This window comes from Bidens hawaiensis, unplaced genomic scaffold (genome assembly GCF_021521415.1).
Source record: "Bidens hawaiensis isolate Kalapana, Puna unplaced genomic scaffold, B.hawaiensis_p1.1 tig00052043_1, whole genome shotgun sequence".
Lineage (NCBI taxonomy): Eukaryota > Viridiplantae > Streptophyta > Magnoliopsida > Asterales > Asteraceae > Bidens > Bidens hawaiensis.
The window spans coordinates 1-60628 of record NW_027499321.1 but is presented as its reverse complement, the minus strand read 5'-3'; the positions used below and the strand labels follow the sequence as shown (position 1 = coordinate 60628).

At 34.7% G+C, this 60628-nt stretch overlaps 1 protein-coding gene and 3 pseudogenes across 3 annotated transcripts; all 4 read right to left on the bottom strand.

Annotated features, from left to right (window-relative positions):
- Nucleotides 1-5180: 5180 nt before the first annotated feature.
- LOC143599335 (putative flavin-containing monooxygenase 2) lies at nt 5181-5582 on the bottom strand. Its single transcript, XM_077077316.1, has one exon. It carries the CDS (start codon nt 5580-5582, stop codon nt 5181-5183), a length of 402 nt encoding a protein of 133 aa, XP_076933431.1.
- A 2156-nt stretch (nt 5583-7738) lies between these two features.
- LOC143599336 (putative flavin-containing monooxygenase 1) lies at nt 7739-14653 on the bottom strand (annotated as a pseudogene). The gene is made up of 5 exons (XR_013147281.1): nt 14242-14653; nt 12453-12690; nt 12207-12382; nt 8376-8740; nt 7739-8110 (listed from the first exon to the last, which is right to left on the bottom strand). The product of XR_013147281.1 is annotated as a putative flavin-containing monooxygenase 1 (transcript).
- Nucleotides 14654-23418: 8765 nt separating this feature from the next.
- Nucleotides 23419-60443, bottom strand: LOC143599337 (putative flavin-containing monooxygenase 1; annotated as a pseudogene). The gene is made up of 6 exons (XR_013147282.1): nt 59978-60443; nt 26173-26218; nt 24977-25168; nt 24727-24906; nt 24091-24419; nt 23419-23906 (listed from the first exon to the last, which is right to left on the bottom strand). The product of XR_013147282.1 is annotated as a putative flavin-containing monooxygenase 1 (transcript).
- Nucleotides 36699-39140, bottom strand: LOC143599334 (protein FAR1-RELATED SEQUENCE 5-like; annotated as a pseudogene).
- Nucleotides 60444-60628: the final 185 nt, after the last annotated feature.

Sequence of the window (60628 nt, the reverse complement as noted above, 5' to 3'; positions counted from 1 at the left end):
GCTCGCAGGCCTGTCCTCACAGAAACTAAAGATAAAAATTGAACTAGGCGTTAACTGTATTTGTATTAACATCAATTCTTTGATAAAAGAGAAAATACTTGGTACGCAGACCGAAATTCGTGGCACGCAGGCCAGCAAAAAGGCACGCAAGCCAAAAAGATAGTTAAATATAACATCGCCTAAGTTGCACGACTTTCCAGGTTCTGGGGACTGAAGTGTCATCTAATTTCTTTAACTTGTATGCACCTTTTCTCGGCGCTTCATCAATTTCATATGGGCCCTCCCATGTGGGGGCTATCTTTCCGGGCGACTTGGCGTTTGATGTCTCGTTATTTCGGAAAACGTAGTCTCCCTTGTTGTATTCACAAATTTTGACCCACGCGTCGTAGTATTTCTGGAGTTGGCTTTTGTATTTGCTTTCGCGTATGGCCGCCAACTCTCTTCTTTCCTCCAGGAGATCTAAGTTCAACCGGAGTTTTTTCTCATTATCATCAACCAAGAGTATCCTCGCGGATGGGATACCAATTTAGGCGGGGATTATTGCTTCTGTGTCGTATGTTAGGCTGAACGGGGTTTCAGAGTTGCTGATTTTCTTGCTAGTTCTATGCGCCCATAGTACATGAGGCAATTCATCCACCCACCCCGTTCGCTTGGTTCCCAATCGCGCCATGATGCCTTCTCTAATGCTTTGATTGGCTCGTTCCACTTGCCCATTGGCTTGTGGGTGAGCCACTGAAGTGAACACCTGATTGATGTGTAGTTCCGACAACCATTCCTAGAGACTCTTATCAGCAAACTAAGTACCATTATCACTAACCAGTGTCTGGGTGAGGCCAAAACGACAAATGATGTATTCCCACAGGAATTTCTTGGCGTTTGCTGTCGTGATGTGAGCCAATGGTTTGGCCTCAACCCACTTTGTGAAGTAGTCTATCGCTACCAACAAGAATTTCACCCACCCGGGTGCTTACAGAAACGGTCCCATAATATCAATGGCCCATTTCTGGAAAGGTCATGCTGAAGTTACTGGGACGAGGTTGTTTTGTGGTCGCAGAGTTTGTCGTGCATGCTCTGACAAGCTTCGCATTTCCGGATTTCCTTGATTGCATCCATATGCATACCTGGCCAGTAATATCCAGCGTTCATTATCTTAGCTACCACCATCCTTGGCCCCGCATGTAAACCGTAGATGTCCTCGTGGATTTATCGGATCACATAGTTGGACTCTTCCACGTCTACACATCTGAGTAACGGGCCGAGGAATGATTTTCGAAATAACACGTCATCATGGACTTGATACCACAATGCCTTGTGGCGGATCTTCCATGCTTCTTGCCTTGTCTTCCGGTAAAGTACCGGAAGATTGGTAACTCATGATGGGTGTCATCCAGATATTTGCTCCAGTTTGGATGACCAAGACCTGGTGCTGAGGGACGGATGGAGTGTCCAGAACCTCGATTCTGACGTCTCTTCCCATGTGTTCAAAGCTTGTGGACGCTAGTTTTCTCAATGCATCCGCGGGCCGATTCTCGCTTATCTTTATGTGAACAACCTCGCAGGAGGTGAATTTCTGCATGAGGTCTTTAGCTTGGGATAAATATGAGGCCATTGTGTCATTTTTTGCCTCATACGTTCCTGAGACTTGGCCCGCTATGAGCATAGAATCTACCCGAGCCTCCAAGAACTTGACACCCGAGTTTCTTTGCGATCCGCAGACCGGCTAAGAATGCCTCATATTCTGCTTCGTTGTTTGTACTCTTGAAGTTTAGTTTGATGGCATAAGTAAACTCTTGGCCATCCGAATTGATTAACTTTAGGCCTACGCCTAAGCCTTCCCCGCTGGATGCCCCGTCTGTGAATAGGGTCCATTTCTGACTTTCATCTGTCGGGGTCGGGGGTTGTTGCTCATACAGGCATTCCTGGATTTTGTCTGTCGCCCCACCATCCGTAACAAAATCTGCCAAGACCTGTCCCTTGATCGCGAGTGTGGGTCTATACTCTTGTAACACCCCGGCTTAAGCGAAAACGCCCGAGTGTGACGTATAGATTGTTCAAACACACGTGACACTATTTGGTGACAATAATAACATTAATTCATTTAATAAGCCAAGTAACACAAGTTCGAAAGTAACAATACAAGTTCAAACCAAAACATAACCATCACAATAGTTCTTTTATTGAAATACCCTAAGTAATCTAAGTGTCTTCAATACTTCAACCTCTAATCACGGTACCTGTAACATATGTATAAAATATGGCCAGCTATAAATATAGCTGGTGAGTTTCCACAGTTTAAATACGTACATAAAAACCATACAATTCATAGACATGTGATAAACGAGCAAGTAAGTCCTTTCCAGTTGGTACAAACCAACGTACTTGGATAATCGCGCAAGTAAGGTCCTTTTTATTTGGTAACAACCAACGTACTTAGATAATGAGGCCCTTTTTCACTCGATACAAATGGACCGGAGTGCAAAGGGGGGCGTATGATCATACTTAATGAGGCTTCCCAATCGTGCAAGTAATATTCGTGCAAGTAATACAAGTAACACACAAGTCCATATACAAATTTTAGTTTTGTAATAGAAGAAATAATACTTGAATTTTTATAAGGATACATATGCTACCCCCAAAACATTAAAACATTAAAAAGGGGTGGTGAAAAACTCACATTAGTAATTGAAGTGAAAAAGGAATAAGAATAACTTGAAGGTGTCAAAGGAAACCGAAACGGTCAATCCGTACGAACTATAAATAAGAATAAACACAACTTTTAACGACTATTCTAACGGGATTTTAAAGTTGATTAATTGCACGAATAATTTTAAAATTTAGTTATTATTTTATAATTTTATTACGAATCTTATGGCTCTTTGATTATTATATTATTCATGCTACATGGTAACTTGTTGATTAATAAGATATAAATAGTTTAACGGCGAGAATTATGAAGTTTAAACATTAGAGATACTTGAACTATTGTTTATAAGACGAGAACGTAATTATTGCTTTAACGAGACGATTTTAGAACATTAAAGTTTACGTTACGTTTAATAACGATTTTTAATGATGGTTTACGAAATCGAGAAACTTGGTTTTTAAACGTAAAATGGTGAGATATATTTTATATTCAATTTACATAATTTTTATTTAATTTAAAAAAAGTTTTTTTTTATGATTTTATAATGATTTTTTAATGATTAATTAAGTTAATATAATATTAATAATAATAAAAAAAATGATTTTTGACCCGGGTTTCGAACCCGGGTCTTAGCTGTGAATGTGCAATGTCATAACCAACTGGTCTGGATCTCGTATTCGTTAAGGTATTGATTATTATTATATATATATTATTAATTTTAAAGTTATATAGTATTAATAATAATAATAATATTAGTAACAGTTTAAACAACAAGACAACGCTTGACCCGGGTTTCGAACTCGGGTCTGCTGTTTATAACACAGTGAAGTTAACCAGTTGGTCTAAGTGTTCATTCAGTTTGAGCTTGAAAAAGATTATATATATATAATTACCAGATTCATCTTCTTCATCTTATAAGATCATAAACCCTAATTTTCCAATTGGAGTTTCTGTTCCATGTTTGTTTCAGTAAGTTTAGGGGTCTTGTTTATTGGTGTAACGACATTAAAAAGCATATATCAATTACCTTTAGATGTTATGATTTGGCCGAAACCCGTTTGCCGGAAAATAATTCAAAGAATTCCCAATTACAGATAATTCAGTGTATTAGAGGGGGGTTTGAGAGAATGAGCAAGTTGTAATGAAGCTTAGGGTCCTATTTATACTAGTAGGAGGAGCGTGGACGCGGTTATTGCATTAATGGTGAATCCCGTGAAATCCGGTGTCGATTACGGGATGTTTTACGGCAAGGAATCACAATTAATTAGTGGGTTATTGCTTAATATTGACGGAGAATCATTTTTATATAAACAACTTCGAGTTAAAAACGTGTTTAAGGGTGTAACGGCTTCCTCCGGCGCCGGATTCCGGCCACCGGAGGTTCGCCAGAAAAACAGGGACGAGGAAGGGTGGGGGGCTGGGTAAGGTTTGACTTTTATAATATAATTTAAATAGAATTTGCAGTTTAGCCCCTGGAGTTTCAACTTCTTTTTAAAGGTAATTTAAATTATTTTAAGTTAAAATAAGTATTTGAAGTTTACATTTTTAACCCAAACTTTATAATTAAATTATAAAGTCTTCGGTTTTGGATTATTTACGCGTTTTACTCACGCGGCTCGATTAACGTTAAGGTTAGGGAATTTATAAACATTTAAATAACAACGAATAATGAACATTAAATGTCGGGAATCACTTTATTAAAATATATTAATACATCGAAACGACCCAACAGGTCGGGTTTACAATACGAACACGAATCGAAAATTGACGAATGTCACAACTCTATCGAGTGTTCTCCCAGTTCGATTGCCCACATAGCCAATCTCCCAGATAATTCGGGCTTTGCCAACACACTTTTTAATTTGTAATTCGTCAGCACATTGATGGGGCGACCTTGGAAGTACCGTTTCAACCTCCTTGCCGCATATACTAATGCCAACACCAGCTTTTCTAGCATCGAGTATCTGGTTTCAGCATCCGCCAAAGATTTTCTCACGTAATATATTGGTGTTTGTACGGTCTTCCTGTCCGTTAAAAGAACTACCCCCACCACGATATCGGATGCGGGTAAATACAGCGTGGGGGGCTCTCCCTCCCGGGGTGCCGTTAGTGTTGGAAGCTCCATAAGACACTTCTTTACCTCAAGGAAGGCTTGTTCCGCTTCTGGTGTCCATTTGAAATGTGCCTTTTTCAGGCAATTCCGTAATGTGGACACGAAAGGATAAAATTTGAAATGTGCCTATTCAGGGCAACCAACCTTCCGTTCAACGTCTGCACTTCTTTTACTGAGGATGGGGAAGGCATTCGGGCGCTTGCCTGGACCTTGTCTGGGTTTGCTTTAAATCCCTCACCTGTCACGATTACTCCGAGGAACTTGCCATCTTCCATCCCAAAAGAACATTTTGAAGGATTTAATTTCATAATGATCTTCCGTAACGTGGAAAAGACGTCTTCGTTGTCCCTCAATATTTGATCTTCTTCAATGCTCTTGATGACCAGGTCATCCATGTAAACTTCGAGGTTCTTCCCAATTTAATCACGGAACGTATTGTCCATATGAACGTTTAAGTCTTTTATCTGCTTCTTTGGGGGACCTTTGTCTGCGGGAGTCACCATCATAGCTGATTTTTTCGACACGTGATTGTAGTTTGATGTGTGGCATGAGGTCAAAGTGTGTGGCATATGAATGAAAGGATTCTAGCATCTGTTGTTGTGTAGGGAAGTCGTCGACAATAGATTCCGACCACAGGAAGTCAGAAAACTGATACAATGCTTTGGGTGCTTGAAGCTTTGTGGTTTTGAAGGTTTTAACCCATACACCACCAATGTCGGATTCTAACTCAAAGACAATAGGGTTAAAACCTTTGGAGAGACAGTATTTGCAGGCGAGGAAGCCGCTGACTCCAGCGCGGACGATGAACACTTGCTTCTTATCCATGATCCTCCGGTGATGCACTCTCAATATCACCTATATGGCTACAAAATCCAATATACGGATTTCAACCCACATATAATAACAATATTGCCACACTGGAAATGTGACTAGTAATTAATTATTTTGGTTGATTTGGTTTAAAAAATGAGAATAGCTAATCACGTGACGGCGTGGGTGATGGTGGTGGTTTAAGGTGGTTCAAGGTGGTGGTGGTGGTTCAGGGGTATAATTTTAAAAATTATATTTTTCCAAGAATTTGAAAATATGGAAGGGAAAGGTAGGAAACATAAAAAAACAGTTTCTCAAGACGGTTTTTGGGAAAAAAAAAGTTTTAGAAAAATCTGAACTTTTGCTCCAAGATTATGAAAAAAATTGGACTTTACCTTCATTATTTTCCCAAATCTCGTCTTCTACCTGACTTTCTTTCGAAATTTGGCCTGCTCCCCCTCTTTAATTTTATCTTTTCCCAATGCTTCTTGACAGTCCAAATTCTAAAAAATTTTGAGGACAAAAGGGCTATTTTGAGACTCTCTCTCTAAAATGGGCTATTTTGGGAATTTTCCCTTTAATAGAGGATTCGTGATCTGGTTTTATCATTAAATATACTTTTATGTTATTTTGTTGCATGCCAAATAAAGGCAAATTACCAAAAATGGACAAGTGCATCCAACTTTCAATAAAAAAAATAAGCAAATTATAAAAATATGTATAAAAATATATTTGATATCATCACAAACTAACATGTGTCACGACTGTATCTGAGCCTAAAGGGAACCTCCGGTTAAGAAGGTGCCCTCTATCAGGCCATTAAGAAATTGGTAAGGGTCCAACTAGGGACACCCTCACACCCACCAATATGCCTCGTATAGCTCTATACAGGGTGTATTGGTTGGTTTTTCTAGAAAAAACCACCAAATTTGTCTTATTATGCTTTTTTGTCTTATTATCAGAAGGGGCGTATAGCCCTGCTTGCGGTGCGCACATATGATGTATATATGTGTGAACCCTCGGGTGGGCAAAAGTGAAATTGCACTAATTTTGACGTTATTTTACTAATCTCGTGAAAATAACGTTAAAAGTGACGGACGGTTAATCAGGCATCATGTAGTGGCGTTGATAGCTGAAAGATAAGGGTACATGCACCGATCAGCCGGTGTCCCGATGATTGAGTGCTATGTGCCTTATGTCTAAGGCTTGATGCAAAACTACTATCGAGCCGGGGGTCTCACCGGAAGCAGCCTCTCTATCCCTATGGGGTAGAGGTAAGGCTGCCTACATCTTACCCTCCTCAGACCCTACCATAGCTCTGCTATTGGTGGGATATACTGAGTACGATGATGATGATGATGATGATGATTTGTTGTTATTATTGTTATTATTATTATTATTACTATTATAATTCCGATGAGGGTGTTATAACATCTCGGATTTTTCGTATTTGTATTCATTTAAGTTTAAACCGATTCGGGATCGTAATTCGGATCTTTCGAACTATTTAAAACTTGTATTTATTGGCATTTAACTTGGTTTAACTTATTTTATAATTTCATAACTTTCAATTGTGCCAAATGTCCCTTAGAAACCTTTAAAATCGCTTAAAAAGGCTTAAAATCGCATTTTCAGGAACTACAAGCTAAAGTCAAACATCTTTGACTAGTCAATTTCTCATGCTTCTGGTCGGAAACGACTTTCGGTCTAGAAGACTTTTATTTTTGTAACAAAATTTTAAGGCTACTGACCAAAACCTGACTTCCGATTCGCTGTTCAGATTCTGGTCAGTACCAACTTTATGTGAATTAAGGGATCAACTAATTCTTGACCGTTATCTGGTCCTTGTTAGCACTCTAGTCACGAGCTTCATTTAGTAATTGTTAGAACTTCTAGGGGGTGTCTATGGCATAGTTTAGAGAATTATTGGCACCTAATTAGGTTAGTCAATAGTATCATAATTCGGTTTGAAAACAATTAAGAAAGTTATCATAGAGTAGATACCCTCCAATAATTAAATTTCATGATAAGACACCTACTGTAGAAAACCAACAATACAATAATGTATCAATGGTAAATCATATAATAACCAACAAATACACATTACAAACACAAAAGACATGGTTGCACACGACTTATATATAGGTTTTTAATAGATCAGTTGACTTTTCGAAACGTAGTTACATAAAATGGATTTGGTTTAGGTTTTGACGTAGTCCATGGGACCATGAGGTTCAAAAACATTAGCAAAGGGTCCATTTTTTCTCAGCCGTTTCATGCCCATATCTTTGCATAATTGGTCATTATACCAAATTTCCAAAGCACCGATTGACGAACGATAATGGTATTCTCCCGTTGATTGTTTCATGTATTCGTCCCATCTTGCAATATCCTTCTCCATCTCGTTAACACTCGGTAGCTTAAACACACCTTCAAGTAGCGTTGCCACCCATTTAGCCCTCATCTCTGAGATATACATATTGGAAAGACTTTCAGAGAATCCAATTACTGCGGCTTGTGGTATCCGTGGATGAATGCATTCCCTAATAGCAGTATCAATTAGTAGTCAAATTTTAATATAGGGATGGGTGAACATACCACACCCGGTAAGTTTTTATCGTACTTCATTAAAAATATCAAATAAGGATTTAAAACAAGTAGTAAAATGAATATTACCGATGTGGAAATTTGAATAAAGATGTGCAACAAATAAAAGTAGAGGGGGAGGGTATGTGTTAAACAACCTTCTTAATATCCATGATTGATTATCATATTTATCCAAAACTATATATAATGTGCTCGACTAACCTATAAAGAGGGACTCGCGACGAGCCTGAGATGAAGTGACCAAATGTTGAAGATTCAAATATTTTTGTGAGTTTTTCTTCACCTTTGAATCCTGTAGCAAAAATAACAATTTCTGCTTCTATATGCGTGTTATCCTCATCGATGCAAATCCCTTTTTCATAAAAGCTATAACTTTGGGATTTCTTCAACTGGATGCTTTTTTCCTCAAGTGCATCAAAGAAGTTGTTGGGATTCGGCATGTATAAAATCAAACTAGAGCGGGTGTCTTCGTCTTTCGAGAAGCTATGGTGTGGCACCATGTCGAACTTGGCCAGAGGAAGTTTATTCTTTATGTAGCTTTCCACGAACTTTGAGACTCCCCAACGCTATTAGATCAACGTGATCGTTACACGAACTGCTAATTCTTATTTTTTCATCTTTTTGAAATGAGTATATATATTTGAAAAAGTATGATTATAAGAGTGTGGTTTTTAAAAGATTCTACAAATGGAGTTACCGGACACACTTGCCTTCTAATTTATTTTAAAGTTTCATTTAACATTAGTTTAGTTTCTTTTATCAAATATATATAACTAGTTTTAGAGCCCGTGTTACACACGAGATAATTCAAATTATAAGTAAAACAAATAATTACATAGCGTATATGAAAAAAAATGTATTACATCTATCCATATATCTATACAATGTGTACATAAATTACTTTTATTTGTATCACAAATGATTTTTTGAAATGGACTTAATAAAAAAAATGTCCGTACAAAATCGTACCCGAGAATGCATCTTTCTATTGAAAAATTCATTCTCGGTGTCATATATGTATAATTGAAAGAATTTTGGTTATGAACTAATTTTGAAAATAAGACTTCTCATGCGATAATAGTTCTAACCACTCAGCCTAAATACAAAAGAGGCATTATTTGTATTGATATATTTATCAATTTATCACCCATCAAAGGAAAGCATGATATTAAATTGTAGCAATTGATGTTCTTCAACAACTATGCTTTTCTGAGCTATACCATAAAAAAGATTTTAATAAGTTTCAGAGGGCTTCTCGACTTTGTCATAATGACAACACAAAAAATAACATGTTAACCCATTCAATTTTGTGAATATTTTGTTTCATTTAAGCATAGTTTTGCATGGCATGCTTCCCATACAACGTTCTGATCACCATTGAAGAAAAAATTAATGTTAACATAAATATTTCAAATTTGATAAAAGTTAGAAGCATAGATAGGCATGGGGGTGGCATATCGAAAGTGTTCGCAATCTTTTCTTAAATTTTAATAGTTGAGAGAAAAATAGTCAATTTGCCAAATCCCGAACCTTTTAATTATTTCAAAAATGCCCTTAAAAATAAACTTGAAACCCGAATCATGTTTAAAATTCTAACTTTCATACTTTTGACATTTTAAAGTCAACACTTTGAACCCATAACAAATTTGACGATAAATCTATTTTGCATTCTCAAACTTTTAAAAATACTCAAAAATTTTATTTTTGGCCCGTATTTTAACCTAAATGTAGTTAACTTGTACCAAGCAATCTATTTACCAACTTATGACCCATAAAATCAAATTTAACTTTCACAAGAAACCCAAAACAATTTTCATTTGAGAATACATGATTTGTTGTTAATTTTTTGGAATTCACCAAGTATTTTAAAATATATAGTAAAATAATATGTTATATTTATAAAATATATAGATATTATATAAATATAGTGTAAAAGGAAAGTGAATAATTATTGATTTATTACATATATTAGAGTATATTAGTTTTGAAGGGAAAAAATTGTGAGAATTAACCAAAACATGACAAGTGTCCCCATTTATTTTACCTTATTAGAATAGGTAGATTTCTAAAATATTTTTTTAAAAATAATCTAAATATAAAGACTTGTTTTATTTATTTATTTATTTATTTATTTATTTATTTGTATATGTTTTGATATAATAAATTGTATCAAAATACTGAGTTGTGTTCAAAATAATAACTTCAAATCCAAAGCATATGTACCTTACTTTGAATATAACTTGGTTTTCAACAAACTATAAATTGTTGAGGAAAAAAAAAACAAATCTGTCTAGCTAGATTCTTAAAAACTGTTACATATTAAATTTTAATAAAAAAAAGAAGTTAAATTAAGCATTAACTGAAAACTATAAATATAAAAACAGTCTTTTTTTCTTTCAGAAAGAGTGTTGGTAAAAAAAGTATTTACTAAATAGGCGTTGTTTGAAAGTTATTTACCAAAATAGTGATTTTAACATTTTTTTTCACCAGAATATTTTATTAGATAAAACAATTACTTTTCATTTTCAAAATGTTTTTTCAGAAAAAATTAAATTAAAAAACTTTGTGTGATGATTTTTTTAAATATATTTGAATAGGAAAATGTTTTAAAAATCGTTTATCATGACACATAATATAAATTTTTTTATATAGTTTTATAAAAAGAAACCGTACCTGTTTTCCTAAGAAATATTTTTTAAAAGAAAAAAAACTATCATATAGTGTTTTTCAAAAACTTTCTTGCATTTATAAAGTTGAAGAACATAAAAAGAATTAAGAACATTTACAAAATGTTCTTTTAATTACTTCACTACAGCCAACGTTTAAGGTGATCTCGGTCAGAATTCAGATACTACACAACATTCAATTAGTAAACTCCAAACTAAGTTTTTCTTAAATATATTAAACTAGCATGCATTATAAATTATGAGATGAATTGTAAAAAATTGCACACTCAAGTTGTTTTAAAGAACTTATAATTAAATAAATTATTATTCCTAGGTCTTAAGATTATAATTTAAAAACTTATAATCGATGAATTATTAAAAATATATATATTGTATATAACAAATAGGCGTGTTCCATAATTATTTGTTGCCAAAAAGTTTTAATTGATAAATCCGTTTCACTTTCTAAACAATATGTTCTTTCTAAATAATATATTTGTGACATAATCAATAATGAAATCAGTATTCATATAATACCCCATGTATACTAGCTATTTTAGGTTTTATTTTTAAATATTGTATGAGTTTTCAAAGATGTGCATAATCATACAAAATATTATGTGTTTTAGATTTAAATTAACTTTATTACTTTAAAATAAAAGGATAAAGTGAAAAAAAAAGCTATAGAAACACTATTTTAATAAATAGTTTTCAAACAACACATATATAGTAAATATCTTTCCATTAACACTCTTTTAAAAAAGCTTTAAAAACAAAAAGTTAAAAAGTGGTTGGAGGTCTCGCACTTGAGTGCGATAATCCCATTTGTTAATGTTTTTCATAGTCATAGCCACATATAATTAAATTCTTTTAAAGTATGTACACATTTTAAAAGAAAAGTTCATAACTAACACAGGGTTGTCTTCGAGAAAGCAAAAAAAATTTTGGGTTGAAGACGAATTTTTTTTTTTTGCCTTAAGTAAAAGGAGTAATATGTTGGGTTTAAACAATTTAATTTTGATAAAAGCTTAAGTGGTTATAATTAGGTTGTCTAAAAAACTTTTGTATAAAAATATGATTGAACGTGTCTTAAATGAGACTAGAACCCATAACCTTTTAGTTGAGAGTAATACCCCTTTGCATTACATCAAGCTAGTAGTTATGTAATTGATTTTAAACACTAAATATACATATTGTTTTAATAAAAATGCATATAATTTTTAGAAAAAAATTCGGGCGCTATTGGGGCGTCGGGCCTGTGGCCGCCGACCACCCAGCCTCCCCTTAGGACCGGCCCTGAGTAAACGAATTAATAACTATGCTTAACACTTCAAATTAAACTTATTGAAGTTGTCAAAGGGCTTACCAGAGGTGAAAGTAACGTAGCTAACATATTAAGCATAAAACCTTCTCCGGGTTTATGAACTAAAAGCTCGGAGAAGCGATTCAAGTATAAATAAGTCAACGGGATTCCCCATGGAGCCCAGTCCGGTAGTTTCCAATGATCACGCCGATACACTATGGTACACGGATGTTCCGGGCCTGAAAATTAACACAGGATAGGTAAGGAAGGCTGCCTATGTATTACAATGAATGATCATATGCAACTAACCATTGACAGATGCACATTCCCTTGAAATATCGAGTCCTGTTTTCCCGAACCCCACGACAACAACATTTCTCCCTTTCACAAATGAGGCAGCCTTGTCATGTTCCATGGCCGCGTATTCCATGGAGTGCATTGCTTTCCCTTGGTAAATGTTTGAGTCTTTTCCGACAGGGAATTTAGGTATGTTTGGAACATCTTTGAATTTTCCCAAACAGAGAATCACAAAGTCGGCCACGTAAACCTGGTGATTGGATACGAATATATTTATGCTTCCTTAAGTAAAGTTGATTTTTTATTTGTTTATCGTGAAGTCAAGAACTTAATACAAAATTCGTATTCATGAACAGACACAAATATCATGAAATTTCACATCAAGTGTGGTGTTTTGTCACAACATGCTGACCCACTAAAGGTGGTGAGGCCAAGCCGCACTCACTCTTTTGAAATTTACCCGTTACATATACTATCAAAAGTTATTTACCAGTGTACCAAATTTTTATTGACGATAATAAAGTGGTTAACCTTTACCAAAAGTTATATAGTACCAAACCTTTTTCACAAAACCACTTAATGCATATTTTCCTCCCTTTTCTTTTTCTTTTAAATTACTCAACATTTTTCACAAGGCTTTTATTAATTAGAAACAAGTGAAAACATGATCAGCCCGATACATATAAGCATAACGTTTGTAGTTTTTTATTACACAAATTAATTGTTTATTTATCTATACAATCCGATAAAACTTAGACTGAGAAACTATAACCCAACTAAAAAGATCTTTTTTCCTCGATTCGTTGTTTGCAGTTTCTAACCCATTTATCAAGGTTAGGTCCAACCCGTCAACACCACTTAAAAGACTTGGATTTGCAATCTAAAAGAAGAAGACGGCCCAACTTTTTTTCGTTTTCCTTCTATTTTAATTTAAAAGAATATATAATTTAGCAACAACTAGCTTTTTAATATTTTAAATAAATGTTTTTTAGCTAGTTTTTTTTTTAAAACATAAGATAACAAAAATACGATTCAACCTATAAAATTTATAACTATAGTCCAATAATATAAAGTCCTGGACCATTGTATCTTACTAGCTTGTGAAATTCTAGAAGTGTGTACGTATGTGATACATCCCAAGAAACGTGTAGGTGTAGAACTGATATTAATCTCGCATGCTAACGTGTTCACTGTTTAGAACCGTCTCTGAAAATTTAAGTTTTTAATAAAAGCCCTAGTCAAGTAGAAAAAAGAGCCCTACTGAGTTGAGTTTAGTTAGTCAAGAGCATTCATAGCAAGTCCTTGTAAGTGAATTCTCTATATTATATGGGGTGATTGTAAATGAAGAAAAAAGAAAATGTAATTGTTCATAAGTAAATTTGAAGAAACACGTTTATACTATATAACTTTTTAATATTTGTTATAACTTGCTGTAAGTAGAGTAAAACGAAAAAGTAATGATAATGGTATAGAAAAACATTGTTTAATTAAAAGAAAGAGATCAAAAATAGAGTTATCGTTATAATAACTATAGAGACGACGATAGAGCACTTGCTAAGAATACTTTTAAATATGTTTAATTAACAAATAAGTTTAATTGTTTAATGAGCTTCGCTAAATCAAAATTTAATGGATTTGACATATAAATTGTGTTCTTAAAATTAATTATAGTTTTATATTAATTGTTTTTATATATATATACATATATATAAATAACTTTTTTAATTATGGGCCTATTCGAAGAGTGGCCTGGAGAGATCGCAAAGTTTGCCCCAGCCCCAACCGGAAGAATTTTCCGTACCTTGGTGGTGTTGGTTCTAATGTCGTGGACAGTGACATTCCACTTGCCTTCGGAGGGAAATGTTTCGCCTGTCCCGTTCCAGAGGGCCCATGTCTCCGACCACGGTCCATGGCAACTTGATGTGCGGCAAGAGCTCAAAGTGTGTGGCATACGAGTGTAGGTATTCCAGCACCTCTTGTTGAGTCGGGAAGTCTTCCACGAGGGATTCGGGCCACGGGAAGTCGGAAAACTGATACAAAGCTTTGGGTGCCTGGAGCCTTGTGGTTTTGATGGTTTTAACCCATACGCCACCAATGTCGGATTCTAAGTCGAAGACGGTCGGGTTGAAGCCTTTGGAGAGGCAGTATTTACAGGCGAGGAGGCCGCTGACTCCGGCGCCGATGATGGCCACTTGCTTTTGCTTCTTATCCATGATCCTCCGGCGGTGTAGTCTCTGAGATGATATATATGACTATATGAGATATCACCTTATCAGTAATTCACTAAGTTGTCTATAGGATCCAACTATATAATGCGTTTCAATACATAGATAATATTGTGACACTATACACGTGTATAAAAACAATTGCTTAGGTATATAGTAGATTTTTATGTATGTTTTTGGAGGATTTATTTTATTATTATTTTTATATATATCTCCTTCCTAAACTCATTAATTAGGCTAAGGATAATGGGACGCGGATGGGGCCCGGCGTGGCCATCTGGCTCGCGAACACCGCTACCACCTTGGTGCGGATGGGGGCGCGGGGCAGTCCGCGTGGGGTGACCGTTGAGGAGAGCCGTTGGGCTATTAAAATAAAAAAAAATTCAAACTTATTATAAATATCACAATTCATTTTATTTTAAAATCACCCATCTCGTTCTCTTTCTCTCAATATTTCTACTAATACCTCTCATTTGATTTTCCAAAGTTTGTTAAAAAATCATGTTGGGTTCGGGAAATTTCAACTACAACGCTCAATTTCATATGCAGAGGTTGGACTACATGTCTGACGAGGCCGTTCAAGATCTAATGGCATCTCAAAATGCGACTTTTTTCAACTCGGATACACAACCCGAGTTTTCCGTTCCGGAGACACAACCGGGACCGGATAAACCCACAAAACGCTCTCACAAAGGTCAGAAAACGAATAAAACCGGAGAAGCGGGCGGTTCATCGACACCGGCTATGACGAAGCGAAAGTCTACTCCTTGGAAAAAGGATGAAAAATTAGCGTTGGCTAAAGCTTGGATTGAGATATCTCAAGATCGAAACGAGGGTAATTATTTTTTGGTGCATTTTTTTTTTAATTTAAATTTTTAGTTTTTGTTTGCAATTTACTAAAGTTTTGTTATTTTTTTTATAGCCGACTTTCATAAACGTCGAGTATTTTGGAGCAAAGTTCGGGAATTGTTTTACGAGCAAGTGGGGAGTAGGGACCGAACCGATAATATGATATCGGGTAAGTGGTCCGATATTCGTAAGTTTGTAGGATTATTTACCAACCTACATAACCGAAATGCAAACCGAATGCGACAGAGTGGGTCCGATGATCTTCAAGTTTTTCAATTCACTTACGACGAGTGGAAAGCGGAGGTGTTAAGGAAGTACGGGATGGTGAAGACGTTTGACGAGCGCTACTTGTGGGACGTGCTCAAGAAGTGCTCGAAATGGATTATGTTAGTTACTCTGGATGCGGATGTCGGAAAAGAATCGGCTAAACATACGAAAACTAGCGAGTCCGGCTCCTACGTCTCTTCTAGCGGCTCGGAGACTCAAATTAACTTCGACCTAAACTTGTCCGAGGGCGATTTGAAAGAGCAAGGCTCTAGCTGCCCCCGGGTAGGGAACGTGGGAAAAGAACCGCCGATCGACTTCGGAAAAGAGATTGCTAGAATGTCAATTGGTCTCGAGTCAATTGGTCAAGCTAAACATAATAGAAACCGGATGAGGAGTTTGGAATTTCTAGCCAAGGACTTTAGCCACCTACCGCCATCCGACCAAGCGATAATGGAGGAAGAAAAAGATCGTATTCGGAAGGAATTGACGAAAAAAAATTAAAAACGCTATTTTTATGTATTTTTTTTAGAGGTTGTTGCATTTTAAATTTATGTTTTTATTTTCTTTTTATTTATGTTTTAGTGAAATGTTTTAATTTAGTATTATTAATATTTATTTAGGATATAGTATTAAAAAAAACTCAACCAAGTCCCGGTTCACCTGGATCATTACACCCTTTGAGCCTTGGTCTGAGGGCTTGGTTGGCATGCCTAGTCAGCGCCACGTGTCATGAAGATGTTGGTTCACTTGGGGCTCAACCAAGCCCCATTACCCTTAGCCTTATATATATTCCCAACCTAAAAAAATCAATTACATATTTTTTTTTCTTAAAAATCATTAATTGCATATTTTCCTAAATCAACAAATTAATTACATATTTTTTCTTTTAAAACATATTATATATATATATAGGATTAAGTTTATAAGAGAACCCATATTATTGTGAGAATTAATTTCAACCAATCAAATTTTTTTCTTTTTGTTTCTATATTTAATTAAATGAAATGGTATAATGGTAAAGGTTGTTATTGTTATATATGGTAACTATTAATTTCTTTGAAAGATTTATGTTATTAATTTATATCTTTGGTAACAAAGTACAAAATCATTAGTATTATTTGGTTTTGTACGTGGATAATATATGTCAGATTATGTTTTTTTTATTCTTTTTGTTTTAGGTTTAGTTTTAATTTGTTATTAGTTAAATAAAAATAACTCAAAATGGTTTATGTTTGTTTATATATATATATATATTGATTAAACTACCAAGTACTAAATATATATGTATTCATAGTGTACACGATTATAAGATTGATAAAGTGTAATAATTGCTAACAACTGACGTAAAAAAATTCACCTACATTTAACAAAAAGACAACCTACACATGAAATTATTTATACACAACAACAAATAACATATCGCTACACAACCAACATATACCTACATAACTTTTTAACAACCTACACAATTTATATGTACTTAGAGATCCAGATTAACATACACATATGCAAACTTTTAAGAGCATACACAGCAATTACATATTTGGCGAACTATATACTAAGATATACCTACACAAACTTTTAGTAACCTGCATAACTAAAATTTTCTCTACATATTTTTATTGTTAAATCCAAATGTAGGTATTAATTAGTTTTTTTTAAATAACTAAGTAGGATTTACAAATATGTGTATGACTGCACTACAAGAAAAAACACCTTTAATAACACGCATTGCGTGTCATCTAAAGGTGTAGATGACACACAAATGTGTGTCAATGATAGACCAGTCATAAATGAAAGATGACACGCGTTTATGACATGTATTTATGAAACGCTTTCATGACCTCACATTTATGACTCTAATATACGACTTACATTTATGCGTGTCATTGTATTATTTTTTTAAATATATATATATATATTTATTTTTTTGCATAATTACTAATTTTTACATTAATGACAATAATTAAATCCCCATGACAAACAATATAAAATACAAATATAGCAAAACTATCCATTTCATTTCATAATTAGAGATCATAAATCGATATTACAAAGATTTCCAAGTTAACAAAAATATTCGTTAAATTGTCAATACAAAAGACATCACCAGAAAATAAAGTATTCATATAAGTCGATCGTTGTTCTCAAATTCCATCAACATCCGCCTTCTCGTATTCATCTTTGTAATCCCCAATCTGAGTAGAAAATTAAACAAACAAAATGCTAACAAAATTGGTCGGATCAAATAACCCGAAATTCAAAACAAATCCTTATTCGATTCGAGTTTCTAAACCAAACGCGAGTCGAACTCGACCCTAGATATCTCAAACTGATTCGATTCAAATAACCCGAATTCGCATTTTAATATATACTTATTTTTTGTATAACATACTTATGGCTTATAGTGGCCTTAAAATAATATTACTTGTTAAGTTCTTTTATGGGCTAAAAGAATTGACCTCCGCTAAAATCGAAAAATTTGTTGATCAGTTTATTTTTACTTTTATACTAGCCGTTAAATAGCTAATCCTAATTCAATTTATTCGTAAGCTTATTCGAATCAAGTTGTGTGAATTTAATTTGACTTCAAATTCATTTTTAGAAGTTTTAAATTCGAATAACCCAAATACAATTAAAAGGGTCAGAATACAACATACCCATTTTTAGATCCCGAAGAAGATCACCAGCACTGAGATGAGAATACCCGAAGTGCTCAACAGTATTTGCACATTGTGTACCCTAGCCACTGCCTGGGCCTCCTGCTCGATGTTGAAGGGTAGTTTAGACATTTCCAGTAAAATGTTGTAAATACATACTTTACTATTCAAATATTATTTTTCTAAACATGATTATTTGGATTCTTAAACATTTAATAGAAGTCCTCACCTAGAGCAAACACAACTTTGGGCTTCATTACACTAAGAGCACTTTTGGTTCCTTCCTGCAATCAAATAGATATATTAATTTAGCTTCATATACAAAAACATATATATTATTCTAAAACTAAAACTGATTAAATAATTATATAGTTACCGAATGTGCAGCATCAACGATGATTCCCATGAGTCCTAGTTAGCGTGTGTTCAGATTAATATTACCAGGATATCCAAATCAAATTCGAGTAGAGCATATGTTGGACAGCAGCATGCATTCAAGAATGCAGCCAATGAAAGCGGGAATGGCATGAAGTCAACATTCTTTGTAGTGATCACTTTCCACTGTTAGTATACATAAAAACACATGAATAAGTAAATGTAACTCCATATGTGACATTAGGGGTGCAAGCGAACCGGGTCGCTCGCAAGCTACTCAACCTTGGATCGATAAAAAACTCAAGTGGAGCCGAGCTTTTTCTAGCTCGAGTGGAGCCTAAGCCTCAAATAAAGCTCGTTTAGTTATCAAAACTTGTATGGAGAAGCTAGTTTAGGCTCGCCAATCCTTACCGAGCTTTGTGTTTTTTTTTTCAAGTTTGACCTATTTTGGACTTCTATATATTTATTTTACATTTCACAGCCGAGTGTTGGAACTGAGCGTTGGCTTGTTTAAGGTACTACTAGAGATGAGCTTAGGCTTGTTAAAGGTTTTTCTCAATATATATAAAAATAATTAAAAAATTGTATATAAACTAATTAACGAATAATAAACGAGCCGAGCTTGAGCTTTAGAAAATGAGCTCGAAACAAGACGAGCTCGAGCTCAAGCTCTCGTAAGACAAAACGAGCCGAGCTTGAGCTTTAAAAAATGAGCTCGAAACAAGACGAGCTCGAGCTCTCGTAAACAAAACGAGCCAAGCTCGAGCTCTCGTAAACAAAACGAGCCGAGTTCGACACGTCTTTATGAAATATATACATAAAGGAAAAGATATAATAGACACTCGCCATGATAGTTAAAAGGAGACGCGCACATAGCAACACCAAACACGACACAAAACGCGCCAACGAAAGTGGACCGAGCTTTACAAGTGTGGACTAATCCCAAATCAAGACCCGCGACAACTCCAACTCCAACAAAAGAAACTACTATAACTAATAGTTAGTGATTTCTGCTGCAAATTGAAAGCAATCAGATGTGTAATATTAATTAAAAAACAGATGGAATTTAAGATATTATGAAGAAAATGCATACCCTGTGTGAGTTACTTCTTTATGATATTCTCATATTATAGGCCTGCAGGTATATAAAGTATGATTTAATATAATCTTAATCATCAAGTTTGTGTGTAATAATAATACAAAAAATGCATTCTCTTAACTTCTTTCCTTTAGGACTTTTTTATATGTGATATGATCTGATGCATCTACTTCTGATCTGATGACAGCTTGGATCTGCCGTCACTGTCTTAACTTCTTTCCTTCCGGACTTTTTTTCCTTTTTTAACCATCGACGAATCCTTCAAACGTGCTCGGTCTCGGGTCAGGTTTGGTCGGTCCCGACATAACTGACAGGATAACCGAAACTTGATTTTATAAAATAAAAGTAAAAAATTGTTGGGCCAGGACCTAGAAAATTATGGAGCAGTGCCCGTTGCTACTCAAATATTAATCTATCTAATAAAATTTAATACCATACCAATTAGAAAGCTAGATCATTACTCCAATTCTTTGCACTTGTACATGTATTCTGCTGTAAACTGCAACAATTAGTAAAAACATGTTATAAATTTATAAGATAACTAACATGGAATCAAGTTTCTTTATATTACTCCATTCTTATCTTTTGTGGTTTCAGTTTTCTGATTTTTCTAAAAACAAGTTTGTGTAAGTACATGCCGTGATGCAGACCGTTTAGACCACGGGCCAAGTCTCGGATTCGCTTTGTATAAACCATTATTATTTTATATACGCACACCGAGCTCGAGCTCCTTTATTAAACGAGCTTACTTTTAGGCTTGAGCTCAGGGCCGTGATTGTTTATTAAACCAGAGAATACACATACATAAACAACCATACACACAAATCATCATCATATCGAGCAAATCCACACAAATCACTTCAAATCAAGCAAATCCACACAATTCAGTTCATATCGAGCAATTAAACACAAATCAGTTTATATTGAGTAGATCGACACAAATCAGTTCATATCAGCAGCATAAATCAAGTAACTTAACCTAATTAGCAAAATCAAGTGAATCTACCTAATATAAACACACATACTAACTGAATTCCGATGAAAAATAAGGTAGGGTGCTGTGGCGGCTTGGACACAGACGTCGACGGTGTAGTGCTCCGGTGTGGTGCGTCGTGGTGGACTGAACGCTAGATGGCGACGTGGTGTAAATGGGGACTGGTGGAGAAGATTGATGGCCGATGGAGACGAACCCTACATATGCGTTCCAATGGGAGAAGACACACGATGGTTATTTTGACTAAATGGACCACACATGACACACATGGTTTTAATGGAAGGGTTTTAATTTTTTATTTAGACTAAATGATGACACTAATACATGAGACACATCAGTTGTTTTTTTTAGTGACACTGATTAATGACATACAGAAATAAATGTCATAAATCTTTTAACTTTTTCAAAATATGACTCTTTTTTATGACATACACATTTGCGCGTCATAAATTATGGCGTGTTATTATGCGCATGTCATTAAAGCCTTTTTTTCTAGTAGTGGTGGTGGTTGTGAAGGAAAAATTGTTTTTTAGTATGCTTGTAAACTATAATATGTGGTGCTTGCTTACAAGTTTTAAGTGTGTGAGTGAATTTCTACACTATTTGTGTATTGGAGATTTTCTTCTATGTAGGTTAATAAATCAAGTTACGATATATACATTTGATTGTGACGGAGATTCCTTTGATATTTTCGTTAATAGTCACAACACATGCCTTAAATCCTACATATAGATGTTTATGATTTTATCCGCACATATATGTACCAATTAAATGTAGGAATTTATCAAGTTTGTGTATGATAATATTCATATACAAACAAAAAAATTATGAATACAGAATAATAAAAACACGAGATCGTAAAAAAATAAGTAAACACAAAATTATTCTTTGAGATATCCAACTGATTCTTTATTTTTCAGTTTCCTAAATTGAGTTTAAAACCAAATTACGAAACTACCCTTTTAATATTAAAGTCAATTAGTATGAAAGAGTTATTATTTACAACATTGCCATTTTAATTCATGACCATAGATTAAACAAAATCAATTACTCAGATTCATTTCTCACACTTCTCGCTATAAATTCACTTCTCTCATGAACCATCTCCTATATATATATATATATATATATATATATATATATATATATATATATATATATATATATATATATATATATATATATATATATATATATCCATTTCTAGGGGTGTTCTCCGGGTTTGCTTTTCGGATTTCGAGTTTTTCGGGTTTCAAAGTTTTAAATCCTGACCTGAAACTCAACCCAAATCTCTCACGGCTTTTTCAGGTTCGGGTTTTTTTGGGTTGGGTTAATCGGGTTTCGAGTATCCTAAAAAACAAAACTAAAAAAAAAGATTTAAAAACTATAATGCTAAAATTAACACAACATATAATCAAACAATAAAACAACATAACGTGATAGCAATTCAAAAGAAGAGTAAAACGAACTCAAACCATAATCGTCTTCAATTGGACGTGATTTGGTTGCTCGATTACGATTGCTATAGTAATAAACGGAAAACATAAATTAGCAATAAACAATTGATCCATAGTTGGAATGATAACAGTCGATTAGGCCCAGATTCGGATAACTTTAGTGGCTAAGACTAAGCCTATTATGCCTAAAACTATATTTAATTTCAAAACTAAAAGTTTATTCTGGTTTTTCGAGTTGACCCAAAACTTATAAATCAAACCCGAGAACCAACCCGAATTAATTCGGTTTGGTTTCGGGTTAGTCTCTTCTCAGGTTTGGGTTTTTTGGGTCGGGTTAGTTCGGGTACGGGTTTTCTCGGGTTAGGTTTCGGATTTCGGGTAAAAGTGACAGCCCTATCCATTTCATTAAATATAACTTTTAAATGACTATTTTAACCTTATTCGTAATAAAAGATTTTACATATTTACTCTTCCTAAAACATATGCACATATTTATTTATTTCTTTAAAATTAACTTATTGAATAACTTTTTTTACTAAATATTTTTACCGATATCAGACATGTTAACCAGTGTTGGACGTTACGCATATGAAGTTGGCTACTGCGTTCGAAGCCGGTTAGCGCGTCCGACGCAGGATAACACGTCTGGCACTGGATCGTTTGAGAATATTCAAAAGTAAGGACATTATGAGACTCACTTTTGAAAAGAGACATTTTAAGAATTTTTTCTTATAATTATAGCAAGTTGTACCTCTTAAATTTGAAGAGACCCATTGGATTTGCTTTATAGATATATATAATCATGGGCGGATCTAGCATAGGTTGAGGCTAGCCCGTATTACCCCTCAACATTCTGGATGAATTACTTTTTTAATGCAATTTTTTTCTTGTTCTTTGTTTTATGTATCAGCTACCTATGAATAAAATTCTTTTAGCATGTGCTACCCTCTCAAATTTTCTTTTAAATCTGCAACCCTGTTTTATCACATTTTTACTTCACACTGGACACTTAACTAATAAATAAAATTATCATTACGTTAAGAACGTCTCAAATTACAATAACATATAAGACCATCATATTTGATATTTTAATAGTAGTCTTATAATTAAATATACTACTTGTGTTATTATGCTGCAAGCTAAATAAAACCTATATCAGCTTGATTTTCACAACACAGTTATAAAATACGAATTTGTTTAGGGTTTGACATAGTCCACGGGGCCATGAGGCTCGAAAAGGTTAGCGAAGAGTCCATTTTTTCTCATCCGATTCATGCCCATGTCTTTGCATAGTTGATCATTATACCAAATTTCCAAAGCACCAATCGAGGATCGATAATGGTATTCTCCAGTTGACTGTTTCATGTATTCATCCCATCTTGCAATATCTTTCTTCATCTTGTGAATACTTGGTAGCTTAAACACACCTTCAAGTAGCGCTGCCACCCATTTAGCCCGCATTTCGGAGATATAAATATTGGAAAGACTTTCAGAAAATCCAATTACTGCTACATGAGGTATATGGGGATGAATGCATTCCCTGATGGCATTATTAATCATTAGTCTAGTTTTAATATGGAGTTGGCTAGACATATGTCACCCGCCAAATACTGATTTAACAAATTGAATGAGTGTGTTCAAAAAATATAAATAGAGGGGTAAGTATGCTTAGCACTTTAACGCCCATGCTTGATCCAACTTATTAAATACCGCGATCGACTAACCTGTAAAGAGGGACCCGTGATGAGCCTGCAATGAAGTGACCAAATGTCAACGATTCAAATATATTTCTGAGCTTTTCTTCACCTCTAAATCCTGTAGCAAAAATGACAATTTCTGCTTCAATCTGTGTGTTGTCCTCTTCTATACAAATCCCCCTTTCATAAAAGCAAAAACTTTGGGATTTCTTCAAAGAAGTTTTTGGGATCATGCATGTATAAAAGCAAACATGAGTGCACGTCTTTTGAGAAGCTATGTTGGGGCACCATGTCGAACTTGGCTAGAGGCAACTTACTTTTTATGTAGCATTCCACAAATTTTGAGACTCCCAACGCTGTTAGATCATCAAACAAATCATTTTGTTTTTTAATTGTTTGAAATGAGTATATAATTTTCACAAATATGGTTGCGGTTCTTACAAAGTACGACATCTCCAACATTTATTAATTTTCTGTTTTATTTTTATTTATTTTTGTTGCAGTTTTTATTTAACATTTAATTTTGTTTTTATTTAATAATAAGTAATATCTAAAAACTTTAATATATCTAAATACACAAATTTGTTAAAAGAGAAAAAAAAAATCTAAAATAAGCAAATTAATAGCTACTTCAAATGATAGTTTTTGAAGTTGTCGAGAGGCTTACTAAGGGTGAAAGTAACGTAGCTAGCAGATTAAGCACAAAACCTTCTCCGGGTTTACGAATTAAAAGCTCGGAGAAGCGATTGAAGTATAAATAAGTTAACGGGATGCCCCATGGAGCCCAGTCCGGTATTTTCCAATGATTATGTCGGTACACTATTGTACAAGGATGTTCCGGACCTGAAAATAAACTTTGTAAAATTAGAAAAAGCTACCTATGTATGACATTCAGCAAACATCTGCGACTAACCATTGACGGATGCGCACTCCCTTGCAATATCAAACACTGTTTTACCGAACCCCACGATTGCAACATTCTTCCCTTTCACAAACGCAGCAGCTTTGTCGTGATACATGGCTGCGTATTCCATGGAGTGTATGGCCTTTCCTCGGAAAATGTCCGGCCCTTTCCCGGCAGGAAATGTGGGTATGTTTGGGACATCTTTGAATCGTCCTGTTGAAACCTATTCCCACGAGGGGGTAAAGTTCCTAACAAGATAGAGAGAATGGTGATCAAATGTGATATTTGTAAGTATTGGTGGATGTGTAATGTGTTTACATGATTTCTTCCTCCTCTTATATAAAGGGGAGGTATTACAAGTGGCTTTCTCTCTAAGATTACAGGAGGCTCTCCCTCCAAGATTACAAGTGTCTTTCCCTCCAAATCCATTTCCCTCCAAGTCCATTTCTAGAATGTCCTCCTTGTCGGGCCTTAAGTATTGGCTCTTATTGTCTTGTTGAGTTAGAGCCTACTTATGAGGCCTGGCTCATGGGTAGGCTCTTCAAGTCCCCCAATCTATTGTCCTTGTTATTTATGATAAGGATAATAGACTCATTGACTATTGTCGCTCTTATCTTTCTTCACTTTCTTCTTTTTGATCTTTTGGTACCTGGTCCGTTGTGTATTCCTTTTCTCATTTCGGCCTTGGGCCTTCTATCTTGTTTAATGGATTTTAGCCTACCTCCAGAGCCCAATTCCAAGGTAGGCTCTTCAAGTCCCCCAGTCCATGGTGCTCGTTATTTATGACAAGTACAATTGACTCACAATAAGTCTTTATTCTTCCTCCGTCGTGACCTCTTGTGTTATCCTCCTTATTCTCCGATTGACCTTCATATAGTTAGGAGGTATCTTGATACAAAAATAATATCCATAGAACTATTATATGCTGGTTCTTGACCTACGAGCTTTCCCCTTGGCCATTGTTCTCTTTGACTTAGGCCCTATCCATTCATGTGTTATTCTAATCCTTTCTTTTGGTTGATATCACCACTTGTTTAGATTGATTGGACAGGCCCTTAAACCTTCTGGAACATTTGATTTCATTTAGTTATTTTGAGAGGTCTTTTGGTTATTCTCTTTTGGGCTTCCTTTCTTTAGCCACCCTTACTTTGAGCATGTGTTAGGCCTATTTCTCTTATTGCTCGAAGGACCCGTTTCAAGGGCACTCTCTTCACGTCCCAAACAAAGAATCACAAAATCGGCAAAGTAAATCTGGTTATTGGATATGAATATAATAACGTTTTTATCAGTTAGTCAAGAAAATCATACTCTACTTACACAAATATCATGAAAAATGATCCCTTACTATTTTTAATGCAACTTTTGCAATTCTGGAAGTGTGTAAATATATATCCCAAGAAACATGCAATATTCTTTTTCGTGTTTTCTTATAGAATTTAGAACCCAGGTTTAGGAGAAGTTAATAAATGTTGGAGATAATCTGTTGACTGCAGAATTTACTGAATATTTTTATGTCTCTGCAGTTTTTTTGTTACTGCAGATTTTTTAGCTATATCCGTGAGTATGAAGTACCACTACAACGGTACCAAGCCATGATGGATGGATCTTCAGGTAAACGTTGCAGCTTATTTGGAATCTAAAACCTCTCCAAACCAAGTAATTAATCTCTTGTGTTATTTTCATGGATGACTGATAGTTTTGGGAAATGTTATTGATTTGGTTGTTGTTTAAGTAGTATACAACGTTGTAAACATGATTAAAGTGGGGTAATTTTATCAATTTGAAGTTACAAGATAACAAGTGCGAAATTGGACATATGTTTATTGTCATAACTTAAACAGTTGATAAAAAGTTAGGTTTGTTATGCACAAAATGTTTAGTTTTCTTAGAACTTTAAAAGTTAAAATATACAGTTCTGAGATTTTTAGTCCATAACTAGAATAAAGATTTATTTCAGCTGCTCTCTCTTTATTATCTTTTTTAAATGGTGTTATATGTTACTAAAAGTGTTTACTTACTTCTTTTAAAATGAAATAAGTCAAAGTATAGTGAATCGAGTCAAATGATGGTTTAGAAATCGCCTGAACTGTATTTTTTTTTAATCATCAGTTATACGCTAATTGTCAAAAAAAAAAAAAAAATTTGTGGACAATGATGCTTCTGGTCAACTCAACATGGTCCGTTCAAATATGTGCAACATTTAAATATTCTGATATGTTACTCAATCCTTTTGCATGACTCACTAATTTAGAAACTGAAATTTAACGGGTCAAACTCAAAAGTATAGTTTTCCAGGTCTTTGATGTTCCCTTTTATTAACTCTTATTAGTTTTATTAGTTTTAGAGCCCCGTATCACACGCGTGATAATTCAAATTATAAAATTATAAGTAAAACAAATAATTACATAGCGTATATGAAAAAAAATGTATTACATCTATGCTTGTATCTATACAATATGTACATAAATTAATTTTATTTATATCACAAAATGATTTTTTTAAATGAACTTAATAAAAAAAATGTCTATGTAAAATCGTACTCGAGAATGCTTCTTTCTATTGAAAAATTCATTCTTGGTGTCATATATGTATAATTGAAATAATTTTGGTTATGAACCAATTTCGAAAATAAGACTTCTCATACAATAGTAGTTCTAACCACTCAGCCTAAATACAAAAGAAGCGTTACCTTTATTGATATATTTATCAATTTACCACCCATCAAAGAAAAACAGGACATTAAATTGTAGCAATGGATGTTCTTCAAGAACTATGTTTTTTTGAGCTACACCATAAAAAAGATTTTGATATGTTTCAGAGGGCTTCTCGACTTTATCATAATGACAACATAAAAAATAACATGTTAACCCATTCAATTTTGTAAATATTTTGTTTCATTTGAGCATAGTTTTGCAAGACATGTTTCCCATACAATGTTCTGATCACCATTGAAGCAAAAAATTAATGTTGACATAAATATTTCAAATTTGATAAAAGTTAGAAGCATTGATAGGCATGGGGGTGGCATGTCGAAAGTGTTCGCAATCTTTTCTTAAATTTTAATAGTTGGGGGAAAAATAGTCAATTTGCCAAATCCCAAGCCTTTTGATTATTTCAAAAAATGCCCTTAAAAATAACTTGAAACCCGAATCATGTTTAAAATTCTAACTATCATACTTTTGACATTTTAAAGTCAACACTTTGAACCCATAACAAATTTGACTATAAATCTATTTTGCATTCTCAAAATTTTCATTTTTGACCCGTAACAAATCTTGATCTAAATGTAGTTAACTTGTACCAAACAATCTATTTACCAACTTTTGACCCATAAAATCAAATTTAACTTCCACAAAAAAACTCGAAACAATTTTCATTTGAGAAACATGATTTGTTGTTGATTTTTGGAATTCACCAAGTATTTTGAAATATATAGTAAACTAATATGTTAATATTTAAATTTATAAAAATATATAGATATTATATAAATATAGTGTAAAAGGAAAGTGAATAATTATTGATTTATTACATATATTAGGGAGAAACATGATTTATTGTTGATTTTTGAAATTCACCAAGTATTTTGAAATATATAGTAAAATAATATGTTAATATTTATATTTATATTTATAAAAATATATAGATATTATATAAATATAGTATAAAAGGAAAGTAAATAATTATTGATTTATTACATATATTAGGGAGAAACATAATTTGTTGTTGATTTTTAAAATTCAACAAGTATTTTCAAATATATAGTAAAATAATATGTTAATATTTATATTTATTAAAATATATAGATATTATATAAATATAGTGTAAAAGAAAAGTGAATAATTATTGATTTATTGCATATATTAGGGAGAAACATGATTTGTTGTTGATTTTTAGAATTCATCAAGTATTTTGAAATATATAGTAATATATTATGTTAATATTTATATTTATAAAAATATATAGATATTATATAAATATAGTGTAAAAGGAAAGTAAATAATTATTGATTTATTACATATATTAGGGTATATTAGTTTTGAAGGGAAAAAATTGTAAGAATTAACCAAAACATGAGAAGTGTCAACATGTATTTTAATTTATTAGAATAGGTAGATTATAATTATTATTTTGTTTTGGTAATTTAAAAAAATCATAAATTGATTACAAATTGGACAATTGCATATCTTGAAGTAGACATGCTACTTTAACACGTTTCAGTCGCTACATAGTGTTGTATTTTGTTTATATGTTTTGAATGTTGTCTTTCTCTAACTTAAGTATTTATATTTAGGCCATATAATCATTATCTAGAAGAGTAGAAGACTAGAACGCGTATAATCAATATAAGTTAACGAATTTTTGTTTTGAAGTGAAAATAAGTATTGTTGGTTTCAAGCTAAGTTGTTTATCTATGATACACAAAAGTGGTGGTGGCGGTGGGTGACGGTTGTTGTGGCGGTGGGCGGTGGAGTGGTGGTGGTTTTATGAGATAAGTGAAAATGTAATTGGGTTTTATGTAAGTGGGTTTTTAAAATTAATGTAAGTGGGTTTTGAGATTAAAATAAGTGGGTTTTGATATTTAAGTGTTAGACTAAAATACCCTCCTTCTTAGTCTTCTTAGAAAAATTAAACTTCTTATTTGAACCTAACACTAAAAAAGGTAATTTGAGCGGGTTTAAGCAGGTTGGATAATGGGTATTTATCTCTTAACTGATATGGGATAGCTTCAAAAATATTTACCCCATCAGTTGCTCTAACTGATATTTATCTCTCTAAAAAATGCATTGGAAAACGAAGACTCCAATTGGTTGGTATAACATGCATGCTTAAAGTAACTTTTTGACATGTTTTGTCTGAGAAAATCATTACAGTATATAAACAAAGAAGTTTAATAAAATATTTAAATCCACTAATAAGCTAATATGCCAATTATAGTGTAGCAAATCATTACCGTATATAAACAAAGAAGAATTAATCACCAAACTAGACCATTGTCATAACTTTAATAATCAGGTTAGTACAAAAGAAAATATCGTCACCAAATCAGATCATTTTGAAAAGTACATTGCTATTTGCCCTTATTCTTGATGCATCTTGTGATTTAAAATTGTCATATAAACTAGGTACATCAAACAAGTAGTGTAAATCTCTATCACCTGGAAACCTTAATGTTTTATACCAAGATCTATTCTCTTTATATGCAGCTTTTGTCAATTGATTATGGAGGACGATCTTATCAAGTTGTATATACTTAATGAGTTTCCGTCCTTTCAAACCAGGCGGATTGTTAGTAGATCTGGCAAAAGATGAGACGATTTTATTCAAGTTAAAAGTATTGGACATAAGGCCCGGAAATAGCTGGAATTGTAACTCCAACACTGGCTCGCCTGTTTCTATGCGTTTTAACATTTGAAGCTGCAGTTGAAGTAGGAACTAGTACACCTTTGTTTACATATTTATTTTGTGTAGCTTATTTATTTAATCCTTTAGGGAACAGTGATTGTTAATTGTATTTACATTTTACATATTTGTTTGGGCCATTCAAGCTTTATCTATACAATATGTAGCTTTCCAGTCAAATTACAGTTACCGGAAAAATAGGGTATGCCATTATTGTTATTCTCAACAATCCAAACCACCACATAATGATCGTGTTGCAGAACACCTACTAGATATACTGCTTCACTACACTCAGGTTTATCTATGTTCACTTTGTTAAAGGCATGTTTGTCTTTTGGTATTGATCGTGTTGCAGAACACCTACTATTATGAAGTTTTAAGACATCTATTTACATGAATTACATTGCCTAAACATTTTGAAAGTTACTTTTAATAATAAAATTGCTTTTTGTCACAATGCCAATGTATTGATGTATGTTTTATGGTTTATTGTTCATTTATTTCTTATCATACTTGAAATGCATCTTAATGATTTTGCTTATACTGAAATTGCCTTTTCATGTGAGATTAATGACTAAATGGTATGCCCGGATAGATTGCGGATATTCTTCACTAATTTGAACCCGCTAATATTTTTCTCGCTTCTCTTATATCACTCATTCGGATTCTATTTCTTAATTTAAAAAAACATAAAAGAAAAAACAATTGGTTAATATATATATATATATATATATATATATATATAGGCTAAATATAAAATAAAAACTCATTTGAGTTGTGAACACTCTAGAAACTCATTCTCAACCACATGTTTTTAATTAATGTTTAAATCTTTAGGTCCACAATTAAAGTGAATAAAAAATGTAAATATAAATATAACTTTTTCTCTCTCCTGAAAACATATATAAAAATTAGTAAAAAAATGTTAAAAGATAGTAAAACATTTTTTTTTGTTGATGTTTCGATGTTTTGTATTAAATGTTACAACATATATTACATGTAACCAAAAAAAAAAAACGATGTTACATAGGGTTTTCGCGAGTTTTTACAACTCAAATGGGTTTTCATTTTAATAGGAAGTATACTTTTTGTAGGAAAGATAAGAAGTGATCCTGTCCATTGATTTAAAACATGAATGGTTGAGATTAGTCTAGGGGGAAATCAAGTGTGAACATAAGGGGAAGGGTATAAAAACAATAACACATTTGTTGATTTTTTCTCTTCACATGCAAGGCACATGTCAAATTCTCCCATCATTTTTAAACGTCCATAAATTTTTTATACGATGTTTTTATTGAAAAACAAATTCACCATAATAACGAGTGTCTTTTTATCTTTTATATGACTACCATATTGTAATATAAAAATTAAAAAAAATTAGTGGTTTTTTTACAAATTGTGTTTTACTGAATTGTGTTTTACAAAATTGTGTTATATAATAGTATTTTTCATTGTGTTTTTTACATCGTGTTTTTATCATTGTGTTTTTTTTATCATAGTGTTTTTTTCCATTGTGTTTTCATGGTGTTTGTTTCACCTCTGAATAATCAAGTTAAATTATCATCAAAATCAACTGCAATTCGGCATACGCACTATCAGTTTGATGGTACAAAAATAAAACCAAGGATAAAAACTTTTAAGTTTTATGAATTCATTCAAAACCTCAATGAGAATCAAAGAAGGGTGGTGAAAGAAATCAGGTTTGGCACAATACTTGAGCTGAAAATTACTCAAATTCCAACGTCGCTAGGTTACTGGTTAGTTAGGAACTATAACCATGAAAGCGGTGTATTAGACATTGGCGTGGCTAAAATAGAGATAACACCGGAACTGGTACATACGTTACTTGGAATCCCGATCAGCATTAAGGATGTGACTGAGATGGTTAGAGCACGCAGATCAGATGCTGTTGTTAACGAGTGGAACAAACAGTTTAAAAAGGGAGAAACAACCTTAACACCGTCAGCATTTATGAAATACCTGGGGGGAGGACAGATAGTGGTAGGCTATTTGTTCTTAACTTCTTGGTAGCTTTTACCACTATGCTGGGAGAAATTACCAGCAACAACGCCATAAACCGCAAATTCCTAACATGTATTATTGAACTGATGATGTTAAAGATATGAACTGGTGCAAATATATGACAACACTGATGAAGCGATCAAAGGAAAGGTGGGTTATTGATAAAGAATACAACGGATCTATGATCTTGCATCTGGTAAGTACGGATAAATATATAAGAATTGTGTTTAAATTTGTAGTTTTTGTGTCCAATGATCTTAAAGTTATGTTGTTTAATGATTGATTGATTATGTTTTGTTTTAGCTGGTGTTGGCACATTTCAAGAATGATATGGTTAAGGATTCAGACAAGTTGCCACATCCGGTAACGAGGTTCACGTTTGATGATCTGGATTATTTGGAACTTGTTGAATCCAAAAGGATGAGTTGTGCACCACCTAAAAAGGATACACATGTGATCAAGTATATGGATCAGGAAGCACAAGTTAAAAATAAAGATAAGGAGGGGAGAGCAAAAAAAAATGTGATTGCGATTAAGAAACAGTTAAATGAAGGGGATGATGTGAAAGATGTGAAGAAGCAAAAGTTAATACCGGAGTTATTTAAAAAGAATAAAGATAACGTGGAGGCAGAAGTAGAAGGCAAGGGGATGGTTGTGGAGGTAGATGATGTAACAGACCCGAAGTACCCAATAATCAATTATGTTAACACTAGTGGGATGCCCACCGAACCCAATGTCGAACCGAATGTGGGAGAGATTCAGCTCACACAGTTTGATACACAGACAGAATTGACGCAAACAGATGTTGAGGTAAACAAATATATGTATGTATGTGTGTGTGTGTGCACTGTACTTGTTTGTTAATTATCGTATTCGTAACATGTTTTTGTTGAACTTATTCAGGTTGCAGCCCATAGGTTGTATGAGCTAATTCAGGATTTCGAGAACAATATTAGTGACATTAAGATAAATCTTGAAGAAGCAAAGATAAAGTACCCATACAGTACGGTTATAAAGGAAGTTGAAGAACTATGGAAATACGTAGTGGGTAAGTATTTCCTTGGTGAAAACAACAAACCGGTTGGCAGTGATCATGTAAATGATCTTGAGGATAGCCCCAAATTTTTAACTCCTAGAACTGTTGAAGAGTTGGACAGGCAGGAAAAGGCATATACAGATTCAAAGTATAAAACGCCCGTGAAAAAAACACTGGTATTCAGCCGCCCAAAATTTGACATAGGGTCATCATGTAATGTGCCGAAGTCCGTTAATGTAGGTAGATAATAGTAACAGATTATGTGATTGGTAGTGACCATGTCGAGGGAAAAAGGGACAACAAGTTTGAAGGGAAACGAGCAGTAAGTCCTCAAACATTAGGTGAAGACATGATTTCTCCGTATGTGCAACGTGTTGTTCAGTTGAAGGAACCAATAATTAAGCTGGAGAACCTCGTGTCAGACATGATTTACGCAGCGTATGGTGGGACCTGGTAAGATAGTAATGAATATGGACATGTTTATTACGCATATATTTAATATTAGGGATGAGCAAATTTGGTACCGGTACCGATTGGTACTGGTACCATCGGTACCAAGAATTTGTGATTTTCGGAATCGGTATTTTCAGTACCGGTACCGACCTGGTACGAAGGTCATCCCTATTTTATTTGTTGTGTTTGACAAATTAGTGTAACAGGGAAGTGATGTTTAGAACTCGTAACGGAATATCAGTAGGACGCGTTGTGATGGAGACAATGTGACCTGGTATATACATACATGTGTCGGCGGTAAGTTCGTAGACGAAGGTGCTGAACAAGGAGGAAATATTAAGGCAGAATGGAACGAAACATCGATTATTTTGCTCACCGGTGATGCTGGTAAGAAAATATACCAGTGGTCAATTAATCAGGTTATAATAATTATGTTAGCTAATAGATAATCTAAATGGCATTAAACACAGTTTCCTACCCACTACCACCAAGACAAGGAAACACAGATAGCCCATTTTACCTCAAACATGGTATCGGTACTTAAACAACAAGATCTTAAAGGTATTGCAGGAGTTGATCTTGTGTTCATACCAATTCTTTATCCCATGCGTCAACACTATTATGTGTTGGTTTTTAACATGAACAACGAGAGGATCGAGCTGCTAGACAACATAAAATTCGATGCCGATTTCAACGAGCTATACGGAAAATGGCCATTCATAACGGTAAGTTATTTATGTGTCAAATATGAGTATTATTATGTGTTAATTAGTACATGTTAATAATTGTATGCAAAAATGGAACAGCAGGACACGTTTGCGGAATACTTACATAGGGTTAAACATGTAATGGCATCAAAGATTGCAAAGTCAGATGTTGTTGTGATTGATATGCCTTGGAGAACGAAAAACAACTACATGGATTGCGGAGTATTTGCAATAAGGCGCATGGAAACTTACAGGGGAGGCAGCGTTAAAGAATGGGATGGAATTTGCAATTTATCCAGAGAGGTCGTTGAACATGGCATAAAACAACAAAAGGAACTTGATTAATTAAGGAGAAAATATGTTGCAAAGATCTTATTAAGTGAGATCAACTTGGCTAAGAATGACGTTCTTGAACGTGCATTAATATTTGATGCCCTACCCTTGGATGAAAAAATGGAGTTGTACAACAGTGCAGTGGATAGAATCCAGATTCGTTTGAAGGATTTAGATTAAGAACCGCATTCACATTTTGTGTTTCAGCTGGTGGTTTTTGAACAAAGTTGTTTATGCTTTAAGTAAATGGATGTTTAAGTTGTTGACTTTGGTTTTAGTATGTGGGACAAATAGTAATTTTGTTTGGTTAGACAGCTATGTTTGTTTAGTATGTTATGATATGGTTTGGATTACTATATAATTTTGATTGTGTATAAACTATGAAAAACAAGTGGGTCAGGAACCCCTCCTCACCCCTATTAAGTTCAGTCCATGATCTCATTCGCCATGTATAAATATAGAGATACTACCACCTCTAACTTTCATAAAGTAAAGATGAATTTATTTTTTGAATGTAAATATGTATTTTTAAGAAGTTAATACTGGTTTGAGCTTCCATTAGCTTCGACTTCCATTGATGCTGTGCATTCTGGTGCAGCTCTTCATTGTTGGCCCTCACCATCTGGTGGTGTAAGTAAATACAAAATTAATTTTTTAGAATAAAATAAGGATCCGTAATCGTTGATGGTTTTGAGAACAGTTTAAATTTTAATCAAACACACGAGTAGATTATGTAAAAGTGTGTAATTTTTTATCATCAGTTAAGACATCTCAATCCTTTTATACATAGTTAATATAGGGCTACGCAAAAACAGGATCAGCGAGAAAAACCAAAACCCGAACCAAGAAAACCCAAAACTGGACCAAACCCGTATGTATCGGTCAAAAGTCAGTTCCTATTCCAGCTGATTTTCGGTTTCGGGTTCGGTCTTGTACTGAAATGAACCGAAGCACGCCAACATGACCAGAAAGAGTCAAAGTACAACAGCAATATCTTGTTACCCAAGCATCGAAACCGACACCGTCCAATACCCGAAACGAAGTAACTAGTGTAGTCCCCGGTTCTTGATTTTACATGTATATCGGTTTCTGGTTGGGTTGGATTTAATCCGTTTCGGGTCGTTTTGCTTCTGTTTCACAACCGTAAGTTAAAGATTTGATGACATTCAACTGTATTAATGATGTAAATATAAAATACCACCGAGTAATATGCATATAACAAAAGCAATAAAACACAGATTATGCTGCATAAGGATATTAAGTAGATTATATAAAACTGTGTAAATTTTTATGAATTAAGACATCTCAATCCTTTTATACATAGTTAAGATAGGGGCGCGCAAAAATCAGGTCAGTTATTAGAAAAAACAAAACCCGAACCAAAAAAAACTGAAACTGGGCCAAACCCGTATGTATCGGTCAAAAGTAAGTTCCTATTCCAGCTGATTTTCGGTTTCGAGTTCGGTCTCGGTCTTGGACTGAAATGAACCGAAGCAGACCAACCCGACCAGAAATAGTTAAAGTACAACAGATCTTGATACCCGAGCATTGAAACAGACACTGTCCAATACCACAGAGTAATATACATATAACAAAAACAATAAAACACAGATTATGTTGCATAAGGAAATTTATGTATGAAGCAAACAAATACATCAGGTTTGAAACCAAAATGTAAAAAAAAAAACACTGCAATCATAAAAGATAAAAAAAACATTCAAAAAACATATTGTTCTAAACAATGAAAATCTGAAAACATAAAGAATATAAATTGCGACTACTATTCTTCACTTTGTGGAGATAAGCAACGTTTAGACTGAGCTTTTTTGGTTTGAACCTTGTGATGATTACGGGTATCGTGCCCAGGCTCACCACAAATTCTGCATGCCCTTGGTGGTTTTCTAGCTTGGCTTATCACCTGCTCATGTTGTGATCTTATACGATTGTGAACACCACACCCTTTGTTCCTTGTATCTATAGGAGCACGGATATTAGCGTGTGTGGGTTGATCATTTTTGAGGAGGTCAGCAAACATGTCTCTTTTGCTCGGTGGTGGGGCAACAAACTGTATTTCGTCAACTTTAGCTTTATAATTATTAATATACTCAGCGTAGTGGGTTAACTTCTCCATGTCACCAACCAATTGATTTATAACATGGTCGTGCGCCTTGTTCATATCCCGAACAACAGAGTAAACATCATTATTACCAATGCCATCGGCCTGATTATAAGATGAAGCATGTAATGGACTATTTGCAACATCATCTTCTATCCACCTCCTAAGTATATATTGCCTAGGGAAAACTGTTACCTCTCCCGCTCTAAGGACAAAAAAAATATGTCTGCATAAAAGACCAAACTGTTCAAACCTTTTGCAACTGCAATAAACGGTTAAGTCTTTATTGCGAATCATAACCTGGATACGAAAACTGCGTGTCACAACATGCATAATGACAACAAAAATTAATTTATAAACAACATACATATTATTTAAGAACATACCTCCCATATTGATGACGGGTAGAATTCCATGTCGTTGATATAAAACTTTATAAAGTCACCAACAGTGTGATAACTCCTAGACTGGCATTTGTGAATAGAGGCATCTATTTCTAACTAGACATCAAAGAAAATGTTACTAGTGTATATTTCTGCAGCCTGCTTCTCTAGGGGGAATTTACTCCATATATGGGGAGCTTTGTACCTACTATCGTGGTCATTTCTCCTGTGCTCGTGTCTTTGATGTTCAATTGCGGAAGCAAAGTGAGCAAGGAACTCTATCAGAGTACAACGTGGGTTGAAAAACTTACCAAAAAAATGGTTCTCACTTTCTGACCTAGATGATGTACGCATCAGCCCAGACATGCTTTCTTAACGATAAAATGCAGGAATCCATGAGCTTCTCAGTTGGTAAATATCGGTCAACCATTCATGTTCAGTTAGATGAAAATCATGCATAATCTGGCCCCACTCCTTTTCAAAATGTTCAGCGGATATCTGATCCGTCCATACTATATCACACAACCGTTCTTTAAAATCTGTTTCGTTGCATAGCTTTGATCCAACCTGACGTTAACAGAACATTAGTTGTAAAACACAAAATCTTAGAAAAATATTAATTCAAAATAAACAAGTTCATATATTTGTGTAATATAAAACAATGTCTTCACCTTTGTTGAAAGCTTATCCATTATGTGCCACATGCACAATCTGTGTCTAGTATTAGGAAAAACGTCTTCAATTGCCCTCTTCATAGTAGGGTCCTGATCAGTGACAACAACTTGAGGTGCGTATCCAAATGCATTTTTAAAAGATTTGAGCAACCAAGCGTATGTTTCTGCTATTTCGTTACCAAGCAGAGCAGCACCAAGTGTAACGTTACAATTGTGGTTGTCAATGCCCGTATAGGGTACAAACATCATCTTGTATCTAAAGAAATGTTAATAATTATAATGTTAATTACCTTGAAATACGTTAAATTGTATCCAAAAATAATAAATATATACATACAGTTCTTGTTGTGTCGATACGTCGCATCAAAGGACACGACATCTCCAAATGTGTAAAAGTTCCTCTTAGCATCTTCATCCGCCCAAAATAAACCCTTCAAAACACCATCAGGAGTAGTAGAATATTCACACGAAAAGTTGGGTAGAAACTCTTTCTTCCTCATGAGTCGTTGGACCACCATTTCAGCATCATACTCGTTGATATATAGATTCTGGTCTCTCTTAAAGTTTTTGCAATCCTCCTTAGTTGCACCCACTTTGTCAAACCCACCAAAAATAAATCGCATAATATTGAACGCTCTAACCGGTCCAATATTAATGTTAGACAAATCATTAATAAGTGTTTTCTTTGTAAAAGAAAGCTCGTGAGCTGCAGGAATAAAGTGCATATCATCCTCATTAACAAATGGGTGGTTGTGCGCCTCTATAAAATTATATAGTTTATATTTGCCATCATCAATTAGCTCTAATCTAATTAATGCTTCACAACCAGTACGTTGTGAAGATCTCCTTATTTTTTGTTTAGTCTTGTGTTCTTTGTCTATCGAATCAACAGCCTTAACCGTCTTATGACCTTGTTTTGCGCAGATGAAATACTTCCCCTGAATGATACCGCGAGACTTCCGCTGTGTTGCTTTCCTTATTGAAAAACCACCAGCTAGACCATATCTTTGGTAGAATGATTTTGCAGCCTCAAGGTTGTCAAATATCATACCCTCAATGGGTTTCAGTGATGCAGCATAAACTGGTTAATAAGACTTTTTACCAGATATTGGAGAAATGTGTTCAATACCAACTGGTTGGTAAGCAATAGCATCTGTACAAACAATAAGTCATCTTTTATTATAAAGAGCATAAACCTATAACAAACAATTTGTGTGTGTCTGATATGAATTATTAAAACTATACTTGTATCATTGTAGTAAACAGGTGTTTGATGACGCATGGTGTTTAAACATCATAGTCATCATCATATAAAATAGCTAATAAACAGTATGCAAAGAAGAGGTGCACAAACCGGTTTATAGTCGGTTCCGGTTTGGGTAGAAACCGGTTTCTTACCATGTTACGATCGGTTTTGGTTCGGGTTTTGACGGTTTTTGCCAGTTTTGGTTCGGTTAACCGGTATTGGGGTAAAAAATTACAAACCTGTTCCGACCCTACTGTTTCTACATAATCGGTTTCAATGTAGTTCAGTTTCGGTTCATTTTTAGGGTTGGTTAACCGATTTATTTGCCCACCTCTAATGCAAAATAATAGGAATAGGTATCACACCAACCCTTTCATGCAAGTATATATATTTGGTGGCCCATGGTGTTTAAACATCATGGTCATCAATCGTAATTTTTTTTGATCGGTTTAAAATCTGTTTTGTTGACTGCTAGAGCATCAATCGGTTTCAATAAGTTTTAGAAGGCAAATAATTTACATTATGCAAATTAAACATAAATTTTATTTTTGCTGCATAAAATTCGATTATGATGAAAACTAACAATATAAGTAAACTGATTGAATTAATTCAGAATTGCCATAAAAACAAACAATCGACATTAATAAGTAACTAAAACGAATCGACAATTAGTATACAAATATGATTGACTGCTATAATGAGAATTAAATGAAATTAAGAAGCATTTGACTGCTATGTGTGTGGTATTAACAAACAATCGCAATTAGTAAACAAATATGATTGACTGCTATAATGGGAATTAAATGAAATTAAGAAACAATAGACATTAATAAGTAAAGATTGATTACCATTTTCGCCGTCAATCATGAAATTCATCTTCCTTAGGGTTTTTTTTTTTATTATCAAAGAAGAAAATGTATAACAGTTGCTGATCATCATCGATGTTTATCAAGAAAGAAGTTGATATTGCTTAATTGTATGAAGTAACCAATTATGTTAATATTTTAAACATATTTAATGGATATGATGATTACCTAAATACCCTTTATTTTAAATTATAAACTATGCCACTTGTCAGTCATCTATTTATTCTCATCATTCTCACAAAACATTAAATTCTTACTTAAACTCTTCTCTCTCTCTCTATACATACATATATATATGTGTGTGATTAGATTAGAATAAAAACTCATTTAAGTTGTCAAAACTTTAGAAACTCATTCTCAACCACATGTTTTTAAATCTTGCGAGAAGTGACTTTACAGCGAGAAGTTGATCTCAACCATTGATTAGGTATAATGAATGGTTTAAAATAGGATCTGTGACAAGAAACAGAAGGAACTTATGAAATCCCCCTTTTTACTATCTATTGGTTTGCAATCAATACTCCCCTGATCGACATTTGCAAGAGGAAATTGATACTCAAAATAGTTGGATTTTAACGAGATGGATGTGCAGGTGTGTTGTAAACAATTTTATCTCTTTAGTCAATTCCCCAAATACTCATGAACTTACTACCCAATTCCTTCCCCTTCCCTAATTGATCTTTGCGAAAATCTTCTATCCACCAAATGGATTTCCAGAATCTCTAATTTTTGTAAACAATGCATTCTCGGATTTAAGAAGGCAAAGTATATGTTTCTTCACAAGAATCGATTGAGGGCTGCACCTATGAAGGTTACCTCGAGGCTAAGGTTAGTGAAGTCTTTTTTTATTTATTTAAAAACTCATATTTCTCACCGTGGATAGCTACATTCAATATATGTTCTTATATTCATTTTATTATTTGAAGATTTAGAAAACAAAATAGGGCTTTTTTTTCTTTTTTTCTTAATCCATTCTGGTGCAATTTGCTCTTCATCTGGGATAACTACACAACTGTTTTTTGTTCATTTTTTATGTGTAGGCTAACTTTTTTTTCTTTTTTTTGGACTGCTATAAAAGATGGATATTGTTGTATTTTATAGCTGCATTGAGCTATAATTAACGTGTAATAAAAATTGGATTTTGGTGTAGGTGTAGGTATGGCTGTGGTTTGGATTTTTCTAGAATAACCTACATCATGTGTACTTATTTCCTTTATTTTCATATTTAGTTCATATATGATGATTATTTTGCTACATCGAGCTATATTTGAATCATTCATAGAATGTTTTATTATATACACATGCTAGAAAAACCAACCAGAAAGTAGTTTTGAGACATTAAACTAAAAATGTCCAATAATACTTAAGAAAAACATGTGAATGATGTATTATGCATTGTAGGTTATAGTAGATGTGAAGATATTTATAAAGTATGTATTATGAATTATATGACAGTATGTGTAGGTGATTTGAATTAGTTTAGTATGTGTAGGTTAATATGATGATCAGTGTCGGTTGTTTATATGTAGTGTATGCATGTACATATAGTTTTTTGTGTAGGTACATATAATTCTCTATGTAGGTGAATAGGATGGGTTTTTTTTTTTTGGAATATAGACATATATATATTGTATATAACTGTAATTCCTACACATAAATAGTCTAGTTAACTTAACTGTCACACCCCGACTAACACAATGCGGAAGCGTAAAACGGGAATGTAACAGACACCTCTGATATCAACACATTGTTTATAAAGAAACATTACAAACTAATTTACAATATATTACATTTCTTCGTTCTATCATTGTTTTACAGTCTAGGCGATACAAACAAAGCTAGTTCGTTAACTATACGATCTTACTACTAGTATCCTTGCTTCTATCCACATAGCATCAACCAAACACCTCAGGCAAGTAACAGGTCACCAAATCATTCCAATTTAGGTACACCTGAAAAGCAGTTTAAAACGGGTCAACTACTAGAGTTGGTGAGTTTCACGAGTTTCAAGAAATCAGTAATGAGTATTCACAAGTCAACACTTGTAATCATGAAACAAGTATGTATGTATGTAAATGATGTATGTGATGTAATTATGCTAAGCTACAGTGAAGCCTGGACTGTTCGTGCTACGTGCCTCCATTTCCCACGCTCAATCAACCAATGTGGCCCCTTTCCGCCCACAACATGCCCCGGTAGCTATGTCTAACACTACATAGCTTGTTTGTATAAATGAAATATGGACATGTGCAAACGGGATAATGTCTCAGCAACCGTGCTGGCCCCGCCTGGGTTTGTCAAACCAATAGTACTATTCACAAGCCACCGGCTCGAAGTTAATCACTGTGTTAGTGGGGACTTTCATGTGTTAGCACTTAGATAATTCACATCATCACATGTTTCAGATAAGTATATAGATATAAGCAAACATGCTTTTCACCCCAAAAGTTCGTAAAACAGTTTAAAAGTGGGGTCATGAAACTCACCGTTTAGTCGATAATCAGTAGTGTATCAGCTCGTGTTTTGTTCTGTCCGCTATCAGTAGTTCCAATAATCAATATTATAATAATATTAATATTTTAATATTATTATAATCTCAATACTAAACTGGGCTGTATAACTAATCTGGGTGTAGCTGGAACGCCCAGAAAGTGGCAATTGGCTTAGGTCGTGATGTTGTTCAATGTCTAATACTTAAAATCGAACTTGGCTCAGACTCCCGTTTTCCCAGCTGGGCCAAGTTGTTCGTTTACGCGTTCTGATAACAGTTATGGGAAAATAAGCTTGGGTAAATGTATTGGTTAACAAAATGATTAAGTTATAAAGAAATATTACATATTGGGGTCCCGGATTAGCCACGGGGCCCGTTTCCGTTTATTCAGTTTGATTTAAGAAGAAACACGCACAATCCATCCGAATTGTCCAGGTTTTTCATAGAAAAGTTCGTTTTTACTTAATTAGTCCAAAAATATGATTTTTGATCACTCTTGGTGTTTTGATATTCCCGCAGATTCACTAGTCGCAAACTTGCCGGTTTTTATAAAAACTGAATTTGTTTAATATTCAGATTAGCATAATTAATTAACCGTTAATCATTAAATTATGAAAATTTAACCACTTGTCAATTAAAATATGTATATTTTTATAAAAATATTTTTGGAATTTATTTACTGATTTATTAATTTATAAAAATTCATTTTATCAGCTATATTTTGCCTGAAAATCGTCCGTTTACCCCAAACAATTTCCAAAAATTCCACAAAAATTCCTGAATATTCAAATCATGTCTCAAATCAACCTGTATCAATTCCAGAATGTAAAAAGCTCGTGCAATATTCTTTTCGGCCCAATTTCCGCTGTAAAAATTCACACGAACGCAAATAAACAAAACACCCTTAAACTTCTCCAAATGATCCCAAAATTTATATGTGATCAAAATACATCAAATCTGAGTTCCCAGAAAAATTTTATAATTTTTGAAGTATTTTAGCTATTTTTCCTAAATAAACATCCCAATTCGGTAATAAATTCGCCAAATATTCTCGGATGGTCGAAAAATTACCAAATTTAAACAGGGACTCATTGACATGGTCCCTGATGTCCCTTAAAAATTTCAAGTTCTAACAATATGCACATCATAACCTTAACCTAAATAGCCCGTAAGCGAGTGTTTCGGCATTACCTTAGCGGGTTTGGCTCGTTTCCGACCTTTTAATCAAGTTTTCAGGTTCTTGTGCTTCTAAGCAAGCTAGGTACAAGTCCTATATCACGAACCAAGCAATATTTCATCAACATAACAGCCCTTAAGTTAGGGTTTCGGCTAGTGCATAAAAACGAACTTTTGAACCGTAAGATCGTCGTTTCAACCCTTTAATCCGTGTTTATGGCCAAAAAAACTATCAAAACAGGTTCCTTACCATGTGTATGATCAAAACATGTTTATGGACCATTTTTAGGATTTTTACACGGTTAGGAATGATTTTTAGTAACCAAGACATGTTTTTATGGTATTAAACAAGTTCAAACAAGTAAAAAAGCTACTTATTTAGGCCCCTTACCTTAGGGTTTGAGTGTTTGGCTGGAACAGAAGTAGTGTCCAGATTTTTCCAAGAAATGATGTTAAAAATAGCTTGAACCTAGTTTAAATGTGAAAGAAGAAACAAGGGGGGGGCGGCTGCGATCGGACCATCATGGGCCCACTTTGGGCCCATTTTGGCCCAAGTTTCTGATTTCTCAAGCCCAAATACGAAAATCCCGGTCCAAATTTAGTTCGGGTTCGGTTTTTGGCGCGAAAAACTTATCGGGTGCGTTAAACAACGCGAAAACAAGTGTTTTTCGGCTAGTTTTGTGTAAAATTATAAAAACATACTATATGTTTGTAAAAATCAAAAATATTTTCACGGATCGCTTAAAACATTTCAAATAAGTGTTTGGTAAGTCTTTTTCGGCTTAACGGATGATACAATGCTTGGTTTGTAACTATCTTTCGCGTTTAAATGAATAGCGGGTGGTTAAACGAGCATGTTTTCGTTTAACTTGTTTGCTATCAAACTAAGGCCATATTTCTAATATTTTAGCTTGTATAGATCGTATATCACTTATAAATGGCCCCTGAGATATCTGGGTCGTAACCCGACCCGTTCGGTTAATCGTTCGTTTGCTACGCAAAAGGCGTTTATTTGCTTAATCGGTAAATACGTACTGAGGTGTACCTTGTTTTGGCTCAAATGTCACATTCTCCCCCCGTTAGAAAATTTCGTCTCCGAAATTCGATTATTCAACTTTGTCTTTGTTTGGAAACAGGTGCGGGTATTTCTTTTTGAATTCGGATTTCCGCTCCCACGTGAATTCGGGTCCCCTTTGTGAATTCCACCGAACTTTTTCTAGAGAGATTTTGTTGTGTCTTAATTGTTTTATTTTTCCTCTAATATTTCCACCGGTTCTTCAACGAAATTCAGTTTTTTGTTTATGTTTAAGTCTTTTAATGGCACGATTTCGGTTTCGCCAGTAAGACACTTTTTCAGGTTCGAAACGTGAAAGACATCGTGAATAGAGCTCAACTCCATAGGAAGTTTCAGTCGGTAGGCTACCGGACCTATCTTAGAAATGACTTCATATGGCCCAATGTATCGCGGAGCTAGTTTACCGGTTTTTTCCAATCGAATGACGCCTTTCCACGGGGATACTTTCAGAAAAACTCTGTCGCCTATTTCAAAGGATAACGGCTTTCTACGAACATCAGCGTAGCTTTTCTGTCGATCTTGGGCGATTTTCAATTTGCTTGTGATTTTACGGATTTTGTCGGTGGTTTCTTGAATCAAGTCAGATCGTGTAATTTGGGTATCTCCAACCTCAGTCCAGCACAAGGGTGACCTACATTTCCGTCCATACAGCGCTTCATACGGTGCCGCTTGAATGCTACTGTGATAGCTATTGTTGTACGAAAATTCGACCAGTGGAAGATGTTGATCCCAGTTTCCACCGAAGTCTAGTACACAAGCGCGAAGCAAATCTTCTAAGGTTTGAATGGTTCGTTCAGATTGACCGTCGGTTTGGGGATGGTAGGCGGTACTTAGGTCAATTCGGGTTCCCAAAGCTTCTTGTACGGCTTGCCAGAAACAAGAGGTGAAATGGCTATCGCGATCAGAAATAATTGAAACGAGTACGCCGTGTCGGGATACGATTTCATTGATGTAGATGTTAGCAAGTTTTTCGGTTGTATAAGTGGTTCGGATTGGAAGGAAGTGTGCGGATTTGGTTAGTCGGTCAACTATCACCCATATTGCATCGTTTCCTCGGGAAGTTTTTGGGAGATGTGTTACAAAATCCATGGTAATCTGTTCCCATTTCCATTGTGGTATTTCCGGTTGGTGCAACATTCCCGAAGGTTTTTGATATTCAGCCTTAACTCTCGCACACGTTAAACATTTACTGACGTACGTGGCTATATCCTTCTTCATACCGGGCCACCAATAATACTCCTTCAAGTCCTTGTACATCTTATCTGTTCCAGGATGAATGGAGTATTTGGACTTATGGGCTTCGTCCATGATCAAGTCACGCAGATTACTGAAAGTGGGAATCCAAACTCGGTTTTTGTAGTATAGAATTTCGTCAGTTCTTTCTTCAAAGTTTTGTTCGGTTCCATTCAAGTTTTCATTTTCCAAGTGATCTCCTTTCAGAGCTTCGTTTTGAGCAATACGAATTTGTTCGGTGAGGCTGGTTTGGACGATCATTTCAAGTGCTCGGACCCGTAGTGGTTTGATTCTGTCTTTTCTACTCAAAGCATCTGCCACTATATTAGCCTTGCCCGGATGGTATCGAATCTCACAGTCTTAATCATTCAACAATTCTACCCATCTTCTCTGCCTCATATTTAGTTCTTTCTGGTCGAAAATATGCTGTAGGCTTTTGTGGTCGGTGTATACTGTACACTTGGTGCCATACAAATAGTGCCTCCAGATCTTGAGTGCAAAAATAACCGCGCCCAATTCCAAGTCATGGGTGGTATAATTCTTCTCGTGCACCTTTAATTGTCGAGAAGCGTATGCTATGACTTTGTTCCTTTGCATAAGTACGCACCCTAAACCTTTCCGGGACGCATCACAATAAACTACCAGATCATCAGTTCCCTCTGGAAGACTCAGTATCGGGGCTTGGCACAGTTTCTGTTTCAGTAATTGAAAAGCCGCTTCTTGATCTTCTCCCCACATGTAAGCGCGATCTTTTTGAGTCAAAAGGGTTAAAGGTTGGGCTATGCTGGAAAAATTAGCAATAAAACGCCGATAATACCCAGCTAAACCCAAAAATTGGCGGATCTCTTTCGGTGACTTTGGGGCTTGCCAATTTTTGATGGCTTCAATCTTACTCGGGTCTACATGGATACCGTGTCGGTTAACAACGTGTCCTAGAATTGTACTTCTTGTAGCCAAAATTCACATTTTGACAGCTTGGCATACAACCTTTCCTGCTTCAACAGCTCCAAGATAGTTCGTAAATGCTGCTCGTGTTCCTCCTTGGTTTTCGAATATATCAAAATGTCATCTATAAACACGATAACGAATTTGTCAATGTACGGTTTACAAACTCGATTCATAAGGTCCATGAAAAGTGTAGGAGAATTAGTCAGTCCGAACGGCATAACTAAGAATTCGTAGTGGCCATAACGAGTTCGGAACGCCGTTTTAGACACGTCTTCCTCTTGGATTTTAACTTGATGGTAACCGGATCGAAGGTCAATTTTCGAGAAATAGTTTGCCCCTTGGAGTTGGTCAAACAAGTCATCTATTCGTGGAAGAGGGTATCGGTTCTTGATGGTAACTTTGTTTAATTCCCGGTAATCAATGCACATTCTAAAACTTCCATCTTTCTTCTTTACAAATAATACCGGTGCTCCCCAAGGAGAATAACTGGGACGAATGAAACCCTTATCTAACAACTCCTGCAACTGGTTGGATAATTCTTGCATTTCAGAAGGTGCCAACCGGTAAGGTGCCTTAGCAATGGGGGCTGATCCTGGGATTAAGTCAATACGGAATTCAACCTGTCGGTTCGGTGGTAATCCGGGTAAATCGTCAGGAAAGACATCGGGGTATTCACGTACAACGGGAATCTCTTCTATGCGTTTCTCATCGGGGTTCTTTATAGTCACGTTTGCCAAAAATGCCATACAACCTTGGCGTAAACATTTCAACACTTTGAGATGAGACACGAGAGGTAATATCAAACCGGACTTCTCTCCTTGTACTACAATCAGCTCACCATTCGAAAAGGGAATTTTAACTATCTTGTTGTTACACACAATCTCCGCCTTATACTTGGTTAATCAGTCCATGCCAACGATTACATCAAAACTTCCTAACTCTACCGGGAGTAGGTCAATAATGAATGGGTGGTCATTAAGAATAATGGAACAATTATGGATTATTTGGTTGACAGTTATAGAGTTACCGTTAGCGAGCTCTATAGTATAGGGATTTGTTAGTTCACTAACTGGCATGTTACCCAAGGATACAAAACTAGTGGAGACAAAGCTTCTATCGGCACCAGTATCAAATAACACAGAAGCATATTGATTAGAAACAGCAAATGTACCTGTTACTACGTTCGGGTCTTGTCGTGCTTCTCCTGACCAAATAACAAACGCGCGTCCCCGAGACGCACCTGAAGTCGATGCTTGGTTTCGACCGGTTACTGCTCCTCGATTCAGCTTGGGGCAGTCCCTTCTAAAGTGTTCCGTGCTCCCACATTCAAAACAAGCGCGGCGATTCACTACAGTTGAGTTTTGCTGAGCTGGTTGCTGACGAATTGGTTGTGGTCTCGGTAGTTGGGGATGACGGGGTTGGGTTGTCTGGGCTGGTCGGTTTACAATCTCCATACCGATTCGGCAATTGGGACCACCATTGTGTCCAGTCCTTCCACACCTTGACATATTATCGGTCTACACTCGCCCACGTGATGAAAACTACATTTATCACATTTTGGCCACGGTCCCTTGTACCGGTCTCGTTTCACCTCAGAACTACTCATGACATAATTCTGTATTGTTGGGCGTGCACGTTTATTTGCTGGCCTTGCTTGTGATCCTGATCCATAATTGGTTCGCTTCATACCTGATGATTCCCCGACCATTCTCAACACTCAGCTTCTTACCAAGTCGAAAGTCACAATGCCGGCTTGAGTCACCGCATTCTCGAACGATGTGTGACCCACAGAGTTCACCAAACTCCTCACTCCCAGGGCTAAACCCCAAATATAACGTTCAACTCGTTTATTTTCAGGAGTTACTAACCATGGTACTAAGCGGGCCAATTCATTGAAGCGGTTCGTGTATCCCAAATGATCCGCTCCTTTCATCTCCAAACTCCAAAGTTCGTGTTCTAATATTTGAATTTCGTTAATTGGGCTGAAATGTTCCAGCATTAGTGTTTTGAGTTCAGCCCATGTCATGCGATTCACCGTATCTTGACCTTTTATCTATACCGTAGTGTTCCACCACATTAATGCGTGATCAGTAAAAGTAGAAGCAACATACTTAACTATGTTTTCCGGTGGACAATTGTTGATATTAAGGACAGATTCAGTCTTTTCGATCCATTTGATTAATCCGTTTGGCCCTTCAGTGCCCTTGAAATCAATCGGTTTACAGGCCATAAAGTTTTTGATCGAATATTCCCTTCGAGGGGGGTTAAGGTTGTTATTGTTATTGTTTGGGTTCGGTGGGGGATTATTTGCATTGGTAGGGGTATTTGCATTAGGTGGGGGATTGTTGTTTGCAACTGTTTCATTGTTGGTTGGGGGAGCATTATTGTTTTGTTGTTGGTTTGTTTGCATATTTGCGTTTACACCGGCAGTTACTTGTGTTACAATAAGTGGAATTACTGCCTGCATTTGCCGATTAATCATCTCGGCTATTTCTGCCTCAGTCATAGGGTTTGCTTTTTTGGGGGCCATTCTATAATGATAAACAAGTATAAGCCAATTAGTACTAATTCCAGTCTACGGCACTGTGTAATAATAATCACAATAAATGTTGTACAGGTAAACCAAATAATATACTGACATTTCACAAATTGTTCTGTACATTGATAATAAAAGGTACATAGACTTAGCCTGATAAAGGCCAGTGCTTGCATGTATATATCAAAATCTGTTACTAAGTGACTGTTAGACTTAACCCTATAAGGGTCAGTGCTTGTAATAATGTACAAAATTGTGCTCCACGTTAACATAACATACTACTATATACATACATGGAGTATCAAAAGATCATGTACACATATCTGTAACATTCTGCATTTATCCGTACAAACGATAGGCTAACCACAAACATAAAAATAACAGCACCGTAATCACCCAGTAACAGTTCCACAGCCGAACTGTCACCCTATCCAAACACCAGTGGTGGTAGGCATCTGACTGCTGCAAGTTCAGTACTATCTGATGTAACGTCGATAAGTACTGAGTCATGTCCCTCCTCTCCTGGTTAAGGTTTGCTATGGCTATCGAGTGGTTTATCACACGGTCAGTCAGGACAACCATCCAAGAGTTGTTTCCTGCGTTTGGGAGGTCAGGGCGAGGGGTAGGTATACTCAATGAACGAGAAGATGATGTATCTACCCTAGGGCGTGAAGGTCCTCCCCGGTCGTGGGTAGATCTGAATGGAATCGAAGTAGGGTCAATCGGGGTTACCCTAATACGAGCACTCTGTCGAACTCGCGCAGTAGCTGAAGTCGTCGGTGACAGGTGTATGGGTGGAGTGGGTAATCTGGCTACTCTAGCAGGTGAACGATACTGACTGTTAACTTCGTCTTGATCCCTGCGTGGTGACCTGGGTGGATAACTATCGCATCTATAACCAGATAGATCAGGCACATTCCAGGGTAGCTCTCTACAAATAACTTCTTCTTCCATCTCTTCCTCTTCCTCCTCCGGCTCCACTTCTGGATCCTCCTCTGATTCTTCCTCGGGATCCTCCTCTACAGAGATTACCGGTTCTTCTTCCGGTACGTAGTCGTTGTTCCTTGACATGACTCTGCACAAAGGTTAGTTATAAGAATAATATCTATTGCTATCGCTAACTATTGTCGAGCAGATTAATTAATTAAACCAAAGTTAATATTAATTATATTATAATATAATATTAGTTTTATTAAAATTTTAATTATTATTATTATTTAAATCAATACTGAATATAAATGAATATAATATTCATAGTAAAATTTACCGCCATCAACAGTATCGTACGTACACGTATTCATACACCTTGTTTCACATAAGCACGTAAGAGTGTTACATATATATATACTTTTACATTACCTTTTATACACATATGTTGCCACTTTTACCTAACCACACGTTCCGCGACTTTTCCCCGAATTCCCTCGTACAAGCAAGTCTGTTATTATGTTCCGGACCACAATAACTCACTTGCCCTACAAGTTCATCCCGACATCCATCAGTATATAATATTAATTTATTATTCAATTATTTTCCCGGGGTTAATCGAGCCTACGGTTATATTTTAGGTACCCTAAGGGATAACCTAATTCTTTATAACCAATGACTCTGATACCAACTTCTGTCACACCCCGACTAGCACAATGCGGAAGCGTAAAACGGGAATGTAACAGACACCTTTGATATCAACACATTGTTTATAAAGAAACATTACAAACTAATTTACAATATATTACATTTCTTCGTTCTATCATTGTTTTACAGTCTAGGCGACACAAACAAAGCTAGTTCATTAACTATACGATCTTACTACTAGTATCCTTGCTTCTATCCACATAGCATCAACCACACACCTCAGGCAAGTAACAGGTCACCATATCATTCCAATTTAGGTACACCTGAAAAGCAGTTTAAAACGGGTCAACTACTAGAGTTGGTGAGTTTCACGAGTTTCAAGAAATCAGTAATGAGTATTCAAAAGTCAACACTTGTAATCATGAAACAAGTATGTATGTATGTAAATGATGTATGTGATGTAATTATGCTAAGCTACAGTGAAGCCTGGACTGTTCGTGCTACGTGCCTCCATTTCCCACGCTCAATCAACCACTGTGGCCCCTTTCCGCCCACAACATGCCCCGGTAGCTATGTCTAACACTACATAGCCTGTTTGTATAAATGAAATATGGACATGTGCAAACGGGATAATGTCTCAGCAACCGTGCTGGCCCCGCCTGGGTTTGTCAAACCAATAGTACTATTCACAAGCCACCGGCTCGAAGTTAATCACTGTGTTAGTGGGGACTTTCATGTGTTAGCACTTAGATAATTCACATCATCACATGTTTCAGATAAGTATATAGATATAGCAAACATGTTTTTCACCCCAAAAGTTCGTAAAACAGTTTAAAAGTGGGGTCATGAAACTCACCGTTTAGTCGATAATCATTACTGTATCAGCTCGTGTTTTGTTCGGTCCGCTATCAGTAGTTCCTATAATCAATATTATAATAATATTAATATTTTAATATTATTATAATCTCAATACTAAACTGGGTTGTATAACTAATCTGGGTGTAGCTGGAACGCCCAGAAAGTGGCAATAGACTTAGGTCGTGATGTTGTTCAACGTCTAATACTTAAAATCGAACTTGGCTCAGACTCCCGTTTTTCCAGCTGGGCCAAGTTGTTCGTTTACGCGTTCAGAAAACAGTTATGGGAAAATAAGCTTGGGTAAATGTATTGGTTAACAAAATGATTAAGTTATAAAAAAAGATCACATATTGGGGTCCCGGATTAGCCACGGGGCCCGTTTCCGTTTATTCAGTTTGATTTAAGAAGAAACACACACAATCCATCCGAATTGTCCAGGTTTTTCATGGAAAAGTTGTTTTTACTTAATTAGTCCAAAAATATGATTTTTGATCACTCTTGGTGTTTTGATATTCCCGCAGATTCACTAGTCGCGAACTTGCCGGTTTTTATAAAAACTGAATTTGTTTAATATTTAGATTAGCATAATTAATTAACCGTTAAATATTAAATTATGAAAATTTAACCACTTGTCAATTAAAATATGTAGATTTTTATAAAAATATTTCTGGAATTTATTTACTGATTTATTAATTTATAAAAATTCATTTTATCAGCTATATTTTGCCTGAAAATCGTCCGTTTACCCCAAACAATTTCCAAAAATTCCACAAAAATTCCTGAATATTCAAATCATGTCTCAAATCAACCTGTATCAATTCCAGAATGTAAAAAGCTCGTGCAATATTCTTTTCGGCCCAATTTCGGCTGTAAAAATTCACACGAACGCAAATAAACAAAACACCCTTAAACTTCTCCAAATGATCCCAAAATTTATATGTGATCAAAATACATCAAATCTGAGTTCCCAGAAAAATTTCATAATTTTTGAAGTATTTTAGCTATTTTTCCTAAATAAACGTCCCAATTCGGTAATAATTCGCCAAATATTCTCGGATGGTCGAAAAATTACCAAATTTAAACAGGGACTCATTGACATGGTCCCTGATGTCCCTGAAAAATTTCAAGTTCTAACAATATGCACATCATAACCTTAACCTAAATAGCCCGTAAGCGAGTGTTTCGACATTACCTTAGCGGGTTTGGCTCGTTTCCGACCTTTTAATCAAATTTTCAGGTTCTTGTGCTTCTAAGAAAGATAGGTACAAGTCATATATCACAAACTAAGAAATATTTCATCAACATAACAGCCCTTAAGTTAGGGTTTCGGCTAGTGCACAAAAACGAACTTTTGAACCGTAAGATCGTCGTTTCAACCCTTTAATCCGTGTTTATGGCCAAAAAAATTATCAAAACAGGTTCCTTACCATTTGTATGATCAAAACATTTTTATGGACCATTTTTAGGATTTTTACACGGTTAGGAATGATTTTTAGTAACCAATACATGTTTTTATGGTATTAAACAAGTTCAAACAAGTAAAAAAGCTACTTATTTAGGCCCCTTACCTTAGGGTTTGAGTGTTTGTGGCTGGAACAGAAGTGGTGTCCAGAGTTTTCCAAGAAATGATGTTAAAAATAGCTTGAACCTAGTTTAAATGTGAAAGAAGAAACAGGGGGGGTGGCGGCTGCGATCGGACCATCATGGGCCCACTTTGGGCCCATTTTGGCCCAAGTTTCTGATTTCTCAAGCCCAAATACGAAAAGCCCGGTCCAAATTTAGTTCGGGTTCGGATTTTGGCGCGAAAAACTTATCGGGTGCGTTAAACAACGCGAAAACAAGTGTTTTTCGGCTAGTTTTGTGTAAAATTATAAAAACATACTATATGTTTGTAAAAATCAAAAATATTTTCACGGATCGCTTAAAACATTTCAAATAAGTGTTTGGTAAGTCTTTTTCGGCTTAACGGATGATACAATGCTTGGTTTGTAACTATCTTTCGCGTTTAAATCTATAGCAGGTGGTTAAACGAGCATGTTTTCGTTTAACTTGTTTGCTATCAAACTAAGGCCATATTTCTAATATTTTAGCTTGTATAGATCGTATATCACTTATAAATGGCCCCCCGAGATATCTGGGTCGTAACCCGACCCGTTCGGTTAATCGTTCGTTTGCTACGCAAAAGACGTTTATTTGCTTAATCGGTAAATACGTACTGAGGTGTACCTTGTTTTGGCTCAAATGTCACAATAACGCTACACACCAGATATATATATATCTTACTATGATGTTATAAATATGTGTAGGTTAACATGATTATCAGTGTATAGGTTGTTTTTGTGTAGTGTGTGTAGGTAGATATGATTATCTATGTAGGTAAATATGATGGCTTTTTTAGAATATAGACATATAGATGTTGTATTCAACTTTAATTCCTTCGCATAAATAGTCTAGTTAACACTACACACCAAGTATATATATTATCCTACTATGATATTATAAATATATGTAAATTAATATCAGGATTAGTGTAAGTTGTTTATGTGTAGTGTGTAGGTACATTTATTATGTAAGTAAATAGGATGAGTTTTTTTTAGAATATAGACATATAGATATTGTATTTACCTTTAATATCTACACAAATAGTCTAGTTAAAGCATTTACAATCCGTCTATCAAATTTAGCGAGTGGGATTTTTATAAAATAGAGCAAGTTGTTTAGGGTGTTGTGAGTGAAGGAGAGAGAAAATACAGTGTTAAATCTGTATATTTGAAAAGTTCTTGTAGCGCCATATAAATTTTTAATATATTTTGAAAGTGGCTGTGAGTGAATAAGAGAAAAAAGGTTATGATAAATGTATAAAAAAATATTATTTAATTGAGAATGAGAGAAAAAATATAGTTTGTTTTAGTGTAATTTTGGATTTAAAAATAGGGGAAGGGATGTGAATGCTCTTACCTTAACACTACACACCAATTATATAAATATATATATATCTTACTATGATATTATAAATATGTGTAGATTAATACATGATCAGTGTATACGATGTTATAATATGTGTACGTTAATATGATGATCAGTGTAGGTCGTTGACGTGTAGTGTGTGCAGGTAAATAAGATGGGTTGTTTTAGAATATAGACATATAGATTGTATTTAAATGTAATTCCTACACATGAATAGTATAATTAACTTAACACTACATACCAAGTATATATATCTTACTATGATGTTATATATATGTGTAGATTTTTGTGTAAGAATTACAGTGTAGGACTTGCTTCCATACAAATGGGGAAATTTTAGCCGAATAGCCTGTTCATGATGTTTAGTATTTTATGCAGCTATTTGTTATTATTTGCATATATGTTTTATTGACATGCATGATTTTACGCATGATTTCTTTAAAAAGCTATGTAGGAACAAAATATGTAAATAGACAAAAATACGGTTAAGTAAAGTACATTCATATGTTGTTTCGTTGTATAGGCGTACAACAAATACCTAAAACGAGGCAATGCATGGGCGGTGTATGAGAGGTGTATTAGAACCTGTCAATGGGTCGGTATAAATAGTCAATGATAGGAAGGACATAATATGAAATGGTGGAGATTGTTGATGATTATTATGAAAAAGTTGGGGTGTGTGTGTGGCACCTTTGACCAAATTAAATGGGTACAAGAATGTCTATCGGATAAACCCTAACAAGAATGCAGTTTGGTTAATTCCCTTAAAAGAAATGGTTCTGTTTTCGCCTCAGGTTCCAGCTTGTTTGCTAAAAAGTCAAGGTTTGAACATGCCAAATGAATGTTGAAGATATAAAAGAAAAAATATAGTTGAAATGGAAAGGCACATTACTCACTAAAGTGTGCGAGAGTGATTGCGTACATATGATACATAGAGATGGAAGGCAATTGGCGAGGAATTAAGGTAGTTGGATGCAAAATGAATCAGAAGGTGATCCCTAACGGTTGGAGCTTAGTTTGATTTTAAAATGACTCAAATGTTGGTAGAGAAACTTGTAGTAATTACTTATTATGACTTAATTACCTTTTGGATGTGTTAGCTGCGCTTTATATATCAATGGGTTTTGCTATGAATTATTCACTCCGCAACATGAAAATTTTATGAACAAATTATTTGGACTGAGGTGGTTTGTAAAAATAATGACGAAAATGATTTTAAAAAAAAAAAAAAGAAAAGGTTAGATATTGAAAAGCATGTAATTCAAATGATTTATATGGATTCATCACCATAGATTGCAACAGAAAGCCATCAAACATAATTGAATGAGTAAAATGATGATATCAAAAAATTTGGCATTTCTTGATTTAAGTATAATATTAAACGGAATCGATTTAATATAATGATAATATGAATTGATCCAAATAACAAATCCAATTTGCTATAGCTTAGTTTAAGGATAATCAACAAAACTTTGATGGGTAATTGATGGATCGGTTCATTGTATTTGCGATATTTTGATGTGTTAGAGCTTGATTTTGATAATCGATCCATGTGAAATTGAATCTATGAAATCTATGGTGCTTGAACCGGGATAATCAACACTATCGATGTAGGTCTATTTGGTGATAACAACTTAATTCAAATGCTGGAATTAAGGATATGCAAGAAATCAAACAAAAAACCGATTTAGGTTGTTCATTTGTTGATAAAATGCAGCAGTGAATAGATCAATTATTTCCTTGGAAATTGAATAATACTTACATTATAAAAATAGTTTAATTAAAATATGTGTAAGTGTAACTTATCCCAAATTATTGTTTAATACCATATATAGAAAATTCTGATTTTACTAAAATACCCCATTTATTAAAATAAATCATAAACAAAAAAAAAATGTGATTAGTTGGATTAATTTCTCGCACTTCTCGCGCTAAAAATACTTCTGAAAAGAACTGTATCCTATATATATATATATATGGGTAAAAGTAAAAATGCATAGTTTTCTAGAAAGAATAGGAATGACATAAAATTTGGAGTAATGAAACTATGTGAGCCTATCTAGGGGAACTATGTAGCTTAAATTATTTGTTATTTTAAAAACTACCAATCTCAACCACCAGATCATATATATACCCCTATATATATATGTATGTATGTATGTATATGTGTGTGGGGGGTGGTTATTGTACAATAATGGCTTATCGTATATTAGAACGCGACCTTCTAGAGCGTTGAATTAAAAAATATGTGGTGCAGTTTCGTAAAATAACCCAAACTAATTCATGATCAAATTCATCGATTACAGTCCATTCTGATCCAAATTATAAACTCATTGTTCTATCTCATCCAATTTCTAAACCCTAATCAGAGCTTAAAGTATGAAATCTCTAAAGTCAAAAACCAAAATCACAATGAAACGTCGTTGAACATAAGAATCTTCAAAATTGATCAAAACTGATGATTTAATCAATCAAATTGATGTGTAGAAGGATTTAGATTCATCAATCGATTATGAAATTACAGAATCTATACTCAACTGAGCTCTGATTACGGTACAAAATATTACGTTTAAACATTCTAAACAAAACTGAAGACACTAAAACGTTCTAACCAAAACGAACACCTTTAAACGTTCAAGTTAAACGTTCTGACAAAAAACGAACACCTTTAAACGTTCTGACCAAAATGAACTCCTTTAAACGTTCAAGTTTAGAAGTTCAGAACAAAACGTTTAGAAGTTCAGAACCCTAATTAGAGCTCAGATCTGAAATTAAGCGTTCTAGACAAACCTTTAAACGTTCAGAAGCTCAGATATGAAATTAAACTATCTATAACATGAAATTGAACTCTGAAATCACTTTATATAATCTCATAATCATCAAGAAATCATCAATCGACCATCGATTTAATCATATGAATAAATCTAGAACGTATTTAAAGTTCTGCAAATGAATGTCTGCAAATGGCGTATTTCAATTCAATTCAATTGAAGTGGTGTCTACAAATGTCGTCGGTGACGATGGTTGAATCCGCGCAACAGTTAATTGAGATGGAAACGAATTGAAATAATTTACAAATTTGTCACCGCGTGTTTTTTGAAATCAAGGGTTATGGGTGTCGCGTACGTAATGTACGATAAGAGATTATCGTATCAAATCTTTTATCTATATATATATATATATATATATTAATTTATTAGTTAGTAACTTGTAACTCAGGCGAGATATTGCGTGTTGGTATGAATATTTGACGCCATAAACACTACAAACGATCAAAGTAGTATGCTTATGAAGATGGATGAAGGCAAATGCAAGGTATATTGTTGAGGCTAGGGTTGTCACTTTTACCCGAAACCCAACCCAAAAAAACTCGTGCCCGAACCTAAACAAAGCCGACCCGAAAAACCTGAACCCGAACCCAGACTAACCCGAACCGAAATAATTCGGGTTGGTTCTCGGGTTTGATTTATAAGTTTCAGGTAACTCGAAAAACCCGAATAAGCTTTTAGTTTTGAAATTTAATATATTTTTAGGTATAATAGGCTTAGTCTTAGTCACTAAAGTTATCAGAATCTGAGTCTAATCGACTGTTGTCATTCTAACTATTATGGATTGATTGGTTATTGTTAATTTATGTTTTCCGTTTATTACTAATAGCAACCGTAATCGAACAACCAAATCATGTCTGATTGAAGACGATATGGTTCGAGTTAGTTACTTAATTTTACTCTTATTTTGAATTGTTTTATGACTTTATCAAGTTATTGTGGTTTATTATTTGATTACCCGTTACGAGCAAAGAAGAATATGTTGTTTTAATTTTAGCATTGAAGTTTTTAATTTCTTTTTTTTTGTTTTTTGTTTCATTTTCTAGGATACCCGAAACCCAATTAACCCAAACCGAAAAAACCCGAACCCGAATTACCTGAACCCGAAAAACCCGTGAGAGATTTGGGTTGGGTTTCGGGTAAGATTTAAAACTTTGAAACCCGAAGAACCCGACCCAAAAAACCCAAAAAAGACCCCTAGTTGAGGCTGAACTAATATTGCATTTATTTTATTATTTATTTTAAACATTGAAGTACCAAACCGTTTGTCACTATTATAATGTTAAGTTCGGAGTTTTTTTACCCAATTCCGTGTAATACGCGGGTTTATAACATAATGCGTAATATGATAATTTCAAACGAGCATAATATTTTTTTAATGAACAGTTGGCTAATGAAAATTAAATAAACCAAACCCATTTTCTGATAAAATATTACTAATTTTTTTTAAACCTTAACTTAAAAAAATAATTGTTATAGACAGTTTAATCAAACAAGCCCGCCATTGGTCTTATTTTCAGTTTAAAAAAAACCCCAACTATATATTTAATAAGCCCAAATCTTTTATTTCCGTGTAACACACGAAGATAATGTGTCATTTTCAAAATATGAAAACCCGTAAGAAACAACAAGTAGTTTACAAACCTAGTCGTGAAGACTATTTTAAGTTTAGAAAATTTCAAGGACAAACATTTTGAAACACTAAACTTGTCGGTACGGTGTATTTGAATTTTAGTAAAACTTTATATTTAAAAAGTTAAAAAAGAAAACTCATTACGAGTAAAATTAAATATAATAATACAATATTAAGAAAAGTATCAAAATTTTCATAAAAAAAACTCGTCCAAACTATATTTCTCTAAAATGGTCGTTCCGACAAGTTGTGCTTTAAAATGCTCGTCACTGAAATCTTTTTAAGCCTAAAATAATCTGCGTGACTAGTTTTGTAAACTACCCGTTGCCTCCAAAAATCTAGTTGTCACGATGAGTTTAAAATATCTATTTCTGGATTTCTTTACAAATAATACCTAAAACTAAATTCGTGTATGAAAATACTATTTTGAGAATTTTCCAATCATCCCTCATACCTTGGTGGTGCCAGTTGTAGCGTCGTAGACGGTGACATTCCATTTCATGTCCGACGGAAATATTTCGCCGGTCCCGTTCCAGAGGGCCCGCGTCCCGGACAACGGCGGTCCATCATAACTGATTCTTTCGACACGCGACTGCAGCCTAATGTGTGGCATGAGATCAAAGTGTGTGGCATAGGAGTGGATGTATTCAAGCATCTGTTGTTGTGTAGGGAAGTCGTCGACGACTGATTCCGGCCACGGGAAGTCAGAAAACCGAAAGAATGCTTTGGGTAACTGTAGCCTTGTGGTTTTGATGGTTTTAATCCATACACCACCAATGTCGGATTCTACCTCAAAGACAGTCGGGTTGAAACCTTTGGAGAGACAGTATTTGCAGGCAAGGAGGCCGCTGAGCCCAGCGCCAACGATGACCACTCGCTTCTTATCCATCATCCTTCCTCCGGTGACGCACTCTCAGAGATATCACATTATATAAGGTCATAAGGATTGCCACATTGTCAAATAATAATAATAATAACCAGTGATTTACCCGGTGAGGTAAATAGTGGAGGATTCAGGATTTTTTTTCAATGAGTTCACTTTTTTAAATGCTCTAATTTTATATGACCGGTCATAAAAAATTTCGGGTCGATTCAATGGTTTGGG

What these genes read in the sequence shown, in the direction of transcription:
- LOC143599335 (XM_077077316.1), bottom strand. Translation starts at nt 5,582, where the DNA reads ATGGATAAGAAGCAAGTGTTCATCGTCCGCGCTGGAGTCAGCGGCTTC.